Source organism: Aulonocara sp. 'chitande type north' Nkhata Bay, linkage group LG3 (genome assembly GCF_057382095.1).
Source record: "Aulonocara sp. 'chitande type north' Nkhata Bay isolate Kocher_YH1m ecotype deep benthic linkage group LG3, A_spYH_male_GT1.1, whole genome shotgun sequence".
Classification (NCBI taxonomy): Eukaryota; Metazoa; Chordata; class Actinopteri; order Cichliformes; family Cichlidae; genus Aulonocara; species Aulonocara sp. 'chitande type north' Nkhata Bay.
In genome coordinates, this window is record NC_141346.1 from 56,181,104 (window position 1) to 56,242,089 (window position 60,986).

The 60,986-nt window shown below is 41.8% G+C and overlaps 2 protein-coding genes and 3 pseudogenes across 5 annotated transcripts; 1 reads left to right on the forward strand and 4 right to left on the reverse strand.

Annotated features, from left to right (window-relative positions):
* Positions 1-17,193: 17,193 nt before the first annotated feature.
* LOC147336239 (kinesin-like protein KIF2C) lies at positions 17,194-37,298 on the reverse strand. Of its 2 annotated transcripts, XM_086285299.1 has the most exons (23): positions 36,797-37,298; positions 36,605-36,693; positions 36,427-36,516; positions 26,428-26,442; positions 23,367-23,415; positions 23,251-23,286; positions 22,378-22,524; positions 21,971-22,093; positions 20,793-20,890; positions 20,575-20,670; positions 20,416-20,470; positions 20,134-20,296; positions 19,877-19,967; positions 19,674-19,737; positions 19,506-19,597; positions 19,262-19,404; positions 18,913-19,126; positions 18,697-18,807; positions 18,544-18,611; positions 18,357-18,435; positions 18,195-18,275; positions 17,967-18,060; positions 17,194-17,305 (listed from the first exon to the last, which is right to left on the reverse strand). In XM_086285299.1, the coding sequence occupies exons 1-23, from the start codon at positions 36,855-36,857 to the stop codon at positions 17,244-17,246; spliced, it is 2,121 nt and encodes a 706-aa protein (XP_086141425.1). In that variant the 5' UTR covers positions 36,858-37,298; the 3' UTR covers positions 17,194-17,243. The 2 variants fall into 2 exon arrangements, with proteins under 2 accessions (XP_086141425.1, XP_086141424.1); XM_086285298.1 differs by lacking the exons at positions 23,251-23,286; positions 23,367-23,415; positions 26,428-26,442; positions 36,605-36,693; positions 36,797-37,298 and having other exon boundaries at positions 36,415-36,517.
* A 1,475-nt stretch (positions 37,299-38,773) lies between these two features.
* LOC147336240 (5S ribosomal RNA) lies at positions 38,774-38,892 on the reverse strand (annotated as a pseudogene).
* Positions 38,893-40,259: 1,367 nt separating this feature from the next.
* LOC147336241 (5S ribosomal RNA) lies at positions 40,260-40,378 on the reverse strand (annotated as a pseudogene).
* A 1,605-nt stretch (positions 40,379-41,983) lies between these two features.
* On the reverse strand, positions 41,984-42,092 carry LOC147336242 (5S ribosomal RNA; annotated as a pseudogene).
* A 13,171-nt stretch (positions 42,093-55,263) lies between these two features.
* On the forward strand, positions 55,264-59,264 carry LOC147336243 (PC-esterase domain-containing protein 1A-like). Of its 3 annotated transcripts, none has more exons than XM_086287665.1 (7): positions 55,264-55,686; positions 55,961-56,042; positions 56,858-56,937; positions 57,167-57,399; positions 57,611-57,761; positions 58,548-58,641; positions 58,752-59,264. In XM_086287665.1, the coding sequence occupies exons 1-7, from the start codon at positions 55,684-55,686 to the stop codon at positions 58,886-58,888; spliced, it is 780 nt and encodes a 259-aa protein (XP_086143791.1). In that variant the 5' UTR covers positions 55,264-55,683; the 3' UTR covers positions 58,889-59,264. The 3 variants fall into 3 exon arrangements, with proteins under 3 accessions (XP_086143791.1, XP_086143790.1, XP_086143792.1); XM_086287664.1 differs by having other exon boundaries at positions 55,267-55,686; positions 58,353-58,641; XM_086287666.1 differs by having other exon boundaries at positions 55,268-55,686; positions 58,548-58,847.
* Positions 59,265-60,986: the final 1,722 nt, after the last annotated feature.

A 60,986-nucleotide genomic window follows, 5' to 3' on the forward strand; every position in this document is an offset into this window, starting at 1 on the left:
AAATGCCACTTGTTTTGCACATATTCAACTCTGTATATTTTATATATTTTATTATTATTATTATTTTTTTTTTTTTTTTTTATTTATTTTTTTTTTTTTTTACTATTTAATTTGTAAAAATGTGTATACACACACACACACACACACACACACACACACACACACACACACACACACACACACACACACACACACACACGTAGGAAAATATTTAGTATACACATCCAGAAATGCATACACTATTATATATTGTACATATATTTATTAGTTTCAGGTTGGCCATTCTTGTATTTTGCTCGTTTGTGTTGTTGTGTTTGCACATCTCTGTTGCTTGTGGGGCTCGCACACAAGAATTTCACTCGCATGTGCTGTGCCAGTGTGCCTGCACATGTGATGTGACAATAAAAGTGATTTGATTTGATTTGATTTGATTCCTGTGAGGCCATCTTCACCAGACCAGGGCCTGTGCTGCTAGCCATCCAAATTACCCAAAGGCCTGTGTTGCTGGCCGAAAACAACCACATTTCACCAGGGCCTGTGGTGTTGCTGGATGAGGCCATCCACATTATACCAGGGCCTGTGCTGCTCGTTGATACCATCCACATTTCACCAGGGCTTGTGTTGCTGGCTGATGCGATCCACAGTACACAAGGGCCTGGTCTACTGGTGAGGACATTCACATTACAAAATGGCCTGTTGTGCTGGCCAATACCATCCACATTTCACCAGGGCCATTGTGGTTGGCTGAGGTCATACACTTTACATCAGGGACAGTGCTTCCTGTGAGGCGATCTTCACCACACCAGGGACTGTACTGTTGGATGATTCCATCCACATTACACCAGGGCCTGTGCTACTCGATGATACCATCCACATTTCAGCAGGGCCACTGTTGTTGGCTGAGGCCATATACTTTACATCAGGGACAGTGCTTCCTGTCAGGCCATCATCAGCACACCAGGGCCTGTGGTGCTGGATGATGCCAACAACAACAACAACAACAACAATCTTTATTGAAGGGAATCATTGCCATGGTAACAACAAATGGTAGTTAAAATTTTTTTAGCATTAACAAAGATGAGGAGATACATTTACTGAATACCAAATAAAGACACCTTCAATGCTAAAGATATCACAGGTGTAATGTCATGTTGCTATGGTTTAGATTTTATTTTCTATCATTCATAGACTATGATGTGTTTGTAGTCACATGGACATCTCACACTGATTTCAGGACCCTGCAAAGAAAACAACATGGCCACCATGTCAAATCAAATCAAATCAAATCACTTTTATTGTCACATCACATGTGCAGGTACATTGGTACAGCACATGTGAGTGAAATTCTTGTGTGCGAGCTTCACAAGCAACAGAGTTGTGCAAAATACAATAATGTAAACAAGCAAAATACAAGAATGGCTACATCTTAAACTAATAAATATATGTACAATATATAATAGTATATGCATTTCTGGATGTGTATACTAAATATTTTTCTACGTGTGTGTGTGTGTGTGTGTGTGTGTGTGTGTGTGTGTGTGTGTGTGTGTACACATATTTTACAAATTAAATAGAGTAAACAATGAATAGAATATATAAAATAAATAAAATAAAATATACAGAGTGAGACATGTGCAAAACAGTGGCGTTACTGTACAGTATGGAGTGCATAATGTTAAGTGTGCATAATGTTGGAGTGCATAAGGTTAATCCATGTTGGATTTTTGGAGTCACAAATCTAGGCTAACGTTAGCAAGCTGCATTCAGAGAAACTATGGATTTTGGGACTTGTGAGCCATACTTTTCACTGGCAGCTTTATCTACTTTTAAATTAAATCAATGTCTCTCCCAGAGCTCCAGTTTGGTGGCGTCTTATATGGCTCGATCACCTTACACTGGTACCAAGATCAAAGCTTTCAAAGTACGGACATCTACGTGCATTTTCGATCTGGATGGGTAAATATGGTTGTCATCAGAGAGGTGAAGAACAAGAAATTGTTGTTTGCTGAAATGAATGATCACGTGTAAATCTTATATTTTGTTGACTTGGAATTTTACAGTGAATCAGTCCTACAGTTTAAATGAGCCTCCATTGACAGACTAGGTTACTGTGGAAATGCAGGGATTGGCGTGATTTGACCTGTAAGGCAGGGTCAGGAGGGGTGTGTTCACATGTTGGTGCCATATTCTACGCCCTTCTGGGCGCTGTAAAGAAACACGAAAAGGCAGCAGCTATCCGGCATTTTGGCTAAACTCAAAGACGTTCATAAGATGGCTGGAGAGCAAAGGACTGCACTACTGTTTTGACTTTCATGTGTGCATGTCCCAGTAGCTCTGATGTCACGTGAAGACTCTTTTAAAGCAAAGAAACAGATGAATAAAATACTAGCATTTTACTCAGCAAAACTGAAGTAGATGGTTTGTGGATGGTTTGTAGCAGTTAGCAGGCCAGACTATTTGTCATAAAAAAAAAATACTCCAAAAGGCACCATGAGCACAAACACAGTTCAGTTCAGCCACAGTGTATTAGTGGAAGCCAAAGAGTTCATCAAAGAGGACATGCACCCAAACTTTAAGCCTCAGCAAAACTGAAGCAGTTTAGTTCTGAGAAAGAGTTCAGTTATCATAGACAGAAACTATCCATGTTTAAAGTTGGACATTTTAACATGGGACACCCATGATTCCCAGCCTCAAGTGGCCACTATTGGACCTGCATCTTTCAGCACCTCAGTGCTGCTTTTCTTTTCCAGCCCCAGATGATGTAGCTTTGTGTACCTATCTACACCCTAATTACAAACATTGGTAAAAAAAAGAAAAGGAAAAAAAAAAGGTTTTCTTAAGTTTCTAACTTTGGCTTGATTCATGGCTTCCTCTTCATTGGTCCATACATGATGTAAGTATGTATTCTAGTTGTCAACTAGAAAGTGCATTTTCTGAAGAAACTGCAGTGTGAATGCTTGAATCTGAATGTATGCATTGAAATGAATTAATTGCTGAATTTTAAGTTAAAAAGTTTGAATGAGATAAAAAGAAAAAGAATTTAATCTGAAAACAAAAGTGCTGAAGTGCTAAAAGCTGACGTTTACACAGAAGAAGAAGTTGGAAAAAAGCTGAAAATGTTTTAATTGTAAATTAGAAAAACCTTAGAAATGAGAAAAGAAAATTTAGAGTCAGAAAATCTCTGAATGAATATTAAAAGTTCATATTCTTTGAGTCACTGAATGACTAAAATGTGATCCCTCCACTTGGATCCACACAGTTTAAAATTTTTAAATGTCTGAGCTTTGAAAGACAAGGTGTTGGAAAGAGAACAACGATGGCAACGTTTTGAGGGTAAAATCATACCTGTAGAGCAAACACTGAGGACACAGCAGCAGTTGAAAGAGAAGTGTTTAAGATGAATCTTGGCAGAGTGAGAGACAGAGCTAGTTAAGCAGGCAGGTGTGAGCCTGGTTGCTATAGTGACTGCACCCAATGGCTCCATACACACGCACACAGACATGCGCCTCACTTCTGCTGCTTAAAATGAACAGAAAAGTCATGTGAGTGAAGTTGGCCCCCCCACCTTCTTCAAATCCAACAAAAGTGGTATCAAACGTTTGTGCTACGTTTGTGCTGGTTTGTGCTGCAAAAATTTTCATTTGTGCTACTATCATTTTAAAGATATTAATCAAAATTTCTGGAGGTCATCAGAGGTCAACCAGCCCCCCAACATTACCCAAATCCAACAAAAGTGGTATCAAACGTTTGTGCTACGTTTGTGCTGCTAAAATTGTCGTTTGTGCCGCTTTCATTTTAAAGATATTAATGAAAATGTAAAGGTCAAAAGGTCAACCAGCCCCCCCACATTAATGGAATCGAACAAAATTGATGTCAAATGTTTGTGCTACATTTGTGCTGGTTTGTGCTGCTAAAATTGTCGTTTGTGCCGCTTTCATTTTAAAGATATTGATAAAAATTTCTAGAGGTCATCAGAGGTCAACCAGCCCCCCCACAGTAATGGAATCAAACAAAACTGGTGTCAAACGTTTGTGCTACGTTTGTGCTGGTTTGTGCTGCTAAAATTGTCGTTTGTGCCGCTTTCATTTTAAAGATATTACCAAAAGTTTCTAAAGCTCAACCAGCCACTTTCTTTACCGTAAAGAAATTGAGAGATATTAACCAGCATTGGATATTTTTTTCTTATGATCACACTCTTAAACCTAGTAATCAAACTGCAATAACTTATTTAAAAACTAGGTTAAATATAGCATTTAAAATAATTAATGCATTCGGTTAGAGAAAAAACTTTATTTGCTGGTAACAAAATACAAAACTACGAGAACAATGTAGTATATATGTTTCCTGTTAGAAAAGGTAAATACATTGAACTGTCTGAGCCTCACAAGTCTAATACAATAACTGAAAAATAACAGCTATTTCCATCATCTAACTCACAAACTAGAAAAGGACTTTCTTTCATGAGATCTTGCCATCATTCCTTTGTGTAGAGCACAGTGTGCGGACATACGCTGGTGTTTTCAGATGCTATGGTTACATCCTTTCTTAGGTCATCATACATCTCCCAGATGTACAGGGTCCTGTTACAGAATGTCATATAATGCCCGAGTGTTTCTGGTGTTGGGCCCTCCTGAAATGTAATGACTGCTTTCAGTGTGAATTTCTCTCCTTGAAGTAGCAGAGTGGATGGGAATTCAGTAAGCAAAAACCTTTTTGGACTGTGAAAACTGTGCTCCAGAGTTTCTGTAGAGCATTTTCCAAGGTCTGTGTCAATCCATACAAGCTCTCTCAGGGTGAAACTGTGACAAACAGTCCCTGTGCAAAGTTGCTTTCCTGATGAATCTGTTTTAAATGCTGTTGGAGATGCATCAGGACTTTCGATTGGTCTTAGGCATGGCGATGCTGGAAGGTTGAGCCCTTGTTCAACAGCAGACTGAAGGTGAGCTATGCCAGAAGCTGAGAGGACTGACAGATCAATGGAAACAAAAGGTATTTGCCTTGTGTTTGGTGTGTAAAGTTTGCAGTACTGGGAGGAACACTGTCTTGTGAAGTGAACACTTGGATTTTCCGTCATTGTTTTTTGAATTACTGTGGACACATGGCACTGTGCATCAACACGATGAACACCAGTCTTCAACTGAACAGGGCAGAATATTGAGCTCAGCACCTCTGCCCTCAATGAATAGGCATGTTGAGTGACACCCTTTGTAGCAAGGGATTTCACAAGCTGGAATACTTTGTTCTCCTCTGAACTATTCAACATGTTTTGAGCAGTACGACTGTCACAGTAAGCGCAGCACAGACTTTGACAGAAGGCATCAAAGGCACAGGTGTTCATGACACAGTATTGTCCTTTGCCAAGTTTTACTGCACTGTAAACCCCAACAGTCTACCTGACTTATAAAGTTTGTGGATATAACAATTGAAATTCCTCAAAGTTGAAAGAACTTAAAACTTTTGTTCTGTTAACGATTCAAACAGTTATAATTGTACATGGCTTAGAAGTTAAGAGTAAATACTGCTTTCTTAATTATGATTTTTGAGTAAATGTTTTTTTTCCGAGCTCCGCATGTGTATGTCAACTACGTCATGACGTTTTCTCTCTAACCTGAACGACGTTGACAAAAAATTCTGTTCAATATGGCTGCCCTTCTCGAGCGACTGGAGAGCACATTTGGAGAAACTTGTAAGTAAAACGGAACCTTCGTTATGTTTATTTTTTCCGTAAAAAAGCAAGTATATTAATATGTTGCAGGCAAGAACTTCGATTTCGAATGCGCTGTTGTGTTAAAAAGCACAGACCCAGGTGGTGAATAGTGGTTCGCTGTTGTTCGCGCTGTTTTTCAAACATAGATTATGTCGTCAGTTTTAACCGATTAAAACAGTTTTACTAAGAATTACATAAAAAGAAAGGGTCTTAATGACATTTTAACGACCACTTGCCAACACAAGAAAGTTGGCGTTTTTACAACAGCAGCCTAATTGTTCGGCAGGTTTTTTTTTCTTCTTCTCATTAGCATGATTCAAAACTGACTTAGCTAGCAGTGGCAACTTCAATCTAAAACAATTGAAATATAGCAAGGTTTTGTATATTTAGTGTGCTAATAAGGTTTTCAATATTTTTATTTTTTCCTTCCAAGGCTGAAGACCGAAGACAAAAGGACAGAAGAAAAAAAAAATTCAGACTGCAATTAATTTCAGGTGGAGACAGTAAACACAGGTGAGTTGAAAAATCTATTGAAGAGTCCTTTCTTCATGGCCATTAAAACATTTTTAGGTTAAAAGACCCGTGTCATGAATCGCTGTGCGGCAGGCAGGAGTTGGACCCAATTCAATTCAATTTTATTTATATAGCGCCAAATCACAACATAAGTCGCCTCAAGGCGCTTCATAGATACAGAGAAAAACCCAACAATCATATGACCCCCTATGAGCAAGCATTTTGGCGACAGTGGGAAGGAAAAACTCCCTTTTAACAGGAAGAAACCTCCGGCAGAACCAGGCTCAGGGAGTGGCGGGGCCATCTGCTGCGACCGGTTGGGGTGAGAGAAGGAAGACAGGATAAAAGACATGCTGTGGAAGAGAGACAGAGGTTAATAACAGATATAAATCAATGCAGAGAGGTCTGTTAATACATAGTGAGCGAGAAAGGTGACTGGAAAGCAAAAACTCAATGCATCATGGGAATCCCCCGGCAGCCTATGTCTATTGCAGCATAACTAAGGGAGGATTCAGGGTCACCTGGCCCAGCCCTAACTATATGCTTTAGCAAAAAGGAAAGTTTTAAGCCTAATCTTGAAAGTAGAGATAGTGTCCGTCTCCTGAATCCAAACTGGAAGCTGGTTCCACAGAAGAGGGGCCTGAAAACTGAAGGCTCTCCCTCCCATTCTACTTTTAAATACTCTAGGAACAACAAGTAGGCCTGCAGAGCGAGAGCGAAGTGCTCTAATGGGGTGATATGGTACTACAAAGTCATTAAGATAAGATGGGGCCTGATTATTTAAGACCTTGTATGTGAGGAGCAGGATTTTGAATTCAATTCTGGATTTAACAGGAAGCCAATGAAGGGAAGCCAAAACAGGAGAAATATGCTCTCTCTTTCTAGTCCCTGTCAGTACTCTTGCTGCAGCATTTTGGATTAGCTGAAGGCTTTTCAGCGAGTTTTTTGGACATCCTGATAATAATGAATTACAGTAGTCCAGCCTGGAAGTAATAAATGCGTGAACTAGTTTTTCAGCGTCACTCTGAGACAGGATATTTCTAACTTTAGAGATATTGCGCAAATGGAAGAACGCAGTCTTACATATTTGTTTAATACGTGCGTTGAAGGACATGTCCTGGTCAAAAATGACTCCAAGGTTCCTCACCGCGTTACTGAAGGCCAGTTTTATCTGAATTAAGAAGCAGAAAGTTAGCGGCCATCCAGGTCTTTATGTCTTTAAGACATTCCTGCAGTTTAACTAATTGGTGTGTGTTATCTGGCTTCATGGACAGATAGAGCTGGGTGTCATCTGCATAGCAGTGAAAATGTATGCTATGTCTTCTAATGATGCTGCCTAAGGGAAGCATGTATAATGTAAACAGAATTGGTCCTAGCACTGAACCCTGTGGAACTCCATAATTAACCTCAGTGTGTGAAGAGGACTCTCCATTTACATGAACAAATTGGAGTCTATTAGATAGATATGATACAAACCACTGCAGTGCAGTACCTGTAATACCTACGGCATGTTCTAATCGCTCTAATAGGATATTATGGTCAACAGTATCGAATGCTGCACTAAGGTCTAGCAGGACAAGCACAGAGATGAGTCCACTGTCAGAGGCCATAAGAAGATCATTTGTAACTTTCACTAAAGCTGTTTCTGTGCCGTGATGAGCTCTGAAACCTGACTGAAACTCTTCAAATAAACCATTCCTCTGCAGATGATCTGTTAGCTGTTTGACTAACAGATCAAACAGATCAAACAGCTAACAAAAATCCTCTTTCAAGGATTTTTGATATGAAAGGAAGGTTGGAGATTGGCCTATAATTAGTTTCATCAGTTGTTCAGTTCTTATAAAATGTTGTATAATTGTACCAAATCACTGAGGATACATCCAATGTGTAAATCACAATCAACAATTTTACTGTGATATTTGCTCGTGTTTAGAGAATCTCCATTATCTTTGTTACTGAGTTTCCATTTTTGTAGGGCCAAATTTGTATTAAAAATTAATATTTTCATATGATGTGAAATGACTCAATCATTTCTAATTTTTAGAAGAAACCATTCATTAAGTCCCTTAAGGTGAAGATTTCATATATTGATAATGATAAAATTAACACAAATTAAAGGTTTCACTGATAAACACATAATTTTTCCTTGCTTTGAACCCCATGTTCTATATAGATTACAGCTCTGATCTGGAGAACACTATTTTAAAATACTGTGTAGGGTTTTTGTCAAATGATTAAGAAACAGACTCTCTGTCACAAGAGACAGAAAGGTTGTATCTTAAAAGAAAAGTCTCCAAAATTTGGTAGAGTCTGATGTCATGCAGTTTCATAAACATGTATTCTCCCCAAAGAATGACACCTGAAAACTTTGCCTTAAATGAACTTTTCTTTTCCCTTTTTAGGAGGCGCCTGATATCAACGTGAAACGCACTGCAGTACTTCGTGCCCTTCCTGTATGTCTATGTCTGTGTCAATTTTGGGCTCCTGAGAGGGGTTATCATCCACTTCCTGCTCCACAAAGGCTTTGTGTGGATACTGACGCTTCACTGTACCATCCTGTCTGGCAACCTCTGCTTCTTTTCGTATTTGTTTTGCAGAAGAGATCCGCATGTTCCCTTCAATAAAACCAAGATGACGTGCAATGAATTTATCTATCCTTATAGGGAGATTTTCATGCTTGAACAGACCATGTTTAATGTTCTTGAACTCTGCTTCAACATTAGCTAAAGTTGCAGTGAGTTTTTTGCTCTGAAATAGGGGAACCATTTCTCCAGTCCAGAGTGGTAGGTATCCTCCCAATCTAATTAGGTGTGGGACGAGCTCAGGTAGATAGTGCATATTGTCTCGATCACCATGATCTTCAGCATGGCACCTGCTCCCCTCACAAATATCTGCCACCCACTGCCTTAAGTCGGTGTTTATTTCTGTGCATGGATCCAATCTAATGTCTTCTTCTTCCTTGTCATCAGAAACAGACATAGTCTCATCTGAAATTTTTCTTTTCAGATTTGATTTGGACACTTCTGACATAATGAGGTTTCCAAAACTGTCACAGCCTTCTGTCTCACTTAATGCCACAATAGCAATGCTGCGTATTAGGACCTCTGCTTCTTCCAAGGATTGGGACTTGACAAGTTGTGCCATTGATCGCACGTAGAAATCCCTCACCCGATGAGGCTTTTTTCCTCAAACAGTCCCACTGGCAAATCATTTTGATTAAGTGTGCCACATCCACTCTAATGAAACATTCAATTCAATTCAATTTTATTTATATAGCGCCAAATCACAACATAAGTCGCCTCAAGGCGCTTCATAGATACAGAGAAAAACCCAACAATCATATGACCCCCTATGAGCAAGCACTTTGGCGACAGTGGGAAGGAAAAACTCCCTTTTAACAGGAAGAAACCTCCGGCAGAACCAGGCTCAGGGAGGGGCGGCCATCTGCTGCGACCGGTTGGGGTGAGAGAAGGAAGACAGGATAAAAGACATGCTGTGGAAGAGAGACAGAGGTTAATAACAGATATAATTCAATGCAGAGAGGTCTGTTAACACATAGTGAGTGAGAAAGGTGACTGGAAAGGAAAAACTCAATGCATCATGGGAATCCCCCGGCAGCCTACATCTATTGAAGCATAACGAAGAGAGGATTCAGGGTCACCTGGTCCAGCCCTAACTATATGCTTTAGCAAAAAGGAAAGTTTGAAGCCTAATCTTGAAAGTAGAGATAGTGTCCGTCTCCTGAATCCAAACTGGAAGCTGGTTCCACAGAAGAGGGGCCTGAAAACTGAAGGCTTTTATTCGATTCCATTACTGTGGGGGGGCTGGTTGACCTTTACATTTTCATTAATATCTTTAAAACAGAGGCAGCACAAACCAGCACAAACGTAGCACAGTTGATTGACACCAGTTTTATTTGATTCCATTAATGTGGGGGGGCTGGTTGACCTCTGATGACCTCCAGAAATTTGTATGGATTTCTTTAAAATGATAGCAGCACAAACGTAAATTTTTGCAGCACAAACCAGCACAAACGTAGCACAGTTGATTGACACCAGTTTTGTTTGATTCCATTAATGTGGGGGGGCTGGTTGACCTCTGATGACCTCTACAAATTTTCTTGAATGTCTTTAAAATGATAGCAGCACAAACAACAATTTTAGCAGCACAAACCAGCACAAACGTTTGACATCAATTTTGTTCGATCCCATTAATGTGGGGGGGCTGGTTGACATTTTGACCTTTACATTTTCATTAATATCTTTAAAACAGAGGCAGCACAAACAACAATTTTAGCAGCACAAACCAGCACAAACGTTTGACATCAATTTTGTTCGATCCCATTAATGTGGGGGGGGCTGGTTGACCTTTTGACCTTTACATTTTCATTAATATCTTTAAAACAGAGGCAGCACAAACCAGCACAAACGTAGCACAGTTGATTGACACCAGTTTTGTTTGATTCCATTAATGTGGGGGGGCTGGTTGACCTCTGATGACCTCCAGAAATTTGTATGGATTTCTTTAAAATGATAGCAGCACAAACAAAATTTTTTGCAGCACAAACCTGTGACATCAACTTTTGTTTGATTTGGGTTATGTGGGGGGGCTGGTTGACCTTTTGACGTTTGCATTTTCATTAATATCTTTAAAACAGAGGCAGCACAAACAACAATTTTAGCAGCACAAACCAGCACAAACGTTTGACATCAATTTTGTTCGATCCCATTAATGTGGGGGGGGGGGGGGGGCTGGTTGACCTTTTGACCTTTACATTTTCATTAATATCTTTAAAACAGAGGCAGCACAAACCAGCACAAACGTAGCACAGTTGATTGACACCAGTTTTATTTGATTCCATTAATGTGGGGGGGCTGGTTGACCTCTGATGACCTCCAGAAATTTGTATGGATTTCTTTAAAATGATAGCAGCACAAACGTAAATTTTTGCAGCACAAACCAGCACAAACGTAGCACAGTTGATTGACACCAGTTTTGTTTGATTCCATTAATGTGGGGGGGCTGGTTGACCTTTTGACCTTTACATTTTCATTAATATCTTTAAAACAGAGGCAGCACAAACCAGCACAAACGTAGCACAGTTGATTGACACCAGTTTTGTTTGATTCCATTAATGTGGGGGGGCTGGTTGACCTCTGATGACCTCTACAAATTTTCTTGAATATCTTTAAAATGATAGCGGCACAAACAACAATTTTAGCAGCACAAACCAGCACAAACGTTTGACATCAATTTTGTTCGATCCCATTAATGTGTGTGTGGGGGGGGGCTGGTTGACCTTTTGACCTTTACATTTTCATTAATATCTTTAAAACAGAGGCAGCACAAACCAGCACAAACGTAGCACAGTTGATTGACACCAGTTTTGTTTGATTCCATTAATGTGGGGGGGCTGGTTGACCTCTGATGACCTCCAGAAATTTGTATGGATTTCTTTAAAATGATAGCAGCAGAAATGTAAATTTTTGCAGCACAAACCAGCACAAACGTTTGATACCACTTTTGTTGGATTTGAAGAAGGTGGGGGGGCAACTTCACTCACATATGTCATGTCTACTGAATTCTCATTTTTCATGCCTGTGGAGTTTATTATATGGACGTGGTGACAGTGTAAAGACAGCCTGCTCTTCTGATTTAACTTTTCAAGCATTCACACTAATTAGTGTTTAAACCTCCCATGGTTCTATATCTGGGGATGTGGCTTTGGTTTGCACTGATGAAAGCTTATAGTTGAAATGTGTTTGACGGTAAATGGTCAATAAAGAAGACAGCATTTTGTTTTGTTTTTACACAATGATTTTGTCATGTGCTGTGTGCAGGCAGGAACTGTGGACCCAATGTGCAGACACTTGGAGGTAAAAGTGTGAACTTAAAACAGCTTTAACGCTAAACACAAATATAACAAAAGCAAGAATACCAAAAGAAACTTACACAGGCAGCCAAACAGAACACACAGCATAGGATGAGGGAGATCGCGACAAAGACCAAAGAAAACTCAGGGCTTACATACCCAGAGAGAGCCATCAGGGAATGGGAGACAACAGAGAAACACAGCTGGGACAAATAAGGGTAGCGAGACAAGGGAAGCAAATCCAGATACATTAACATGAGACATGGACTTTCAAAGTAAAACAGGAAACATAACACAGACAACGCGGACTTGACGAGGGGATACAGCAGACAGGGGGAGACAGAACAACTATGTAACACAGAGACAGAAACCAGAAGACAGAACTCTAAGAAACCAAAAGACTAGAAATGATAAATAATGGCAAAATCAAAGTTCAATAATAATGTAAAACTCAAAATTTTGGGTCAACGAACCCAGGCACCCTAACAGATTTATTTTTACAGTTAATTTTTTTCTATTTAATTATTTAGTTACAGTCCACCATACCTCTGATCCCCTGTCAATCCATCCACCCCCTTTTTAATGGTGTATCTGATTCAGGGTCATGAAGGGCTGGAGCAGCTGTCACAGACTGAGCAAGGTACACCCTGTACAGGTCACCAGTCTATGGCAGTGTCCCACTGTGTGTAGCACAGATTTCACTCTCTGGCTTTATTTATAGCATAATAAGACATTTTACTTTTAAAAATCAAGGACACCAACAAGGCAGATAGGGCACATGCACTGGGGCCACAAATGTCCCAGGTTTAGTCCGTAATTCAATTCAATTTTATTTATATAGCGCCAAATCACAACAAAAGTCGCCTCAAGGGGCTTCATAGATACAGAGAAAAACCCAACAATCATATGACCCCCTATGAGCAAGCACTTTGGTGACAGTGGGAAGGAAAAACTCCCTTTTAACAGGAAGAAACCTCCAGCAGAATCAGGCTCAGGGAGGGGCGGGGCCATCTGCTGCGACCGGTTGGGGTGAGAGAAGGAAGACAGGATAAAAGACATGCTGTGGAAGAGAGCCAGAGGTTAATAACAGATATGATTCAATGCAGAGAGGTCTATTAACACAGCGGTCCCTAAGCGCCACGGACCGGTTCATGCCCGACAATATTTTTACGGACTGGCCTAGTACCGGTACCGTAAAAAAGAAGATTTATTCATAACACACGTGAAAAGACCCAGGAAAACCGAGTTAACGATAAAAACGATAACAAAATAACGCTAAAAAAACTATAAAAATCCTGAAAACCATACATTTCACACCTGAGCCTCAACTCTCAACTCTCGTGGCCCGGTACCAAACGACTCATGGACCGGTACCGAGGCCCGGGGGTTGGGGACCGCTGTATTAATACATAGTGAGTGAGAAAGGTGACTGGAAAGGAAAAACTCAATGCATCGTGGGAATCCCCGGCAGCCTACGTCTATCGCAGCATAACTACGGGAGGATTCAGGATCAGTGCTCTAAGTGCTCTAATGGGGTGATATGGTACTACAAGGTCATTAAGATAAGATGGGGCCTGATTATTCAAGACCTTGTATGTGAGGAGCAGGATTTTGAATTCAATTCTGGGTTTGAAGGGAAGTCAAAACAGGAGAAATATGCTCTCTCTTTCTAGTCCCTGTCAGGACTCTTGCTGCAGCATTTTGGATTAGCTGAAGGCTTTTCAGCGAGTTTTTTGGACATCCTGATAATAATGAATTACAGTAGTCCAGCCTGGAAGTAATAAAAGCATGAACTAGTTTTTCAGCGTCACTCTGAGACAGGATATTTCTAACTTTAGAGATGTTGCGCAAATGGAAGAACGCAGTCTTACATATTTGTTTAATACGTGCGTTGAAGGACATATCCTGGTCAAAAATTACTCCAAGGTTCCTCACAGCGTTACTGGAGGCCAAGGTAATGCCATCCAGAGTAAGAATCTGGTTAGATACCATATTTCTAGGCTTTTCAGGGCCGAGTACAATAACCTCAGTTTTATCTGAATTAAGAAGCAGAAAGTTAGCGGCCATCCAGGTCTTTATGTCTTTAAGACATTCCTGCAGTTTAACTAATTGGTGTGTGTTATCTGGCTTCATGGACAGATAGAGCTGGGTGTCATCTGCATGGCAGTGAAATTGTATGCTATATCTTTTAATGATGCTGCCTAGGGGGTGCATGTATAGTGTAAACAGAATTGGTCCTAGCACTGAACCTGTGGAACTCCATAATTAACCTCAGTGTGTGAAGAGGACTCTCCATTTACATGTACAAATTGGAGTCTATTAGATAGATATGATACAAACCACTGCAGTGCAGTACCTGTAATACCTACAGCATGTTCTAATCGCTCTAATAGGATATTATGGTCGACAGTATCGAATGCTGCACTAAGGTCTAGCAGGACAAGCACAGAGATGAGTCCACTGTCAGAGGCCATAAGAAGATCATTTGTAACTTTCACTAAAGCTGTTTCTGTGCTGTGATGAGCTCTGAAACCTGACTGAAACTCTTCAAATAAGCCATTCCTCTGCAGATGATCTGTTAGCTGTTTGACAGCTACTCTTTCAAGGATGTTTGATATGAAAGGAAGGTTGGAGATTGGCCTATAATTAGCTAAGACTGCTGGGTCTAGAGATGCTTTTTGAGTAAAGGTTTAACTACAGCCAGCTTGAAGGCCTGTGGTACATAGCCGATTATTAGAGATAGGTTGATCATATTTAAGATTGAAGAATTAATTAATGGCATAAGATAAAGCCATAAACATGTTTGTCTGAGTCTTCTATCAAAAGTTACAGCGATTTATATGAAGTTGTTCAAAAACGCTTTATTTCGCCAAGACAGTGCGTTTCTCACTGTTACATGCATTTGAATGGGAAACTCGCCTGAAACAAAGTATAGGTTTTCATTATGTGAATAATTTTAAAATCTTAGCTCAAACGGCTGCAAAACCTGTTTGCCCAGCACGGGGATATTGAGTTCTATAAGATAAAGCCATAAACATGTTTGTCTGAGTCTTCTATCAAAAGTTACAGCTATTTATATGAAGTTGTACGAAAATGCTTTATTTCGCCAAGACAGTGTGTTTCTCACTGTTACATGCATTTGAATGGGAAACTCGCCTGAAACAAAGTATAGGTTTTCATTATGTGAATAATTTTTAAATCTTAGCTCAAACAGCTGCAAAACCTGTTTGCCCAGCACGGGGATATTGAGTTCTATAAGATAAAGCCATAAACATGTTTGTCTGAGTCTTCTATCAAAAGTTACAGCGATTTATATGAAGTTGTTCAAAAACGCTTTATTTCGCCAAGACAGTGCGTTTCTCACTGTTACATGCATTTGAATGGGAAACTCGCCTGAAACAAAGTATAGGTTTTCATTATGTGAATAATTTTAAAATCTTAGCTCAAACGGCTGCAAAACCTGTTTGCCCAGCACGGGGATATTGAGTTCTATAAGATAAAGCCATAAACATGTTTGTCTGAGTCTTCTATCAAAAGTTACAGCGATTTATATGAAGTTGTTCAAAAACGCTTTATTTCGCCAAGACAGTGCGTTTCTCACTGTTACATGCATTTGAATGGGAAACTCGCCTGAAACAAAGTATAGGTTTTCATTATGTGAATAATTTTAAAATCTTAGCTCAAACGGCTGCAAAACCTGTTTGCCCAGCACGGGGATATTGAGTTCTATAAGATAAAGCCATAAACATGTTTGTCTGAGTCTTCTATCAAAAGTTACAGCGATTTATATGAAGTTGTTCAAAAACGCTTTATTTCGCCAAGACAGTGCGTTTCTCACTGTTACATGCATTTGAATGGGAAACTCGCCTGAAACAAAGTATAGGTTTTCATTATGTGAATAATTTTAAAATCTTAGCTCAAACGGCTGCAAAACCTGTTTGCCCAGCACGGGGATATTGAGTTCTGTAAGATAAAGCCATAAACATGTTTGTCTGAGTCTTCTATCAAAAGTTACAGCGATTTATATGAAGTTGTTGAAAAACGCTTTATTTCGCCAAGACAGTGCGTTTCTCACTGTTACATGCATTTGAATGGGAAACTCGCCTGAAACACAGTATAGGTTTTCATTATGTGAATAATTTTAAAATCTTAGCTCAAACAGCTGCAAAACCTGTTTGCCCAGCACGGGGATATTGAGTTCTATAAGATAAAGCCATAAACATGTTTGTCTGAGTCTTCTATCAAAAGTTACAGCGATTTATATGAAGTTGTTGAAAAACGCTTTCTTTCGCCAAGACAGTGCATTTCTCACTGTTACATGCATTTGAATGGGAAACTCGCCTGAAACAAAGTATAGGTTTTCATTATGTGAATAATTTTAAAATCTTAGCTCAAACAGCTGCAAAACCTGTTTGCCCAGCACGGGGATATTGAGTTCTATAAGATAAAGCCATAAACATGTTTGTCTGAGTCTTCTATCAAAAGTTACAGCGATTTATATGAAGTTGTACAAAAACCTCTTTCTTTCGCCAAGACAGTGCATTTCTCACTGTTACATGCATTTGAATGGGAAACTCGCCTGAAACAAAGTATAGGTTTTCATTATGTGAATAATTTTAAAATCTTAGCTCAAACGGTTGCAAAACCTGTTTGCCCAGCACGGGGATATTGAGTTCTATAAGATAACGCCATAAACATGTTTGTCTGAGTCTTCTATCAAAAGTTACAGCGATTTATATGAAGTTGTTCAAAAACGCTTTATTTCGCCAAGACAGTGCGTTTCTCACTGTTACATGCATTTGATCGGGAAACTCGCCTGAAACAAAGTATAGGTTTTCATTATGCAACTGGTTACTGCATTCTTAGTGGTGGTATAATTTATTTAATGAGGTGCATAGACAACTTCAATGACCAATTCCATCAAGAATGAGCCCTCCAAAACTTGTCTCGTTTTTTAATGTACATGTATCCAATTCTGCACTAGAAATGAGCTGTCTGCCTAAAATATATAAAATCACATATTTAATGAATAGTGTTCAAAAACATTTTATTGAATACACAGAAGTTACTACAATGAAACAAATATAGTAAGAACAAACAAGTTTCTAATAAAACAGCTCGTTATTCAGAAGAGAAGGTTTTCTACTTGATTTAGTGATTCAGCCTCGCTGATTGCTCCTGATCCACAGCAGACTGCAAAGCCATCACTGTCTCTGTGGATGAAACAGATGAATGTAAATCCTTTCTTAATCCTTTGTCAGGCTATACATTTCATTTTGACAAAACAAGATGACTGTTTGGCAGCTATGCATTTGTTTTGTTTTTTGTTTTGTTTTGTTTTTTTAAATGCACTTAAAAAAATGAAAGAAAACAAAACATGAACTTGGCCGATGTAACCCACTGTCTCGTTTTTAAATCCTCAATACAAGCCATTTTCTCCATCACCATCTTGGTCTTTTAAAAATCAGATATCATGAAAAGGGCAGATTGGACCGTCAAACTGCATGCTCATTGGCAAACTACTTGAAACAATTCTCCATTTCTGACCATTACTTAGTCATTATTTTCAGGGTGAGATTGGGAGAAAAATGATTAAATACAGCAGGAAAGTGTTTAGAGAGGTCACATTTGGAAACTGTTTTTCTTTCTATAGTAACAAAACTCCTTTTACAAGCCCTAGGTATTGCCCCCTGGTGGCCATTAAAAAGAATAGAAATTTAAGACAGAGTCTACACCTTTATTTAAAACAAAAAACAAATAAAAGAAAAAAGGCTGGAGCTGTGTTAGAAGGGGTAAAGTTTTATGTAATGAGCAAGCAGATTTAGTACATTACATTAACAAAACAAATCGAGCAATATTTTGGTTGGTACACACCCAATAACCTTTTGGAATGATCAACCAGATTGGGGAGTCCTTCCTCGATGTTGTATGAGATTTGGCCCATTTCTTGTACGAGGTCACCTGCCCTCTGAGTAAAAAAAAATAAAAAATAGGCGAAATTACCAATTTAAAAAAATAAAATGACATTGTAACTTAAATCTTGGAAAAAGGAAAAAAAAAACGAAAAAAAAAAAAAAACATACAAAGTTAGGAAAACTCTACCTTGAGCTCTGAATAAACTTTCTCCTCCAGCTCAGCCACCTGAGTTATGGCATCATACACACCGGTATCCAAAACTGATTCCTACATCACAAAAAGAGTGACAAGTTAAATCTGAGAAACTTCCACACAGGTTATAACTGGATTCATGCTGTGCAAGCTTACCTCTTCTGAGGAGCTATTCATTGGCTCCTGTGTCTTAGGTGCTTCACTGGCTTTGGAATTGCCATTAAGTTCCTTCACTCTGCAGAAAATGTTTCAAGCTTCATCATACAATAAGGCAACTGAGAATTCCCATTAGAAAAAAAACAAAAAGCCCACAGATTCAGAGCTTCATATGCTAAATACATACCTGTCAGCATAGCGCAATGTGTTCATTGTATATTTACATGAGGTCATACCTGGAGACACCATAGCAATCTGTGAAACAAAGAAAAAATTTATTTGATGTGGATTTCAAAATATCCAATGCTGAGAGGAAGTCAAATTTGGTGTGGTAACATACCATGCAGGTCCTGGACTTCTCTCCAATGAAAGAATCCCTGAGGACTTTGGTCAAAGTGCTCATTCGGAAAGGAATGTGATCACTGTTCTTTCCCAGTGAACGGATACACTCCTACAGGATACAAGAGAGGAAACACCAGTGTTTTGAGTTGCTGTGCAGACATATTTAATGGAGAGAAAACAGAGTACTTCTGCCTTTTAATCAGCCATCGATTACCTTGAGAGCCAGAAGGCTGCGGTTGATCTTGGCAGTTTCAACTAAAGTACTCCGGTCATTGCTGCTGGCATCTGTACCATGCTCATTGCCAGCCAAATCGACCAGTGAAAACTTGCCGTGCAGCGTGGTAGCACGGTCATTGCGCCGAAGAACAATTTGAAGGATTGCATGAGAGCGGGATGAGTTGGCATTGGCTGAGGTTTGGCCCGACGTTCTGGAAAAGACAGTGAGATTCTAACTTGGAGTTTGCCTACCTACACTAATGGGCAATTAATATGTTTTTGTGCTCTTTCAGGCACAAAGAAAAATGAACAAGGAAACATCAAACACATTCTTGATACTAAACTACCTGCATGAACTGCCAATCTGTATCATCTTGATGACCTCCTCTGCTGAGGTCACATAGACCTCTTCGAGGCTGACCACCTGAACCTGTTGTCGTTCATCTTCCAAAACACGCAGCTTGGCCTTCTTATGCAGCAGGTCATACACCTAAATAAAAATAAATGTCTAGTTTGCTATATGGATTAATTGAACACGTGGATTCAATAGATATCTTCTCAGTGAAGGGTGTTCCCTTCACGTCTTCCTACCTTGCCGTTGTAAATCTCAAAGAAGCTGACGTAGGCAGAGAGATCCAAATTAGCATACCTCCTGTGGTGGAGGTAGGCAAAAACATCCTGGGCTAGAAGTGAATAGACTCAAATTATGACAAAGTCTATTTTTTGTACAAAATCCAGTTGTTTCATTTAAGGTCCTACCTGCTAATGCGTAGATGCCTTTAGCACTGTTCTGCTGTTTCCCTGTGAAATCACCTCCCATTGTCTTAAAAACAAATAAAGACTTTGAGGGTTTTTTGTTGTTGTTGTTGTTTGGTTTTTTTTTGGGGGGGGGGGGGGGGGGTTGAAGCACAATTTTGCAAATGTGGAATTTATTCAAAGTCTTAGATCAAGGGGAGACTTACATGAGTCTTACCACTTCCTGTCTGGCCATAGGCAAAACATGTTGCCATACCACCTTCAAAAATGGACTGGACTAAAGGTTTAGCTGTGAACCTAAAAGGAAAATCAGAATTTTAGTCATCATAACATTAACAGGAAAATTACAGCATGTATAAAAGTATACATCGAGTCTCCATTGTACTGGTTAATGTCCCAGTTGTAAGTTAGAAAATGTACAATCAGAGCCACTGTTGGCTTAAAGGAAAAATTAGGTAGTTACTTGTAGACAAGTTCATTGGTGGCGGTGTCATCAAAGGAGTAGTCAAAGTGGAAGACTTGATTGTCCAAGTACTTGGTGAGGTCCACCTTGTGTTTTGGCTCATGGACCAGTAACGCACCTTTCCCAGGTACAGACACCACATCAATCTCCTTTTTATTAATCTCTACAATACACAAGAGTATCGGAGTTAGTGTATAAACATGGCAACTGTTTTCTCTCCCTTAATTACTCCTTTATATTCAGATGATAGAATAGAGAATCTACAAATTATTCCTGACCTACCCTGCTTGTTAAAGGGCCGCTTGCGAACGCACACACAAATCCTTTGGGGCTCAATCTTAAAAAAGGCAAGAGATGTGCAGAGAAATGACTGTGCTACAGTTTGCAAAGCTACAATAAAACTTTCTGGATGGAACATTTTAAGTCCATGTTCAAACCTACCGTTTCAGTAGTTGATAAGGGTGTGATTTCCAAAGTCGCTCTGAAATCCTGAATCATCTCAAAGAACTTCTGGTTGGGCCGGGAACCTTCCAGAAACTATAAAGACAAGCAAACAAAAGGTACTGTAACAAAATGAGGAGTAGTTTTGCTCATGTTTAAAAAAATTTACATTATAAAATAAAAAAAATAAATAAATAATGGTTGAAGAAATCTTTCACCTTTCCCCTCTTGGTTTGCATATCTGGGGGCTTTATAACACAAGAGAGCCTTTTATTGCCTTTGTTCAACTCCACGGGAGCCACAGGTTTCCTCCTGCCTGAAATGTGAAAAAAACAAACAAACAATATACACACTTACAGTTTTTTCTGATTGCTTAAGCACATGTTATGTAACTATTGGCTAATTTAGCAAAACTCTACACACAAATAAAACAACCTGTCACCCAATTATCCAAACATTTTAGTTCTCTTGCAAAAGCAAACACAGCTAGATTAACTCTTCACACCTTTGTAAAAATGGTGTTTCCGTATCAAACAGTGCACACAAGCCATCATCTACTAAGCACACAATGCGCCAACTGCACACCGATGGTATGAATACAAAACACATCTGGCGTTTGCCTTCCCTGTGCACAAGGCAGGCTATGTCAGTTTGAGCTCATACTTCTGTCATAGATCCATAAGCATGGAGGGATCCAAACTTCAAGTACTGGTGTTTAGTCAAACACATCAAAACAAACACAAGTGTTTATTTCCAAGTATAGGATTATTTGCAATCGCCATAATGACTATATGGGTTACGTGGTCTGCAGTGAACATGCTTCCTCTGCCCCCTCCTCGTCTTCCTCTTGCTCCTCCTTGTCCTTGTCGTCCTCTTCATCCTACTTCTTCACCTCCACGTCCTCTTCCTCGGCCTCCTCTACTTCTCACTCTTTCTGCTCCCACCATTGTACTCCGCACACACAGCTTACCTGTATTATAGTGCTTAGGCTGATTGCAAAGTGAACGAATTATCTAAGAAAGTTTTCACATGTGAAAGTGTGCCAGACAGTTGGCAAATTAGTGTTAATGATAGCCATACATGTGTATACTTTTGCTAGGAGTGTGTTGGAAATTTGGAAATTGAGTGTTGTGCAGTGAATTGTGCCTACAGTCTTGCAAAGTGTGTGTTACAAAATTGCAAACTGAGTGCAAAGCAGTTTTTGTGCTTTTAGTTTTGCACACTCAGTGAGTGGTTTTGCTATACGTCTGACTAGTTTTAGAAATTGTGCTACAGGAATCACAGTTAGTGTTTAGGCATTCGGTAAAAACTGTAATACACACACACACACACACACACACACACACACACATAAATGAGATGTTAACACCTAATACCAATAAAATGGGTTACATACCTCTAACTGTGGATGGAGGAGGCATTTTCTCAGGTTCATCATTTTGCTTTATGGCCTCAGGAACAAAAGGCTGCAAAGTCGCTGGTTGTGTATCATTCTTTTTACGCTGCTGATTCGGAATTACTAGATGACAAAAAACAAATATAATTCAGATTTAACAGAAGAAAAAGACCAAAATATTTCTTCATACATTTAAAGTACTTAGAAACTTATTCAAATACATTTTAACAGGTACATGATATGACTTTGTACCCTGCAGATAACCAAATGAATATGGCATGGTCACCAACAACATGTTGTTAAATGAAACAGATGTGGCACTGTTGTGATTTTTTAAAATGCATTATGCATTTTAAAAAAAATCTTTTTGTTTTCTGTTTTAAATGAATAAGTAAATCACAACCAACCAGAGTTTTTGAGGACTGATGATGGTGGGGGCTCGGGATGTATGGTTTCTGGGTTAGCTGAAAAGGATTCTGTAGCTGAGACTGGTCCTTGAACAGAACCTGGGGCCTGAAACATACACGTCTGCCGAGCCTGGGACCGAGTAGCAACTGAAAGTGACACAAAACCAAGTCAAACTGCTGAAATATGAGTTTATGCAATTCAGACTGATTATTACCAGCATTATTGATCTGGATTAAGACAGCCACTACTGGTAAAATGGAGGAGAAAAAGGTAAGAAGAAGAAGAAAAAAAAAAAAAAAAAAAAAGCTGTACGAGGCTGTCTGGCAAAACACAAGTGACACCAACAGTAAATTCACCACTTATTTTTCTGAAAACAGAACAACCAAATCAGACATCCACAGTGGTAGAAAAGTGTGTTTTAAGTGAATAACAAAGATATGAAACACTAATGTGCTGGTCATTAAAATGGTTCTAAGTCCTAAAAAAAAAAAAAAAAAAAAAAAAAAAGGATTTAGAGGCCACTGTACATGCACTGTTTATTCTCCAATGAACTGATCAACCAGTGATAACAATCAGCGGTCCTTTTTATAGCACGATCTTATTTCTCAACAGGCAGAATTTAAGGACGAAGAGACAAAAAAACAAAACAAAACAAAAAAAAAAACAAACATTGCTGCATATGCATATACAATCACCCAACACCTAAGTGTGTTGATTTCCATCCCTTGTGCGTTATCATTAATCTAATGTACATCTAAAATCTGGGAGCAGAGTTCAGCTCTTGCAGGACTGTCACTCCTCGCCCTTGCACCCATAACCAAAACAGGACAGATTAGATTTGCTTTAACAAAAAACATGCACGCCGTGCCGACCTGACTCTTCAGTTCTGGTGACTGCTGTAGTAGAAGCTTTTGGAAGGAAAGAAGCCATTAGGCAAGAGTACTTCACATTTACACCTGACACACACAGAGACTCAATATTTACATACAGGAGGCAGGTGCAGGAATCCTAGAGGAGCGCAGTCGACCCTCGTATTTCTACAGAATAAAAACAGAAAGAAAACTGTATAATGCCCAGTCCAGTCAGCCACTTAACTCTCTCATAAGAAGCACCGTGTACTTATGTGTAATGTAAGTTATTAGAACATCATTCTGCATGTAGTTACATCAAACAGTATAAAAGCAGAGGGAGATTTTTAAATCCAGATGATGTATTTAAAAATCATCATCTGGCGTTTATCACTTATAAAACAAACAAAAATGCTCAATTTGAATTAATCCACTGTCATCAACGTGTGGAGTAGAGCATTGCTTCAGGTTTGCTCATGGGAAGTGTTCATTTACAACTACAGTTGCGTTCCTTTTGGATTACACCTCATACAGCATAAGGCTTCTACTGAACATTCAAATTCAACTCACATGCATCCTCACCTGAAATAAGGGTCAACTTAATGTCACAGGAGAGGCTACACAAGGAAGCAGGAACATCAATTCAATTCAATTTCTTTATTGTCCCACAAGGGGAAATTAGTTTAGCAGCAGGAGGATAAGAACAAACAGAACAATACTATAAAACAATAATAACAATAATAATGATAGAAAATTCAAGGACAATTATTTGCCATTAAGGAGACAAGACGCAGTAGGGATAAAAGAGACCTGGAGTCTTTTAGTCCTCCTCGGAGGTACTCTAAAACGGCGGCCGGAAGGCAACAACTCAAACTCACTGTGAAGTGGATGGTTCACACAATTAATAATAGAATGAGCCTTTCTAAGCACATTTCTATTGTAAATGGCCAAAAGTCCATCTTGCCAGCGCCCTGAAATTTTGCTAGCAGTTTTTACCAGAAGTCCCAACCGATTCTTATTCTTCACCGTCAGGTTACCAAACCAGGCAGCGATACAAAAAGACATCACAGATTTGATAAAACTTCTATAAAACAAGGACAACATCTCAGATGAGACGTTAAAAGATCTCATTTTCCTTAAAAAGAACAGTCTTTGTTGAACTTTTTTAGTAGTGGCATCAGCATGAGATTCAAAACACAGTTTATGGTCAAGTACCACACCTAGATATTTATAACTCTCAACGATCCCAATATCGGCAGTTTTAATGATAGTGGGTGATGAGCTAGAAGAGGACTTCCTAAAATCAATAATCATGTCTTTCGTTTTTGACACGTTAAGTGAAAGGAAGGACTCATCACACCAATTCACAAAATCATCTACAACCTGTCCATGGCCTGACTCGTCCCCCACTAGAAGACTGACGATCACTGTGTTGTCAGCAAACTTCAGGATGTGTCTGTTTGTGAAATTGCTGCGACACTCATTTGTGTACAGAATGAACAGAAGGGGAGAGAGGCAACAACCCTGGGGTGATCCAGTAGAGGAGGAGAGCACATCAGAAAAGACATGATTTACCCTCACACATTGTGACCTATTAGTCAGAAAGTCTGTCACCCAGCAGACCAGACTAGTGTCAAGCTTGAAATGATTGTAAAGGCTGTCAGCAAGTAAGAGGGGTTGAATTGTGTTAAATGCAGATGAAAAGTCAGCAAATAATAATCTTGCATGGGTGTGGGGGGCCTCAAGATGCTTATACAAGAGATGCAGGAGTGTGACAGCAGCATCCTCCACACCTCTCCCTGCTCTATAGGCAAACTGGAAGGGGTCAAGATGGTGTTCAACATGCATTAAAATCTCCTTCTTAATTATCTTCTCAAATGTCTTCATCACTAAAGAAGTCAGAGCCACAGGCCTAAAATCATTCAGTGCCTTAGGAGAACTGCCCTTAGCAACAGGAACAATGATTGCATGTTTCCAAATTTTAGGTACAGTCTGTTCTGCCTTTTATAACTTAAATCGGATATTATAGTTGTAAGCTGCCCTAGAGCTCCCTCTAGTGGCTGCTTTGGGTTCGGTTACTTTGGGAAAGGAAAAAAATGAGAACGTGAAGAAGAAATAAAAGATGGCGGAAAGTGATACCGTAATGTTATCGTTCTAAGCTGATACGGACCTTAAAATGTTGTTGCCTTGGACAAGATATGTCTGTAAGTATGAGTGTCGATAAAATAATTATTCTTTTGTTTTGTGTAAAAATGGTACGATAATTTGTACATTTGAAAGTTTTATCTTGTTAGCTTGCAGTAAGAGGGTAACAAGCTAGTTTACAATGTTAGTTAGCTAATACAGTATTTTGTACTTTCAGTTTTACGATGGTCAAAGAGAAGGCAATGGTCAGAGGCCATTCTTCAATAAATCAGCGCAAAAAGGAAAATAAGTCTGGTTATTGGAGCATCGTTATCTCGCTGTCTAGCTGGTGAAACTAAGACTCAGGGCGAGGACAGCATAGTAAAAAGACATTAGCGCAGCGGGCACAACCACGAGGAGCTATTTTCAGCACATCAGTTATGAGTCTACGGTCAGGAAAGCAATATCAACTGGATCTTCCAGAAGAGGAAGAAACACCAGACCAAAGAGAAACAAAACAAGTGCACAACGCAGAGGATATGGAGAACAAGGATAATGCAAGCAACGCAGACACACAGGCGGAGTCTAGACGCTCGCGTACATCCAAGCGTTCATCCACAAGTTCTGCAGCACTTAAAGCACGAGCAAGAGCAGAGGCTGCACGTGCACAGCTGGCGTATTCAGAAAGAGAAGCAGCTATAATGAAACAAAAAACTGAACTTGAGGCTAATTTACATGTTTTGAGCTGCCAAAAGGCTGTTGCAGTTGCAGAAGCAGAGGTTGCAGTTTATGAAGAAGAGGAGGGACTCTCAAAAAGTGAACTGCGCTATCCATTGGTGGGACCACCCGCCAGTCCAAAGCAATGCACAGCAGAGTATGTACAAAAACACTCAGATATTTGCCTTGAAGGATTCAAATTAAAAGTAGATCCACTTGCCTGCCACAAAGCTGCACGTGAACAATGCGAAATGGCTATGAATGCAGATATAGACAATGACGGCTCACACAGTGCTCAAAAGGCTAATGTTAAAGTGGAACTCCAAACACAACAGAGAGAGAGACTGGATTCCCCCAAACCTTATCCGTACAACACTCTTCAAACATCAACAGAGACACAGGGTGTCCAGGATATTACAAGGTACCTGACACGGAGGGAAATGTTAAGTACTGGACTTTTGCAGTTTGATGACCACCCAGAAAACTACTGGGCGTGGAAGGCATCATTTCAAAGTGCTATTAAAGACTTGCATGTTACAGCTCAAGAGGAGCTAGATTTAATGGTCAAATGGCTTGGAGTTGAGTCTGGTCACCAGGCCAAAAGAATCCGATCAGTCCATGTCTTTAATCCAGCGGCAGCTCTCAACCTTGTGTGGCAAAGACTCGAGGAATGTTATGGATCTCCAGAAGTGGTAGAAAATGCACTGTTAAAAAAGATTGAACAGTTTCCCAAACTAAACAACAGAGACAACACAAAGTTAAGAGAGCTGGGTGACGTTCTGCAGGAAATAGAATGTGCAAAAGATGGAGGATACCTACCAGGCCTCTCATATTTGGACACAGCTCGCGGAGTCAACCCCATTATCGAAAAGTTACCATATGGACTGCAGGAAAAATGGATTGCAACAGGAGCAAAGTACAAAGAAGAACATAAAGTTGTTTTCCCCCCTTTCAGTGTCTTTTCAAAGTTTGTAAGACAACAAGCCAAAATAAGAAACGACCCAAGCTTTGTCATCACACCTCCTGCCGACACAAGCTTCAAGAAGGAGAAAAGTTTCAGAGGCAGTAACAGGCAAGTGATTAGTGTACACAAAACGGACATTCCTACAGACACTAGTTCACCTCAAAATAGTTACAGCAAGCCTATAGAAAGCCCTGACAAGGTATGCCCCATACATAAGAAGCCTCACCCTCTTAAAAGGTGCAAGAGTTTTAGAGCAAAGCCCATAGATGAGCGCAAGTCATTTTTAAAAGAGAACAGAATCTGTTTTAAATGCTGTGGCTCTACTCAACATTTAGCAAGGGACTGCAGGGCTCAAATAAAATGCATGGACTGTGGTAGCGACAGGCATTTAGCAGTGCTACATCCAGGTCCACCCCCTGCTCCAGCTGAGAGCTCTGGAGCTGATAAAGATGATGGCGGGGAGACACAGGATAATGCAAATGCCTCAGTTGTTTCCAAATGCACAGAAGTCTGTGGTGATGAAGATAGCCCACATTCGTGCTCAAAAATAAGTCCTGTGTTAGTCTATCCAGAAGGTGAAAAAGAACAGGCTAGAAAGATGTATGCAGTGCTTGATGAACAAAGTAACAAGTCACTAGCTCAGTCTCAGTTTTTTGAGCTCTTTAATATTAAGACACGCTCAGAGACTTACAAGCTCAGAACATGCTCAGGACTGTCAGATAATGTCGGCAGAACAGCAGTAAACTTCATGATTGAGTCAATGGATGGTAAAGTAAAGCTCCCACTTCCAAACCTGATTGAATGTGACATGATTCCAGACGACAGGAGAGAGATTCCCTCTCCACAAGTGGCCATGAAGTTCTCACACTTACAGAAGATAGCTGAAAAAGTACCTCCTGTAGAAGAACAAGTACCTATTCTGTTGCTTTTGGGAAGAGACATTATACAGGTACACAAAGTCAGAGAGAGAATCAATGGGCCACACAATACACCTTACGCGCAGCGTTTGGATTTAGGCTGGGTTATAGTTGGAGAAGCCTGCATGGGGAAGACGCATAAGCCCCCTAGTGTGAGTGTTCTCAAAACACATATTCTTCAGAATAGCCGTGCTTCTTACCTCTGCCCATGTCCTAACACGTTTCAAATCAAAGACCAGTTAAACACCACACCTAACCCCAAAAAGGACAGGGGAAACACAAACACCAATCAACTGGGAGAAACTGTTTTTGACAGGACAAAAGATGATGACAAACCAGCACTGTCAGTAGAGGACAAAGACTTCATTGACATCATGGAGAAGGAGGTGTATCAAAATGAATGTAACAGCTGGGTGGCGCCTTTGCCATTCCGCTCTCCAAGACCAGAGCTTCCGAGTAACAGAGAGCAAGCATTCAAGCGCCTCCAATCTCTCATAAAGACATTGGACCGGAACCCTGAAATGAAAAGACAATATATCGAATTCATTCAAAACATGCTGGACAATGACCATGCAGAAGTCGCTCCACCTTTGGACTCAAAGAACACTGGTACTTGCCATCCTTCGGTGTGTACCACCCACAAAAACCTAATCAGCTGAGAGTAGTCTTTGACTCAAGTGCAGAATTTGAAGGACAGTCCCTTAACAAAGTCTTATTAAGTGGACCTGACCTAAATAACACACTACTAGGTGTCCTTATGCATTTTAGGAAAGAGCCTGTAGCATTTTCAGCTGATGTGCAACAAATGTTTTATTGTTTTGAAGTGAGAGAGGATCATAGGGATTATCTGAGATTCCTTTGGTATGAAGACAATGATCCCGACCAAGGTATTTGTGACTATAGAATGAGGGTTCATGTTTTTGGGAATAGCCCTTCCCCAGCTGTGGCTATTTATTGTATGAGGCGTGCTGCAGTTGAGGGAGAAGAAAAGCACGGACATGATGCAAAGCAGTTTGTAATGAGACATTTTTACGTTGATGATGGTCTCGCATCCACAGCAACAGTGGAAGAAGCTGTTGAGACACTCACAAGCGCTCAAAAGATGCTGGCACAGTCAAACTTAAGGCTACATAAAATAGCTTCTAATGACCACAAAGTAGTGGAAGCGTTTCCTGCTGCCGAGAGAGCCAAGGATCTAAAAGACTTGGATTTAGAGTTGGACGACATACCCCTGCAAAGGAGCTTGGGGGTACTGTGGAATCTTAAAAAGGACTGTTTTACCTTTCACGTCACCACTGAACAAAAGCCGTTCGCCAGGAGAGGTGTCTTGGCCACTGTTAACAGTCTGTATGACCCGCTGGGTTTCGTGTCACCCATCACAATGCAGGGAAAAGCTCTTCTCCGTGAATTGACCTCAGAGCAAAAGGACTGGGATGAATCACTTCCTGCAGAAAGAGAAGATGAATGGAGCAGATGGAGAAGCTCATTGAAGGATCTTCAGCGGCTTCAGATACCGAGGTGCTACCTCTCGTTCTCCCAGGCCATTGCTGTGAAAAAAAGAACTGTGCATATTTTCAGATGCCTCCACCATGGCCATAGGAGCAGTGGCATATCTGAGAGCTATTGATGGTGAAGGTCAGTGGCACACAGGTTTCATCATGGGCAAGTCCAAAGTAGCCCCAAGACCCGCCCACACTGTTCCTAGATTGGAGTTATGTGCAGCAGTGTTAGCTGTAGAGATGTACGAACTCATTAGAGATGAGATTGACATTGAAGTAGACACTGTCAGATTTTTCACAGACAGTAAAATTGTTCTTGGTTACATACACAACAACACAAAGAGGTTCTACACTTACGTGGCTAACCGAGTGATTAGAATCAGAAAGACTACACATCCAGCACAGTGGTTTTACATAGCCACTAGTGACAATCCAGCAGACACAGCCACTAGACCAATTGCAGCTTCTGCATTGGCTTCTACAAACTGGTTTAGTGGTCCTTCCTTTTTGACACAACACGACATAGAGAAGTCTCACTGTGATAGTTTCACACTAGGGCTGCCACGATTAGTCGACTAGTCACGATTATGTCGACTATTAAAATCGTCGACGACTAATTTAATAGTCGACGCATCGTTTGAAGCTTTGTAAGATCACAAAGGACGCAGGAATGAGTAGTAGGATTTAAGAGTGTAATAACGGACTGAAACAGAAGATGGCAGCACTGCATGTCCAAGGATGCCAGCTGCCGTTAAACCCCGAAGAAGAAGAAGCTGTGTCCCAGAATTCATAGCGCAGCCCAGCGCAGTTGTCAACAATGGCGGCAGCTAGTTAGTTTTAACTTTACTCTTATTATTCTTTCTGGGTCACAAAATAAACGTTTAACATATTTTCAGGCGAGAATGTAGCTGTGTAAACCTCAAATATCTGCTCAGTTTATCAAGACACCGCATATTTTCAAAAGCGCTCCGACGTTTTCGGAGACGTCTGTTACCCACTAGCTCGTTAGCTAGGCGGGGGCAAGGCTAACTAGAGCCGTGAGAACACCGGACTCCCGGCAAATCGTTTTCAAACCCACCGCCGTCTTTCGCTAGTCAGGTTAAACATATATATAAGTCACTTAGATAACTTAAATGTTATTGTTTGGCTTTTTTCAGTATTTTATTTGTTCCTGAGTAAATCGGTTTGGCTGAGATTAAAGGTATAGTTTTTGCACAGCTAAAACTGTCAAGCAGACAGCTGATTATCAGAAGTGTGAGACGCTGGAGAATATACTCCGGTGTCCTGTTATATTTTAGAAAGCAAGGAGTTTATTAAACTTCACCGAAACAATCTGCAAATTTCATTAAAAATTAATAAACTACCATCTTGTCTTTATTTTTAGTTAGCACAAACACTTCAAGCTGTAAGCTAATGATAGTTATATAAGACCAGATGCTGCTGGTGCAATAAGCTGTACGTCCAATGGATGATGATCTGATTAGTCGACTAATCGCAAAAATAATCGGTGACTAGTCGACTATCAAAATAATCGTTTGTGGCAGCCCTATTTCACACTGATCGATCCTGACACAGATGCAGAGATCAGACCTGATATAACAAGTTTTGTTACCAAAGCCTCAGTAACACAGCTAGAGCCATGCCGTTTTGAAAGATTCTCTCATTGGATGAGATTGTGTCGCACTATTGCATCACTAAAGCGTGTGGCAGTATCATTCAAGAAAACAAACACAGAAGGTAAAGGCTGGAAGTGTTTCAGTGAAACTAACACCACAGATGAAGTGTCTAAAGCAGCAAAGTTCATCATTCACACAGTACAAAGTGAAACGTTCAAAGAAGAGTACAGATGCATAAAAGAAAATCTGCCACTTCCAAAACAAAGCTGCCTTCAAAGGTTAAATCCAGTTATTGATGAAGATGGGCTCCTCAGACTAGGAGGTCGATTGGCACCTGCTAACCTAACAAAAGATGAGAAACATCCACTCATTATCCCAAATGCTCATCATATAGCCATCCTTCTTATTAGATACTATCATGAGAAGGTAGCGCATCAGGGGCGTCACCTAACAGAAGGAGCGCTCAGAGGTGCTGGATTTTGGATTATTGGCAGTAAACGGCTCGTCTCTTCTGTTATTTACAAGTGTGTTCTCTGTCGAAAGCTTCGAGGACGACTTCAGACCCAAAAGATGGCAGATTTACCCGTGGACAGGCTGACACCAATGCCACCGTTCACTAGTGTAGGACTGGATGTCTTTGGACCCTGGACGGTCACCACACGTCGCACCAGAGGAGGGAGTGCAGACAGTAAACGATGGGCTGTGCTTTTCACCTGCATGTCCACGAGAGCTGTGCACATTGAGCTCATTGAAACAATGTCAACATCCAGCTTCATCAATGCGCTGAGGAGATTTTTCTGCATCCGTGGACCTGCTCAAATACTCAGATCTGATAGAGGTACAAATTTTGTTGGAGCATGCAATGAGTTGCAAATTGATCACAAGGACACAGAACTAAACTCATACCTGCAAGAGAAAGGATGCACATGGCTGTTTAATCCCCCACACTCGTCACACATGGGTGGCTCGTGGGAGAGACTTATTGGAGTAGCAAGGCGCATCCTAGATGGTATTCTGTTGAAAGCCGTACATGTCCAACTAACGCATGAAGTGTTAAGTACATTCATGGCAGAAGTAATGGCAATAATGAATGCAAAACCACTTGTACCAGTCTCAACAGATCCAGACAAACCAAACCTTCTCACTCCAGCAATGCTCCTTACACAAAAGGTCAATGCATTATCTGCACCAACAGGAAGCTTTGGACCGCCAGACCTCTACTCAAAGCAATGGAAGCAAGTACAGTGTTTGGCAGACTCTTTTTGGAAACAGTGGAAAAGTGAATATCTTTCAACACTACAGCAAAGGAGAAAATGGACTGATGATAAAACAAACATAAAAGTTGGTGATGTTGTGTTATTGAAAGATGCTCTCGCACACAGAAATGACTGGTCCATGGGAAAAGTTGTAAGAACATTTGAGAGCAAGGACAATAAGGTTCGAAAAGCAGAAGTAAAGACTGTGAAAGATGGAAATGAAAAAGTGTTTTTGAGACCCATCGCTGATATGGTTTTGCTTTTATCAAGTGATAAATAAGTGTTTGAAATAGCCCTAAACTGTTCAAAATGTTTATTAGAAAAGTTTGTTCTAGTGGCACAATTATATTGTACCAGGCGGGGAGTGTTCTGCCTTTTATAACTTAAATCGGATATTATAGTTGTAAGCTGCCCTAGAGCTCCCTCTAGTGGCTGCTTTGGGTTCGGTTACTTTGGGAAAGGAAAAAAATGAGAACGTGAAGAAGAAATAAAAGATGGCGGAAAGTGATACCGTAATGTTATCGTTCTAAGCTGATACGGACCTTAAAATGTTGTTGCCTTGGACAAGATATGTCTGTAAGTATGAGTGTCGATAAAATAATTATTCTTTTGTTTTGTGTAAAAATGGTACGATAATTTGTACATTTGAAAGTTTTATCTTGTTAGCTTGCAGTAAGAGGGTAACAAGCTAGTTTACAATGTTAGTTAGCTAATACAGTATTTTGTACTTTCAGTTTTACGATGGTCAAAGAGAAGGCAATGGTCAGAGGCCATTCTTCAATAAATCAGCGCAAAAAGGAAAATAAGTCTGGTTATTGGAGCATCGTTATCTCGCTGTCTAGCTGGTGAAACTAAGAGACTCAGGGCGAGGACAGCACACAGTCTGTAGCTCTAAAGAAAGTGAGAAGATATAGTGAAAAATCCCACTCAGCTGATCAGCACAAGTTCTCAGTACCTGTCCACAGATGTTGTCAGGTCCAGGACTCTTGCTTTTGGTATGTCTAAAAAGATTAGCTACCCCTGTCTCATCAATACAAATAGATGGGGGAGTGATGGTCTTTTCCCTCAGTGTGCTGGTCTGCCTAGAACAATCATAGTTCTCAAAACGAAGGTAAAAACTGTTAAGACTGTCTGCCATAGATGCTGAAAAGGCTTTCGATAGGGTGGAGTGGGAGTACTTGTTTGCAGTTTTAGAGAAATTTGGTTTTGGTGATAAATTTATTTCCTGGATTCGGCTTCTTTATTCGTCCCCTAAAGCCAGTGTTCATACTAATGATGTTTACTCTGATTATTTTGCGCTGGGTCGTGGTTGTCGTCAAGGTTGCCCTTTGTCTCCCTTACTCTTTGCCATTGCCATCGAGCCTCTGTCTATTACATTGCGATCTTCTTCTGTATTCAGGGGAATCATCCGTAATGGAATTACACATAAAGTATCATTGTATGCGGATGACTTGTTATTATATATGACTGACCCCGCATGCTCCATCCCTGCTGTTTTAAGTATTCTGGAGAACTTCAGTTCGTTTTCAGGTTATAAATTGAATTTGGGGAAAAGTGAGTGTTTTCCTGTTAATACGGCAGCACGTCAACTTCAACAGTCCGATCTACCCTTTCGTCTCAGTCCGTCTGGGTTTAAGTACTTAGGGATTAACGTGACTCGCTCTCTAGCTGGCCTTAAATCAGCAAATTTGTCTCCTCTTATATCTAGGGTCACATCTGATATTCAAAGATGGGGTAATCTCCCCCTTTCTTTAATTGGTAAGATTAACGTTGTTAAAATGAACATCTTACCAAAATTTTTATTTTTATTTCAGTCAATTCCCTTATTTTTGCCGAAACATTTTTTTGTTTCACTGGACAAGATTATTGGTTCTTTCATTTGGGGAGGGAAGCCACCTAGGGTCTCTAAAACTTTGCTGCAGCGATGCAGATTTAGTGGAGGACTTGCATTACCTAATTTTTTAGTCTATTACTGGGCCGCTCACATCCATAAACTTTGCTACTGGCTAAAATCTTCTGGTTCCTCGTGGTGTAAATTGGAGCTATCATCATGTAAGGGCTCTTCTTTACCGGCTTTGCTCTATTCCTCTTTACCCGTGAGACCCTCTCTGTACACTGATAATCAGGTGGTTCTTAACACACTCAAAATCTGGTTTCAGTTTAGACGTCACTTTAATTTTGTAATGCCGTCTTCCTCGGGTCCTCTAAGCGAAAACCATTTGTTTCCCCCTTCACTTTTGGACTCGACATTTTCAGTGTGGTGTGACAAGGGTATAAAACAGTTCAAACATTTATATGTGGATGGTGTTTTCGATAGTTTTCCCAACTTGTCTTCTCGTTACAATCTCCCTGTTACCCATTTGTTTCGCTATTTTCAAATTCGAAATTTTGTTGCTAAGTGTTTCCCAAATTTCCCCTCTTTACCTCCAGAACAGCAGTGGGAAACTACGTTATCATTTGTTCCTCATCACAGAGGAACCATTTCGAAACTCTATGATGCTATTCTGTCTTTTAGTAACCACTCTAATGTTAAGCTTAAGCGTACATGGGAAGAAGAACTGGGATTTCGAATACATGAGGAGTCTTGGGAACGGGCTATAACGAGGATACGATCTTCCACCTCCTGTGCTCGTCTTGGACTTATTCAATTTAAGGTCATACACAGGGTGCATTTCTCTAAGTCTAGACTTTCTGAATTGTATCCAGAAGTGGAAAATAAATGTGATAAATGCCATGGTTCTCCTTGTCACCTTAGCCACATGTTTTTTCTGTGCCCTGAGCTACAAGGTTTCTGGACAAGGTATTTTGCTATTATGTCAACTGTTCTTGGGGTAACTCTTCATCCTTGTCCTCTGATTGCTGTGTTTGGGATTCCTGCTCGCTCACTTACACTTGATTCCACACAAAGGGATATTATAGCCTTCACATCCCTATTAGCGAGACGTCTAATATTGTTGCATTGGAAGTCTGCTAAGTATCCTACTATTTCCCGGTGGCTTAAAGATGTCATGTTTTTTTTAAAACTTGAAAAAATTAAATATACGTTGAGAGGTTGCACAGCCAAATTTTTTCACAAGTGGCAACCCTTTATCTCTTATTTTGCTAGTCTAGAGGTATTGCCTATGTTAATTTACTTAGGAAAATTAAGAAAGGTTGATTGTATTTCGGTAACTGCAAGTACTGTTTTCTTTTTTCAATAAAAATATTTTCAAAAAAAAAAAAAAAAAAAAAGACTGTCTGCCAGATGTTTGTCAGAGGTAAACCCCTCTAAGGTAATGCTGCTTTTACCTTTCGTCTGTAGCCCTGCCATTGTTTTCATACCAAGCCAAGCTCTTTTGAGGTTGTTACTGCTGAGTTCTGCCTCAATCTTATTTCAATACCTCATCTTGGCAATCTTTATTGCAGCCCTCACCTCCTTCCTCAATATTCTCACAGTGGGAACGTCTCCCTCGTTAAAAGCAATTTTCCTTTTAAGAATCAGATCCTTAATATCTTTAGAGAGCCACGGTTTGTTATTAGGGAAAGTCTTAAATTCTCTGACTGGAACCACAGAGTCTTTGCAAAAAGAGATGTAGCTACACACCACATCAGTGAGTTCATCCAAATCAGAAGTGCTCTCTTGAAACACGGACCAGTCAGTGCAATCAAAACACCCCTGAAGGGCAACACAACTGTCTTTTGTCCAGACATTAGTCCGCTTCACACAGGCCTTCTCCCTCCTAATCACAGATCTGTAAGCAGGGAGGAGGTGAATAACATTGTGATCCGAAGAACCTAGCGCAGGTCCGGCCACAGACTTGTATGCCCCCTTAATTGGTCCATAACACAAATCCAGCGTTTTGTTATGCCTTGTAGGACAAGTGACATATTGAAAGAAATTGTTCAGTGATTTCTTAAGATTACAATTGTTAAAATCACCGAGAATAAAATTAGGAGCATCCGGTGAGAGAGTCTGCAGATTGTGTACCACTTTAAAAATGGCATCAGCAGCAACTTTAACGTCAGCCTTAGGATGAAACTAACCTGTCATCTGGTGACTGACAGCAAGGTTAATGTAATAAATTATGAGAAAAAACAATGTAGGCTAGCGCTCACCTTTTCTGGAACATGAGTCGATGGGTCAGGCATTGAGCTTGTGATTGAATTTATAGGGTCCAAAACCTCTGGATTGAGTATACATAACTCACTTAGATCAATCTAAAACACAGAAGAAGAAGCAGACTCAGCATATGGGATATTTTAATGTATACTTGGTTGATATCACCTCAGTTACGACATTACTGACCCCCTTTCCACGGCACATGTTCCTCTCATGCCACTCAACCATAACTGTGGACTTGTCAACGGATTTCACGGTGGCCGAATGGACTCGACCTAGTTCACGTACATAAAAAAAAGCATGCCTGAGTTAAACTCACCGCACACGGGAAGTACAAAAACACATAATACGAACGGATTTAATGCAACATGAGCTCACCATCACTGCGGCTGATCTGGACAGAGAGTCCAACGAGAAGTCGGGACAGGCTGTTCTCCATGATAGCGCCTTCTTAAAAAGCTGAAAATAATGAAGGTAACGTTAGCGTATTAAGTATCCAACTCATTCTCTACCAGTTGTGCTGTCGTCGCTGTGAAAATATGCCGCCTTTTCATGGAAACGTAAAGTTTGATAAAAACCAAACCGTCAGTTGTTTCCATTTGTTTATTTTTAGTTTCTTTCAAGATAAAATCACACTTACCTTTCACCCGTGCCAAACTCAACAGCGTCCAGAATGTAAACTGGCGTTATTTCCGAGTATTTAAGAATCTGATTGGTCTTCGTCATTTCATAGAGTCCAGCGTTCTTCTTCTACGGATTTATAGGTGGTATTTAAATTGATGTTACACTGCCACTCATCGGACAAGTTAGGAAGAACCGCTACAGTTGTGCAAATGAAAGAACTTCGATACATTAATTCAACCAGACCAGCTCAATAAGATGTTGCTGACTTTAATGAAATATTGTGTTTTATCCACGCAAGCAAACAAAAGCAGAAAAACATTTATCTTAACAGACAAGTGGTTTACAAGAAATACACATCATACAGTACGGGATTTAAATGTGTATATATATATATATATATATATATATATATATATATATATATATAAAACAACCGTGGGCTATAGTAAATAAAGCTAATGCTAATGATAAAGGAATGTAACAATTAAAGTTAAAGTTACCAAATACTCATCACTGATATTTATCGTGAACTCAACTAAATTTTATTTTCTAAACCTTAACTGAAACTGAAAATAAACATGATATAAAATATTATACAACCAGCAATGGTTTAGCAATATATTTCTGCATGACTTTATCTGTCTCACATATCAGTTGTAGCCCTTTGATTTACAACATTGTTTTGGTTAATTTCCCCCCCCCAATTTATGGATTCAAGTGATTAGGTGGCAAGTACGTGAAGTTACTAAGACAATCCTATAACCCTACCTGCATGTTTGCATAATACCCTAACCCAAAGGCTCAGTTTAGCATTTATCCAACAGCACAGGGCCTGGATTGTTGAAGATGGCCTCAGGAACCAGCACAGGGCCTGGTGTGTTGTACATGGCCACAGCTAACAGCACAGGGCCTGGTGTGGTGAAGATGGCCTCGGCCAGAAGCACAGGGCCTGGTGTGATGTGAGTGGCCTGAGCAAGAGCCACAGGCCCTGGTGTGGTGTAAGTGGCCTGAGCAAGAGCCACAGGCCCTGGTGTGGTGTAAGTGGCCTCAGCCAGAGCAACAGGCCCTGGTGTGGTGTAAGTGGCCTCAATAGCAACTAAGGCCCTGGTGTGGTGTAAGTGGCCTCAATAGCAACTAAGGCCCTGGTGTGGTGTAAGTGGCCTCATCCAGCAGTCACAGGCCCTGGTGTGGTGTAGGTGGCCTCAGCCAGCAGCCACAGGCCCTGGTGTGGTGTAGGTGGCCTCAGCCGGCAACTCAGGCCCTGTTGTGGTGTAAGTGGCCTCAGCCAGAGGCACAGACCCTAGTGTGGTGTAAGTGGCCTGAGCAAGAGCCAAAGACCCTGGTGTGGTGTAAGTGGCCTCAATAGCAACTAAGGCCCTGGTGTGGTGTAAGTGGCCTCAGCCAGCAGCCACAGGCCCTGGTGTGGTGTAAGTGTCCTCAGCCAGCAGCCACAGGCCCTGGTGTGGTGTAAGTGGCCTCAGCCAGTGCCACAGACCCTGGTGTGGTCTAAGTGGCCTCAGCCGGCAACTCAGGCCCGTGTGTGTTGTACATTACCTTAGCCAGAATCACAGGCCCTGGTGTGGTGTAGGTGGCATCAGCTAGCAGCACAAGACATTGGAAAAGAGCCAAAAGCAATGTCGTTAATGTGCCCTCATTAATGGGGAGCTGCTTTGGGTCTTTTAATACACCCCTTCTCTGGATCAAAAGCAGTTCAATGACATGAAAATCAAAGGCTTACAGCACCAGGTATTCCCAGGCAGTCTCCCATCCAAGTACTAACGAAGCCCAGCCCTGCTTAGCTTCCGAGATCAGACTAGGTCAGGCGTGCTCAGGGTGGTATGGCCGTAAGCTGCTGGCCCAAGCACAACGTCTCAATTTATGGATTCAAGTGATTTGGTGGCAAGTACCTGAAGTTCCGAAGACAATCCTATAACCCTACGTGCATGTTTGCATAATACCCTAACCCAAAGGCTCAGTTTAGCATTTATCCAACAGCACAGGCCCTGGATTGTTGAAGATGGCCTCAGGAACCAGCACAGGGCCTGGTATGTTGTACATGGCCACAGCTAGCAGCACAGGGCCTGGTTTGGTGAAGATGGCCTCGGCCAGAAGCACAGGGCCTGGTGTGATGTGAGTGGCCTGAGCAAGAGCCACAGGCCCTGGTGTGGTGTAGGTGGCCTCAGCCAGCAGCCACAGGCCCTGGTGTGGTGTAAGTGGCCTCAGCCAGCAGCCACAGGCCCTGGTGTGGTGTAAGTGGCCTCAGCCGGCAACTCAGGCCCTGTTGTGGTGTAAGTGCCCTCAGCCAGTGCCACAGGCCCTGGTGTGGTGTAGGTGGCCTGAGCAAGAGCCCCAGGCCCTGGTGTGGTGTAAGTGGCATCAATAGCAACTAAGGCCCTGGTGCGGTGTAGGTGGCCTCAGCCAGCAGCCACAGGCCCTGGTGTGGTGTAAGTGGCCTCAGCCAGCAGCCACAGGCCCTGGTGTGGTCTAAGTGGCCTCAGCCGGCAACTCAGGCCCTGTTGTGGTGTAAGTGGCCTCAGCCAGAGCCACAGACCCTGGTGTGGTGTAAGTGGCCTCAGCCAGAGCCACAGGCCCTGGTGTGGTGTAGATGGCCTCAATAGCAACTAAGGCCCTGGTGTGGTGTAGATGGCCTAAGCCAGAGCCACAGGCCCTGGTGTGGTGTAGGTGGCCTCAGCCAGAGCCACAGGCCCTGGTGTGGTGTAGATGGCCTCAATAGCAACTAAGGCCCTGGTGTGGTGTAGATGGCCTAAGCCAGAGCCACAGGCCCTGGTGTGGTGTAGGTGGCCTCAGCCAGCAGCCACAGGCCCTGGTGTGGTGTAAGTGGCCTCAGCCAGCAGCCACAGGCCCTGGTGTGGTGTAGGTGGCCTCAGCCGGCAACTCAGGCCCTGTTGTGGTGTAAGTGGCCTGAGCAAGAGCCACAGGCCCTGGTGTGGTGTAAGTGGCCTCAGCCAGTGCCACAGACCCTGGTGTGGTCTAAGTGGCCTCAGCCGGCAACTCAGGCCCTGTTGTGGTGTTAGTGGCCTCAGCCACCAGCCACAGGCCCTGGTGTGGTGTAGGTGGCCTCAGCCAGCAGCACAAGACATTGGTAAAGAGCGAAAAGCAATGTCGTTACTGTGCCCTCATTAATGGGCAGCTGCTTTGGGTTTTTTAATACCCCCCTTCTCTGGTTCAAAAGCACTTCAATGACATGAAAATAAAAGGCTTACAGCACCAGGTAGTCCCAGGGAGTCTCCCATCCAAGTACTAACGAAGCCCAGCCCTGCTTAGCTTCCGAGATCAGACGAGGTCGGGCGTGCTCAGGGTGGTATGGCCGTAAGCTGCTGGCCCCAGCACAATGTCTCAATTTATGGACTCAAGTGATTAGGTGGCAAGTACCTGAAGTTACGAACGCAATCCTATAGCCCTACCTGTATGCCTGCCTAAGACCCTAACCCAAAGACTCAGTTTAGCATTTATCCAGCAGCACAGGCCATGGATTTTTGAAGATGGCCTCAGGAACCAGCACAGGGCCTGGTGTGATGTAAGTGGCCTCAGCCAGAGCCACGGGCCCTGGTGTGGTGTACGTGGCCTCAGCAAGAGCCACAGGCCCTGGTGTGGTGTAGGTGGCCCCAGCCGGCAACTCAGGCCCGGGTGTGGTGTAGATTGCCTTAGCCAGAGTCAAAGGCCCTGGTGTGGTATAAGTGGCCTGAGCAAGATCCACAGGCCCTGGTGTGGTGTAAGTGGCCTCAATAGCAACTAAGGCACTGGTGTGGTGTAAGGGGCCTCAGCCAGCAGCCACAGGCCCTGGTGTGGTGTAAGTGGCCTCAGCCAGTGCCACAGGCCCTGGTGTGGTGTAGGTGGCCTCAGCCAGCAGCCACAGGCCCTGGTGTGGTGTAAGTGGCCTCAGCCACCAGCCACAGGCCCTGGTGTGGTGTAAGTGGCCTCAGCCAGTGCCACAGGCCCTGGTGTGGTGTAGGTGGCCTGAGCAAGAGCCACAGGCCCTGGTGTGGTGTAAGTGGCCTCAGCCAGAGCCACAGGCCCTGGTGTGGTGTAGATGGCCTAAGCCAGAGCCACAGGCCCTGGTGTGGTGTAGGTGGCCTCAGCCAGCAGCCACAGACCCTGGTGTGGTGTAAGTGGCCTCAGCCAGCAGCCACAGGCCCTGGTGTGGTGTAGGTGGCCTCAGCCGGCAACTCAGGCCCTGTTGTGGTGTAAGTGGCCTGAGCCAGAGGCACAGACCCTGGTGTGGTGTAAGTGGCCTGAGCAAGAGCCACAGGCCCTGGTGTGGTGTAAGTGGCCTCAGCCAGCAGCCACAAGCCCTGGTGTGGTGTAAGTGGCCTCAGCCAGCACCCACAGGCCCTGGTGTGGTGTAGGTGGCCTCAGCCAGCACACACAGGCCCTGGTGTGGTGTAGTTGGCCTGAGCAAGAGCCACAGGCCCTGGTGTGGTGTAAGTGGCCTCAGCCAGTGCCACAGACCCTGGTGTGGTCTAAGTGGCCTCAGCCGGCAACTCAGGCCCTGTTGTGGTGTAAGTGGCCTCAGCCAGTGCCAGAGGCCCTGGTGTGGTGTAAGTGGCCTGAATAGCAACTAAGAACCTGGTGTGGTGTAAGTGGCCTCAGCAAGCAGCCACAGGCCCTGGTGTGGTGTAGGTGGCCTCAGCCAGCAGCCACAGGCCCTGGTGTGGTGTACGTGGCCTCAGCCAAATCCACAGGCCCTGGTGTGGTGTAAGTGGCCCCAGCCGGCAACTCAGGCCCTGGTGTGGCGTGGATTGCGTTAGCCAGAGTCACAGCCCCTGGTGTGGTGTAGGTGGCCTCAGCCAGCAGCACAAGACATTGGTAAAAAGCGAAACGCAATGTCGTTATTGTGCCCTCATTAATGGGCAGCTGCTTTGGGTCTTTTAATACACCCCTTATCTGGTTCAAAAGCAGTTCAATGACATGAAAATAAAAGGCTTACAGCACCAGGTATTCCCAGGAAGTCTCCCATCCAAGTACTAACCAAGCCCAGCCCTGCTTAGCTTCCGAGGTCAGGCGTGCTCAGGGTGGCATGGCTCTAAGCTGCTGACCCCAGCACAATGTCTCAATTTATGGATTCAAGTGATTAAGTGGCAAGTACCTGAAGTTACGAACACAATCCTATAACCCTACCTGCATGCTTGCATAATACCCTAACCCAAAGACTCAGTTTAGCATTTATCCAGCAGCACAGGGCCTGGATTGTTGAAGATTGCTTCAGGAACCAGCACAGGGCCTGATATGTTGTACATGGCCTCAGCTAGCAGCACAGGGCCTGGTTTGGTGAAGATGGCCTCGGCCAGAAGCACAGGCCCTGGTGTGGTGTAAGTGGCCTCACCCAGAGCCACAGCCCCTGGTGTGGTGTAAGTGGCCTCATTAGCAACTAAGGCCCTGGTGTGGTGTAGATGGCCTCAGCCAGAGCCACAGGCCTTGGTGTGGTGTAGGTGGCCACAGCAGGCAACTCAGGCCCTGGTGTCGTGTAGATGGCCTTAGCCAGAGTCACAGACCCTGGTGACCTGAGCAAGAGCCACAGGCCCTGGTGTGGTGTACATGGCCTCACCAGCAACTAAGGCCCTGGTGTGGTCTAGATGGCCTCGGCCAGAGCCACAGGCCCTGCTGTGGTGTAGGTGGCCCCAGCCGGCAACTAAGGCCCGGGTGTGGTGTAGATTGCCTTAGCCAGAGTCACAGGCCCTGGTGTGGTGTAAGTGGCCTGAGCAAGAGCCACAGGCCCTGGTGTGGTGTAATTGGCCTGAGCAAGAGCCAAAGGCCGTGGTCTGGTGTAAGTGGCCTCAGCCAGAGCCACAGGCCGTGGTCTGGTGTAAGTGGCCTCAATAGCAACTAAGGCCCTGGTGTCGTGTAGATGGCCTCAGCCAGAGCCACACGCCTTGGTGTGGTGTAGGTGGCCACAGCAGGCAACTCAGGCCCTGGTGTGGTGTAGATGGCCTTAGCCAGAGTCACAGACCCTGGTGACCTGAGCAAGAGCCACAGGCCCTGGTGTGGTGTAAGTGGCCTCACCAGCAACTAAGGCCTTGGTGTGGTCTAGATGGCCTCGGCCAGAGCCACAGGCCCTGCTGTGGTGTAGGTGGCCCCAGCCGGCAACTAAGGCCCGGGTGTGGTGTAGATGGCCTCAGCCAGAGCCACAGGCCTTGGTGTGGTGTAGGTGGCCACAGCAGGCAACTCAGGCCCTGGTGTCGTGTAGATGGCCTTAGCCAGAGTCACAGACCCTGGTGATCTGAGCAAGAGCCACAGGCCCTGGTGTGGTGTAAGTGGCCTCACCAGCAACTAAGGCCCTGGTGTGGTCTAGATGGCCTCGGCCAGAGCCACAGGCCCTGCTGTGGTGTAGGTGGCCCCAGCCGGCAACTAAGGCCCGGGTGTGGTGTAGATTGCCTTAGCCAGAGTCACAGGCCCTGGTGTGGTGTAAGTGGCCTGAGCAAGAGCCACAGGCCCTGGTGTGGTGTAATTGGCCTGAGCAAGAGCCAAAGGCCGAGGTCTGGTGTAAGTGGCCTCAGCCAGAGCCACAGGCCGTGGTCTGGTGTAAGTGGCCTCAATAGCAACTAAGGCCCTGGTGTCGTGTAGATGGCCTCAGCCAGAGCCACAGGCCCTGCTGTGGTGTAAGTGGCCTCAATAGCAACTCAGGCCCTGGTGTGGTGTAGATTGCCTTAGCTAGAGTCACAGACCCTGGTGGCCTGAGCAAGAGCCACAGGCCCTGGTGTGGTGTAGGTGGCCTCAGCCAGAGCCACAGGCCCTGGTGTGGTGTAGTTGACCCCAGCCGGCAACTCAGGCCCTGGTGTGGTGTAGATTGCCTTAGCCAGAGTCTGTTTTTGCTGTTTTTAACTAGTGAGAAATCAATTTTGAAGAATTTTTGAAACTTACTTTATTTTCTCATTTTTCCATTTAGCTCCTTCAAATGCACAAAACCTCATATCATCAGGACAAAATGAAACCAGCATCACTCTGCAGTGGAATAAAGTCAACAACAATGTCAGCTTTGTTCTCCAGTTTAATGGTACAGAGACAAGCATCAGTGCACCAGCTGGAAATGGACCAGTGAATCAAACACTCTCATCTCTCACTGCTGGAACTCAATACACATTCACTCTCTACTCTGTGTTTGAGAACGTCAGAAGCAGTGGAGTCAGCATTACTGCAGTCACTGGTAAGTTAATCAATTGATTTAAACTGCAATACAATGTTTTCACAAACTACTGATAATAATTCAACAGTATAATTTTTTACTGTTTTTAACTAGTGAGAAATCAATTTTGAAGAATTTTTGAAACTTACTTTATTTTCTCATTTTTCCATTTAGCTCCTTCAAATGCACAAAACCTCATATCATCAGGACAAAATGAAACCAGCATCACTCTGCAGTGGAATAAAGTCAACAACAATGTCAGCTTTGTTCTCCAGTTTAATGGTACAGAGACAAGCATCAGTGCACCAGCTGGAAATGGACCATTGAATCAAACACTCTCATCTCTCACTGCTGGAACTCAATACACATTCACTCTCTACTCTGTGTTTGAGAACGTCAGAAGCAGTGGAGTCAGCATTACTGCAGTCACTGGTAAGATAATCAATTGATTTAAACTGCAATACAATGTTTTCACAAACTACTGATAATAATTCAACAGTATAGTTTTTTGCTGTTTTTAACTAGTGAGAAATCAATTTTGAAGAAATTTTGAAACTTACTTTATTTTCTCATTTTTCCATTTAGCTCCTTCAAATGCACAAAACCTCATATCATCAGGACAAAGCATTGCTTTGTGATCCAACGTTACCTACCTGATGATGACAGCAGTGATGAAGCCAGCATGGGAAGTGATGATTATGATGAAGCAGATCTAATGGAAATTGACAACTATGAAAAAGATGCCCTTTTGTGCGAAAGTGAGTCTGAAAGTGAACAAGCTATTAATATGCAATCCTGTGATGAACAACCAGAGGAAATCAATCCAGAGGAACCAGAAAGTGATTTGAACAATGGAGGTTTTGCTCTAGAAAGTTGTCTGCAGCCTGTTGACATTTCAGAAGAGATTCTCTGTTTCACTGATAACACATATTGTGTGGCTCCTGCAGAAAGAAACAATCCTGTTAGCTTCTTCAGAACTCCTCATTTGGAAGCCATGGCATTTCCTGTGCAGTTTCCTACTGGTCAGAATACACTGGATGAAAAGAGACTTCTTAAACTCACACCGAGTGCTTACTTCAAGTCAAGGCTTTTCAACATTGATGCAAGATTTGCTAAAGACACAAATTACCTGTTTTTCTCACAGTTTGTCACTGAAATACATTTGGCTAATTCCAGCATGACAATACAGCTAAGGAAAGGTAAAACTATGACGAAAGATGGACGCAAAATCACATCAGGAATGTTACAAAGTAAGACAGAAGTAGAGAAGCTGGTAAGAAATAAAGATGCAATCAGATTTATGCAGCCACTCAGAGGAACTCCAGCTTACTGGCAGAAAACTACCAAAGATGCAACTGATGACTTTCATAAGATGAAAGTCATCAGTTGTCAAAGTGCCCAAGCTTCTCAGAGAAGTCACTAGACCACAAACGGACATTTGTGAAGGAAAATAAACTGTGCTACGGGTGCTTAAAGGTGGGCCACAATGCCAGAGACTGTCGTCATCGCCACAAATGTGACACTTGCAAAGGACGACACCCCACCTGTTTGCACAATGAGAGTCACATGGCAAATGAAAGGCCTCAGAGCTCTACAAACGTCGCTTCAACCACAGAAAATGACACCATGGCAGCCACAGCTCTGAATGTTACTAAGGTGGGTCAATCAGGTAGTACCTCCATGATTGTTCCTGTGTGGGTTTCCACTACTCAGAGTCCATCTAAAGAGCAGCTTGTGTACGCTTTATTAGACACACAAAGTGACAACACATTTGTCAGTGAGGAGGTAACTAACCAGTTACAAGCAGCATCCCATCCAGTTAAGCTAAAACTAACCACGATGCTGGGAGTTCACATGACAGTCAAAAGCCAGAGAGTAGCAGGGTTACGTGTGAGAGGTTATAATTCAGATGTTCACATCGACCTTCCACCCTCCTACACAAAGGACTACATCCCATTTAACTATGACAACATACCCACAAATGAAACTGCAAGGCAATGGCCCCATCTGTCAGAGATCGCTGATCAGATACCCCCTCTCCTGAGTTGTGATGTTGGACTACTCATTGGATTTAACTGTCCCAGAACTCTAGCTCCAAAACAGGTTCTACTCGGAAAAGACAATGAGCCATTTGCCATACAGACAGACCTAGGGTGGAGCATTGTTGGTGGCTCATCAGAGTCAAATGAAACTGAAACAAGTCTGTGCCATAGGGTCATGGTAAAGGAAATGCCTGCTGTAACACCAATGGACATGATCAATGTTCTTGAATCAGATTTCAAGGACACAAAGGCATGTGACAAAACGGTCTCACAAGAGGATGTCGTTTTTCTGGAAAAACTTAAGGAAGGGATAAAGAAAAATGAACAAGGATACTGTGAGATGCCTCTTCCATTCAAGCAAAGGCCAAACTTACCAGACAACAAAAGGCTTGCAGAGATCAGACTGGAACACTTAAGGAGAAGGTTGAACAAGGATGAGAACTACAAAAATGATTATGTTGCATACATGAATGACATAATTGAAAGAGGAGACGTGGAAGAAGTACACAACGAAGGAACACAAGGTGAACAATGGTACATCCCCATCATGGGATTTACCACCCCAAAAAGCCCACAAAACTGCGTGTCGTATTTGACTGTTCAGCCAAACACAATGGAACAAGTCTCAATGATCATCTCCTCCAAGGGCCAGACTTAATAAACAATCTGACTGGCATTCTCTTGAGATTCCGGCAACATCCTATTGCCTTAATGTGCGATATAGAAAAGATGTTCCACCAGTTCCACGTCAGTGAGAGGGACCGGGACTATCTACGTTTCCTCTGGTGGAAAAACGGTGATACAAGCACACAACCTCAAACATACAGAATGAAGGTACACCTTTTTGGTGCGTCATCATCTCCAGGCTGTGCAAATTATGGACTGAAGTACTTAGCCAAAGAGCACTGCCACTCGCACCCAGCAGGTTCACAGTTCATTGAGAAAGACTTTTATGTCGACGATGGAGTTACGAGCACAAACACAGTGAAAGAAGCAATGCAGTTGGCACAAGAAGCCAGAGAAATCTGCCGCAAAGGTAACCTGCGTCTCCACAAGTTTGTTTCTAACAATCACACTGTTTTGCAAAGTATACCTGCATCAGAGTGTGCTGTAAATATTAACATAAGAGACTTGACATTCAAAGACATGCCACAAGAAAGAGCACTAGGCATCCAGTGGAGCATTGAAAAGGACTGTTTCAAATTTGACAACACACTGAAAGTCCAGCCAGCCACACGCAGAGGTATTCTATCCACTGTCGCGTCAATCTACGACCCACTTGGATTTTTAGCGCCATATGTGCTGAATGGAAAGAAAATCTTGCAAGAAATGTGTCAGCATGGTGTCGGGTGGGACGACCCCATACCTAATGCACTCAAGCCAAGGTGGGTGAGTTGGCAAAGTGACTTTGTAAATCTAGACAAGCTAAACATACCTCGCTGTTACCTGCCTGCTAACTTTGGTGAAACTAAAGAAATAGAGTTGCACCACTTTTCAGATGCAAGCTCAAGTGGTTATGGACAATGTAGCTATCTGAGGGCAAAGAACGCTAAAGGTGAAGTTCACTGCTCTCTGGTAATAGCAAAGGCTCGAGTTTCTCCAACTAAACTGACCACAATCCCCAGACTTGAACTAACAGCAGCTGTAGTTTCAGTCTCAGTCAGCAACATGTTACGGGAAGAACTGTGTTATGGTGCAAAGGAGTACTTCTGGACTGATTCAAAGGTGGTGCTGGGCTACATAAACAATGATGCACGTCGTTTCCACACCTTTGTAGCTAACAGGGTTCAGAGGATCAGGGAAAGTACAAGCCCTCAGCAGTGGTTTTACGTGCCATCAGAACTGAATCCAGCTGACGGTGCTTCGAGAGGTGTAACTGTCAATGAGTTAAATAAGTCTATCTGGTTCACTGGCCCCTCCTTTTTGTGGAAAAATGAACTGCCCACAGCACAACCTGTTGAGCTGGATCTGACCATAGGAGATCCAGAAGTCAGAAAAGTACAGACAATGTTAACTAAAGTCACAGACACTGTAAGTCTTGCTGAATGTCTAAGTAAGTTCTCCTCCTGGTCCAAAGCAATTAAAGCTGTAGCACGTCTCATAAGAAGGGCTAGACACATCAAGTCAAATGCATCAGCTACAGTGAGTGAGCAGAAAAATGCTGAACTTGTGATCATTCGACGTGTACAAAGTCAAGCGTATGAACAGGAAATAAAACAGCTGAAGAAAGGAGAACAGCTCCCACATCATAACAAACTGTTTAAACTGGACATTTTCATGGATACAGATGGTCTCCTCAAGGTGGGAGGGAGACTCCAGCATGCAACGAGTGACACCTTCAAACACCCGATCGTGATCCCAAAAGAACATTGTACAGCCAAACTCATAATATCTCACTGTCATGACAAAGTAAAACACCAAGGAAAGGGATTCACCATAAATGAAATCAGATCCAGTGGCTACTGGATTCCTGGAATGAGTAAAACAGTTGCCTCATTCATCCGACAATGTGTGATCTGCCGCAGACTCCGCAAAGCTCCAGAGGGTCAGAGGATGAGTGACCTACCTCCACATCGCTTAGAGCCCTCTCCTCCCTTCACACACTGTGGCATGGACTGTTTTGGTCCATTTGTGACAACTGAGGGAAGAAAACAACACAAACGGTATGGACTCCTACTTACTTGCTTTTGTTCTCGTGCCATTCACATTGAGTTCTTAGAGGACTTGTCTACTGATGCATTTATTAATGCATTAAGATGTTTCATTTCAATCAGAGGTGCAGTTCGACACATCCAATGTGACCAGGGAACGAACTTTGTTGGTGCTCAGAATGAGTTTAAAGCAGCTTTAAATGAGCTAGACACTCAGAGACTAAATACATACTTGACTGAAAAACAATGTGACTTTGTGATGAACGCACCCCATGCTAGTCATGCAGGGGGAGTGTGGGAACGTCAGATAAAGACTGTCAGAAGTGTGCTGAATACCACTCTGTCACTGGCTCACGACAGACTCAATGATGCTTCATTACGGACGTTATTCTACGAAGCCATGGCTATAGTCAATAGCAGACCCTTGACTATAGATAACTTGAATAGCCCCAACAGCCTGGAACCGCTCACGCCCAATCATCTGCTGCACATGAAATCCAATGCACCGTTGCCCCCACCTGGTGCCTTTTCAAATGAGGACCTGTACAGCAAGAAGAGGTGGCGCCGCGTGCAGTTCCTTGCAGAGCAGTTCTGGAGCCGCTGGAGACGAGAATACATTCACAACATCATTTCAAGGCAAAAGTGGCACTCACCAAAGAGGAATCTAAAAGTAGGTGATGTTGTGTTGGAAATGGATGAACTGGCACCCAGAGGGGAATGGAGACTTGCAAGAGTTGTAGAGACTGTCAGTGGAAAAGATGGACTTGTGCGAAGGGTAAAGATCTCACTTGGAGAAAAGAGACTCAATAATAAAGGTCAACGCTCTACTAAACTATCAGTTGTTGAGCGTCCAGTACAAAAACTTGTATTGTTGTTAGAAAGTTCCTAAGGTAACTCCTACATGGGTTATTTTGTTTGGGAAAATTATTCATTTTGGTTCTTATGTAAACCAATTATTCGTAATTTTGGTGGGAGTGTAAATAACCCTGAATGCCTTTCTTTGCACCTTATTTTGGCACTCATTCCTGTTTTCTACTACCAACTTCCTGTCCGTGTGTAGAAGCTTTTATTTTGATGGGACGATTTCCTGTAAAACAGTTTTTGGCGCAGTTTTCAGCAGCAGTCGCGGGAGTTTAGAAAAGTGATGGCTTAACGGAGCCTATGGTGATTTCTTTTGTCATTAGCAGCCCCCTTGATAGAGGCACAAGGTATGGTTATGATGTAAATAAGGAGACGTTTAGATGTTTTTGTGACAGTCGCTACATTTGTTAAATGTTACGTTGAAACGAACTTCATGTTATAAGGTTTACGATTGTAAGAGTGTGGATTATTTTGCTTACACGCTGTTTCTGTGTATACATCCCCAGCTCTTACGGTGAGATTGATGGTTTACTGCCATTAAACCTTCAAAACGTCATCAGTAAAGTGTCATCCTTCATTCGGGGGGGTTCGCTACACACACTATTGAGATCCTGTTTCTCTTTAAACTTTATTCTTATAGTTGCTCCGCGTTTTTCGGCACTTAACTACTCCCTCAGTTTTCAGCCGATTTTCTCCGTTCAAACTCTAAACTGTTCTGCTCTTTCTGCTAATTCCAGCTATATCTTTTGGTGTTTATTGCTATTATACTATTTAAAATATTACACTTTTTTCCTTTAATTTGTCCCATTGAAATGAATGGGAAACTTCCACAATTCTGCTAAAACTTTCTTGTCTTTGAAACTTAACTACTGCCTCATACTTTGACCTAGAAACTCCATTCAAACTTTAAAATGTTCTCAAATGATTGGGCTATTCCTGTGTGATTCAGCTTTTTCATATCTGTTACCGTTTTCATGTAATGACTCTTTAAGTTTTCAGTTGCAACTTTGTGATTTTTCAGAAAATACATGCGTTGCTATGGTTGCTATGCAATTAACTCCCAGTGCACACTCGTCCGTTCTGAATTTTCTCTTCATGTCTGAACAACTCCTTGCTACTCACTCAATTTCCACTCAACTTCCACAAATTATACATCAAAACGTAGGTATTTTTGCTGGCTTTAAGTAGAGCTGGGCGATATAAGATTTTTTCATATCACGATATGTTTTTTTCATTTCAGGCGATAACGATATCTATCATGATATAAGCCAAATAACTATATTTGTAAGATTTAAATGTGCCGTTGCTCACAAGTAAAATGTGAAATAATCAGCAGCTTGTTTTTATTTAAATATTTATTTCCCATAATAAGTTCAACAGGGTAGATGTACTTAAGGAACATGAGACTTTTTCAGATAAATAAAGGCAAATATTGCAAACTACACAAAAGGCAGCTGCTAAAGCGTTTAAGTTTCAAAATAGAACAAACGAAACAGACTAAATTGTCAATTCCACTTAGAAACAAAATATTAATTCTAAAAATAAATCTTAGTTTGTTTTACAGAAGAACAGACAAAACTGACTAACTTTTGTCAATATCAAATAAACTGAGAACTAAAAGGAAATTCTCAATCTCTCCTTGTTGTATAGCTTAGCTTTTCAAACAGTTTTAACAGTTACTTTAGTCTGACAAAAGCCGAATGACGAATTAGCGCTTCCAGTCAGAGACTGAGGCTACGTCCACACGTACACGGGTATTTTTGAAAACGGAGATTTTCCGTTTACGTTTTAAAAAATAATCCCGTCCACACATAAAGGGAGAAATGAAGGAAAACGCTGCTATGAACATGCCAAAGCAGCAGGTGGCGCTAGATTCCTAACCGTGCAGAAATGTTGGCCAATCAGAAGTCTAGAAGCCTCAGTGGGAAAAAGTAAACAAAGCTGGGGCATAGAAGCAGAACCGAGTCGTATGTGTGGAGGGACAGTAACTGTGTGTAAGCATTTAAACACTGCAGAGAGTAGAATTAACAGTATTGTAGAAATTCATTTCACTGAAACAATAACGTGGCGCACAGTGTGACGTCAAAAAATGCGCACATCTTTGACGCTGCGTTTTCTCTGTTTTTCTAATCCACACGTAAATGCAAAAACGGAGTCTTCAAAAATCTTCGTTTTCAGTGACCAAAAACGCCGTTTACGTGTGGACGAAAGGTGCAAACGCATAGAAAAATCTGCGTTTTCAAAAATACCCGGGTACGTGTGGACGTAGCGCATGCACCAGTTTATTGTATTTCCAGACTTGCTTTCGGCACAACTTACAGTGCACGCTACTCTGTTTTTGTCAGACTTGAAATAGCCGAAATACCTTCACACTACGGAACTTCTATGGCTCTTCCGTTCGACAATCTCTGAGGTGTTGGAACCATCATCTGTTTTCTCTTCAGTAACCTTCGGTCACGCTCGGTTGATTTTTCTAGTCGGCACACTCATTTCCTCCATTACCCGGGCGGTACGGTGGCTGGCTGCTTCCCAAACAAATACACATGTGCGGCTTGGCACTTGTGCTGTACGTAACAAGTCACGTGACGCTGCGGCTGTGATTGGTTCAGCTCTGCGCTACGTAATTTGGATTGGCTGTTCTTTTTTTTTTTTTTTCTTTTTTTTTTTGAGAGGACAAGAGCGGCGAGGTCTATCGCGATAGTTTAATTTTTCTATCGAGAAAAAGTTATATCGCGATACATATCGTTATCGTTCTATCGCCCAGCTCTAGCTTTAAGACAGTGTCACTATAATTATTGTGAGAGTTACGGTTTTTTCACAATTTGCCTCGAAGTGACACATGGTCTAAAAACTCCCCATTCAAAGTCTATGGGGAGGTTGTAAAACTCAGAGCTGAAATACTGAAACTGAAGGCATTTTCAAATCGTCATATCTCCTTAACGAAGCAAAGTTAAGACATGAGGCTTGTCCCCGTATGTCTTCAGACACTCCTGACGCTCACAATTCAAGAATTATTTTCTCACCTATTACCGTTCTGAGATGAGTTAGACTTGTTTGAGGGGTGGAAATCTGTCCTCCTCTCATTTTTCAAATTCCGAAAATGAAGCCGTTTCTTCTCTCGTCATATCTCCGCGACGGAGATACAAAGAGCTATGTAAATCGCAGTCAAAGTACACCAAAGTCTGCTGATTCACCCAGTGCAAGAATTATGCTTCTATCCCACCTAGTTTTTGAGTTACACGACTTTTTCTAACTCCAAAAAACGGCGTTTTTCACCGCGATCAAATTCTGACTGCTGATCACCCTGTTTTTTAAGGCGCCCCGCCCCCTTTTCAGGTGGCGCGATTAATAATGACACGGCTCTTCAGACCAAAGGTCCTGGGTTCGATTCCACCTTGGTCAACATGTTTTTTTTTTTAACTACAAATTTATACACTATCACAGACCGGTAATTCGTATTGATAATTTATTACAATTCTGAAAAGTTTTATGATTTTACCAGCTTTTCTAATATGGACCTCAGATTCTTGTTAACAGTCTATGGCAGAAATACATACAACTTTTTCAGCTTTTTTCAGCAGATTTTCTCTTCATGTCCAAACAACTTCTTGCTACTCGCTCAATTTCCACTCAACTTCCACAAATTATACATCAAAACGTAGGTATTTTTGCTGGCTTTCAGGAAATGTCACTATCATTGTTGTGGGAGTTACAGATTTTTTGCAAATCTCCTCAGAGCAACAATAAGTCTCAAAACTCTCCATTGAAAGTCAATGGAGAGTTTATTCAAAATCACCGCTGGATTTCTCTAATGAGAGGCATTTTCAAATTGTCATATCTCCTTAACGAAGCGAAATTAAGACATGAGGCTTGTCCCGATATATCTTCAGACACTCCTGATGCTCACAATTCAAGAATTATTTTCTCACCTATTACCGTTCTGAGATGAGTTAGACTTGTTTGAGGGTAGGAAATTTGTCCCTCGCTCAGATTTCTTCAGATTTCAAACTCTGGAAATGAGGGACTTTTTTCTCTCATCATATCTTTTTGATGGATTTCCACAGAGCCCTGAAAATTTCCATGACTGTTCACCAAAGCCTGCTGTTTCTTACGGTGAAAGAACGATTTTGATGCTCCATATAGATTTAGAGTTACCAAAGGTTGTTTGAGGGCAAGTCAAGGCAGTTTTTGCTTCGCCTCTACTCAGTTACAGTGTATTACAAGTCATATATCTTTAATAATTTATATTTTATCTCTGAATTATGAAGACCTGAAGATTTCCCCCATCTCTTCTGAACAAAACGATGTCTGAATGAACGTTCTAGTCTCTACGGTTAGGAAATTATGGCCATTTGTTCGAGGGGAATCCTGAATGTCAGAAATACACTGAAGAAAACACACCTCTCTCTGTGTCTGTGTGTGTAAGGGCTGACTACAGCAGGTGCAGCTAATTTAACTGACCTACATATACCAAGCCCAGACTCTCAACAGCTCCTGTTCCCTTTACTGTCTGTGTATGTGTGTCTGTGTATCAATATTTCTCCTATGTTTAAGTATTACTCCTCAATCATAGTATTTCTGCTAAAGCAAAGTACTTCTACTACATCTTAGTACTTCTGCTAAATCATAGTATTTCTGCTAAATCATAGTATTTTTGCAAAAATCATGGTATTTGTGCAAAATCATGGTTTTGGGGCAGAAATAGTACCTTTTAGCAGGAATTTCTACCAAAAGATAGTACTGCTGCTAAATCAGAGTATTTCTGCTAAACCAGAGTATTCCTGCCAAATCATAGTATTTGTACTGAAACATAGTACTTCTGCCCAATCATAGTATTTGTACTAAATGATAGTACTTGTGCCAAATCATAGTATTTGTGCCAAAGCATCGTATTTGTATGGAGTCATTGTATTTCTTCTAAATCATAGTATTTCAAGCAAATCTCAGTAGTTGTTGTTAAAACGCAGTATTTCGTCACTTGGATGAGTGACGAAACGTTTCTCCAACTGAAAATGTCCAGATGAACAGAATCAACCTTTTGGGATTTACTTACCTGGATGATTAAGCACGCATCAAGACGTTATTTTATTAAAAATTTTAAAATGTTAGCAGCACAAACAAGCATTTTTGCAGCACAAACCAGCACAAACGTTTGACATCAATTTTGTTTGATTCCATTAATATGGGGGGGCTGGTTGACCTCTAGAAATTTTTGTTAATATCTTTAAAATAATAGCGGCACAAACAAAAATTTCTGCAGCACAAACCAGCACAAATGTAGCACAAACGTTTGATACCACTTTTGTTGGATTTGAAGAAGGTGGGGGGGGGGGCAACTTCACTCACATAAAACCTTGGGCCAGCTAGTGTTATCACAGTAAAGGCATTGTTTTTGAAGTAGGAAATGGCTTAACAGGCACAAGAAGAGGCGTGGTTGTAATTCCACATGTGCACGTATATTTAAAAAAAAACAAAAAAAAAAAAACAATTCATATTGTTAATTTTTAAAAATCTTTTTTTTAAAAGCATCTAATATCTCTCTAATATTAAATTAATTTTTTTAAAAATTTATTAAGTAATTTCTTTTTTATTTTAAAATTAGTGTCGACCCATTAAGGTAGTGCACAGTCGTTAAAAGCACCATTTAATTGGCGACACCTGCAGTTTGGGGGTGTGCTTGAAACTCCGGAGTGAAATATTTGTAATATTTTTTTTTTTAAATTCACACCAACTTTAAACTTTTAAAACACTAAGTGGTTGAGGAGGCTGTCGCAACTTCGGGTCTTGAAACTAAAAACTTAGTGGCGCAAGAGCCACTTCAGAGGAAATTTGGCTAACGCTAGATAAACGCTAGCTAAGCTGGTTGAAAAATAACACTGAATACCAACACATATAGCATTTACAAGGGGCTGGAATTAGTGGTACAGTTTGCATCTAAACTCAAAAATGGTAAGTGTTTATTACATAAGTGATTTTAAGCCAACAGAAAAATAGCCAGCTATTTTATTTATTTTTTAACCACTGTTGGTCATTAGTAAGCTAATGTTATTGCGAGAAGCTTGGAAGTATGGTAGAGAAACTCTGATGTCCGGTCAATATCTCATCTGGAAAAACTACCTCACCTTTGAGTTTACACATTTAGGCATTTTTAGTGGAAAGTATTTATGACCGCAATTTGAGCCCATAGAAAGACGCAACAGTGTTTGACTTTGTAATTTAACAGCGGGAGATCATGAAGAGTGTGAGCCACCTGCAGGCCAGCCAGCTGCTCCATAACAAGTTCATCGTGGTGTTGGGAGACTCCAGTGAGTAGCTGGCTGACAAAATTAATGAATCGGTATTTACATTATCTTGTGCATTTATACTTAAGGTGTTCTTGTTTGCCCAACGTTGACTGTTTTGTGAATAAACTGTATGTACCGTTCACATCCACTTCATTAGGTTCAGTTTGGTTGTGCTGGAATTGATACCCGTTTACCTTCATAAATAACATAGGCTAGTTCTTCATGACATTTGTTCAAGTTCAAATAATGGCATCAGACACGCAGATTTGTGTGTGGCATCTTTATTATACAAGAGTGTGGTAACCATATCTGTTCACTGTGATCATAGGGATGAACATGGTCAGTAACTACACTCAGGTATGTTGCAGTGTATTTGCAAATATGTGTAATTTAATGGGGCAGCACTAAAATTACCCCAGATGAGTGTTTTGCCACAACCAGGTTAAATTGTTCACCCAATCCAGGATGGATCCATGTTTTCATGTTGTTAACCCTATGAAAACTCAATGTTCTAAGCCCTAAATTCTGACCTTATTCAATGTATCCTCTGCCCCAGTGTCAACTGCTGTCATCAAGACATTTTTATCCAGAAGTCTTGTATATATTTTTCCCTTTCTAAACCATTCTCTGGCTCAAATAGATGGTAGTAATCAAGTTCAGTTTATCAGCAATTTCTAAAATGCTAAAACCAGCCCATTTTCTGCTAAGTGATGAATTAAATATTAAAGTGCACTTGGAAAGGTGTGCCCAATGAAAGGACTACTATCGAATCTGTATAATGTAATGTACTAATCTATGGGGACTACTTCTAATCTATCATTTTATTTCTTCCTCAGTTCAGCGGGCAGTGTACAAGGATCTTGTTCTGCTGGTACAAAAAGAGAAATATCTTTCCTTGAGACAACTGCGGAGCAAGGCAAGGGCTAAAATTTACCAGTTTTATACACTGATACAAAAAAGCGTGCAGGGTGTATAACCATGTGCATGCTACCAGTTAAAACCTCAGCTAACTTATGCAATATAAAGTTTGTAATCATGCCACTGGTGTCATTTAAATTGTAATGTAAAAAAATGGGTGTATTTGAATGACGTGCTTTATATCTGTTCACCTCCTCGTTTGTGTTGTCCTCACACTTCTTCTTTAGGGTGAGATGAGCTTCGAACAGGACTGCCTGGTGGAAGGGGGCTGTCTGGGTCAAATGCACAACGGCACAGAGTACAAGGAAGTTCAACAGTTTCAGTCCGCCCACCATCTGGTCCGTTTTTACTTAGTGACGCGTATCTATTCTCGCTACATGAAGAGCATCCTGGAGGACTTCCGCCATGGTTTGAAACCAGATGTGGTTTTTGTTAACTCCTGTGTTTGGGATATTTCAAGGTGAGTATATTGCGTAACTATTAATAAGGCTGTTGATTTGATTTCATTAAAGAGATAATGTGAGATGAGTCAGAAGTGAGAGTGATGGAGTTTTTTGTGTGCATCTATCAGTTCAGAAGAATCATAGCACAACGTTTTGTTTTCCCAATTGAATTCCTCCCACTGTAGTGATTTTTGTTCTTCCTGTTTATGTCTGCACTGGGTGTTCTAGATACAGTTGCAGCTGGGTTGATGACTACAAGGAGAACCTTCATAGGTTCTTCGACGAGCTGCGTGAGGCTCTGCCAGAGGAAACGCTGGTTGTGTGGAACCTCACCATGCCCTTAGGAGAGAGGATCAAAGGCGGTTTCCTGGTGCCTGAGGTCCGTTAGCAAGTCCCATTTATATTATGATTTAACACTAATCTGATCGTGTTAAACACATTGCATGTCAAAAGTCTCTTGTCATCTGGGGAAAGCTGATCTAAAAAATTTGCATAAGCCATGTGCCTGTAGTGGATAATGTGATGCCACTGTCCTCTCAGCCAAGTGCTTTTAGAGGCTGAGTAACAGCAGAAATCGAATAGCATTAACATCTGAAACCCCAAGGGTCATTTCTATTTGAAATGACATGCCCAAAATTAATAGTATATTGGATATGTCAGTATTTCTTTGTTTATTCAGAGTTGTAATTGCAATCTTGGTATCAAAATAAAGCTTTTGAGACTTCATCAGAGGTGTAACTATTACAGCAGATGCTACTGTGTCAAAGTGGGGATGCCTAAATTTCTTTTATAAATTTTAATAAATATATTATGGTGCGATCTGTAGTTTTTTTTGAGTTTTTTTTAAATACTTACTTTATAAATTAAGTATTTAAAAAATTATTAAATTATTAAATTATTTAAAAATTATTTAATTTTTTTTATTTTACCATCTTCTGTTTTGAGCCTTAAAGCCCCTTATTTGCCTCAGATTGAGCACAAGGCACCCCAGTTGCGCTACGATGTGATTGAAGCCAACTTCTACAGTGGAACTCTGGCCGATGTCTATGGGATGGATGTGTTGGACCTCCATTTCCAGTTCAGATTCTCACTGCACCATCGAATGAAGGACAGAGTCCACTGGAACGCAGTTGCTCATCGCAAGATAACTTCTCTTCTGTTACAGCACGCTGCAGAGGCCTGGGGTGTGATATTGCCCTGTCCTGTGATATTGCCCTGTCCTGTGACTGTCTATGGTGAAAGGAAGTCAGGAGTCGCACGTACATGCAGGAAAATATTTTGCACTTCTAGGATAAAATGTGGTTTGTTGGTGTCTAAGCTTTCTGCAGGGTTTGAACTTCACCTTTTTTCTCCCCTTTTTTGGGTGTAGATCACACGGAGGTTGCTGAGGAACAGCCAACCTATAACAGTGCCTATTCATCCTATTCATCCTGCTCCAGTTCCACCACCTTCTTCATCACGGTACTACCTGAACGGATAAATATATTTAGAAATACTTTAATTTGAATAATTGATTTTTCGGGGACCAATTTCGAAAGAAGATCAGATATCGTGTTTCCCAAAGTGCAAAGTTGACGCTTTCCGAGTGTGCCCGATCTCGCGTATTCCTAAATTTTAGTCATTGTAATTTTTTAAGGGGCAAGTTGAGGATTTCCACTTGTTTACACTCCAGTGTGTGCGGTGATACCCCTAATTCTGCTTTCAGGGTGTGTCTCCATGTAGTTCAGAAGCGAGAGTTGATACCAAATGCTTGTTGAAATCTAAAGTTTTCGTTTTACTTTTGCCTGAAGTTCGACAGGGAGCAGCTCTGTATGTTTCAATTCCGCTGTAGGGCGCTTTAGTTTGGAAACTGAAAGCATTTTTGTGCAGAGATGGAATGTAACAGCCTTTTCAAAATAAAAACACAAACAAGAGGAGCTCTTTGCTGTATTTACTGTATTTTTCAAAAGCAGGTTTTTATATACATTTTCTTGCTTTGGTCGTGGATGTTTTTTATGCCTAAAAGAAAAAGCAAATACTCCACTGATATGGGTTTAGAATTCAATTGCAGTTTTAGTCTGCAACAGAGATTTAGATTGATCTGAATACACTGTTTGTTTCTTGAAATCTGATCAACAGTTCATGAAAACTTGCCTAACCAGTCCTTCATTGACCTACAGCGTAAACCCAGTGTTAACCATTCCTCGCCGTCAGTCCCCTGACCGTGGTCGGGAGACACGAGGGGAGATGCTTCCTCCAGGGCCGAAGTTTGTCCTCCTTCGGGGTTAACTCCCTTCACTTTTGTGGAGTAGTGAGGCAGACAGAAATCAGCCGAGGCACCGGAGAGTACTGAAGAGATGAGGCTTTAATAACAGTACTGCACACTGCATAGCCTGTAGCCCGTTAGAACGCTGCTCCCGGTCGTCCTCTCTACCCATGACACACTCTCTCACTCTCTTTTCCCTCTTTCGCTCCCCGCGTTTCCTTCACGCGCATGATTGAGTGCTTGAACAAAGGCCATTCAGCCGCGGGCTTTACACTCTTGCCCGACACGGATATATGAAGAATGAAGGAGCTCTCCGGGGAAACGTAGTGCGCCTGTGGACTCAGCTTGACCACCTGTTGAAGGTAGTTTGATACCATGGCTAATTCTAGCATCACCGCATGTAGCCCCGCTGTTCTAAGAAAATATTACCCAGCTGAACTAGCTAGCAACGGTTTTTGTAAGTTAATGTGCTCTTCACGAATAAAGCTTCAAGCAGCTCAGACTATTAGAACCAGCTACACTTACACAATGTGAGATCAGTGCCTGCAACCTACAGCCTAACTCGTGCCTAAAATGCTGTCTGGAAACACATCCTTCCACATGTCACCACATTACTTTATGATACTTAGAGTTAAAAGAACGATGACAGGGCGAAATAACACAATAGCTGTCAATTCTCTCATTCCTTATATTATCTCCAGTCTTAGCAGAGGGCAGTGACACTATTATTCTAACCGGCAAAAGTTTATTCTATTCATCTTATGTACCTTTTTTGGATGAGTGACAAAATGTTTCTCCCACTAAAAAAAGATAAGACTTGATGAACAGAATCAACTTTTTAAGATTTCCTTACCTGGATGATTGAGCATACATCAATACACTTATTGATTTAAGTTCATAAGTGTGTGCAAACATTTCTTGCCTCTTGATTTAAATTTCTGAATGTAAAAAGTGAATGCATTTAAAGCAGGAACTGCACACCTAGCCATCAAAAGGTTGGTGAACTTAGGGTACTCATCCTACTGTAGGGTCCTGTTAAAAAAAAAATCACACAAGCATCACATCACCTCTGGTTATATTTTGTAAATTACAATCATACACTATACATTCCAGTCATCCACTAATCAGTAAACATCCATCACTACGTTCTCACTATTAAAAAGTACAATTATTTTCTAAATGGATTCATTATTGTCAGTCAGCTACACACAAACTATCTAAATCTTGCTGGGTTTGATGGCTTGAATTAATCAAAAAACAAAAATTGGAAGAAAAAAACTTCCATTTTTGCAAAATATACATTGAGAAAATTTCTGCTTTTGTCTGTGTCAACAAAATTAAAATAATTGTGAACGTACA

Coding starts and splice junctions, on each gene's coding strand:
- LOC147336239 (XM_086285299.1), bottom strand. CDS start 36,857: ATGGAGAACAGCCTGTCCCGACTTCTCGTTGGACTCTCTGTCCAGATC. Junction 23,287..23,366: donor GATTCCTGCACCTGCCTCCT/GTATGTAAATAT, acceptor TCCTTCCAAAAG/CTTCTACTACAGCAGTCACC. Junction 18,276..18,356: donor TGAATAGCTCCTCAGAAGAG/GTAAGCTTGCAC, acceptor TTTGTGATGTAG/GAATCAGTTTTGGATACCGG.
- LOC147336243 (XM_086287664.1), top strand. Junction 57,762..58,352: donor GCGGTTTCCTGGTGCCTGAG/GTCCGTTAGCAA, acceptor TATTTGCCTCAG/ATTGAGCACAAGGCACCCCA. Junction 58,642..58,751: donor AAGGAAGTCAGGAGTCGCAC/GTACATGCAGGA, acceptor TTTTGGGTGTAG/ATCACACGGAGGTTGCTGAG.